At 43.7% G+C, this 72,089-nt stretch overlaps 3 protein-coding genes across 3 annotated transcripts; all 3 read right to left on the reverse strand.

The window, feature by feature from the left end:
• Nucleotides 1–3,512: 3,512 nt before the first annotated feature.
• LOC135541238 (rhamnose-binding lectin-like) lies at nt 3,513–30,768 on the reverse strand. The gene is made up of 18 exons (XM_064967337.1): nt 30,738–30,768; nt 30,419–30,454; nt 30,294–30,338; nt 30,017–30,152; nt 29,772–29,890; nt 28,513–28,557; nt 28,277–28,412; nt 28,095–28,199; nt 7,955–8,308; nt 6,431–6,483; nt 6,111–6,146; nt 5,986–6,030; nt 5,693–5,828; nt 5,448–5,566; nt 4,231–4,275; nt 3,995–4,130; nt 3,810–3,917; nt 3,513–3,601 (listed from the first exon to the last, which is right to left on the reverse strand). The coding sequence occupies exons 1-17, from the start codon at nt 30,766–30,768 to the stop codon at nt 3,812–3,814; spliced, it is 1,683 nt and encodes a 560-aa protein (XP_064823409.1). The 3' UTR covers nt 3,513–3,601; nt 3,810–3,811.
• Nucleotides 30,769–48,526: 17,758 nt separating this feature from the next.
• LOC135540984 (L-rhamnose-binding lectin CSL3-like) lies at nt 48,527–51,398 on the reverse strand. The gene is made up of 9 exons (XM_064967136.1): nt 51,368–51,398; nt 51,107–51,142; nt 50,982–51,026; nt 50,695–50,830; nt 50,450–50,568; nt 49,211–49,255; nt 48,975–49,110; nt 48,790–48,897; nt 48,527–48,581 (listed from the first exon to the last, which is right to left on the reverse strand). The coding sequence occupies exons 1-8, from the start codon at nt 51,396–51,398 to the stop codon at nt 48,792–48,794; spliced, it is 654 nt and encodes a 217-aa protein (XP_064823208.1). The 3' UTR covers nt 48,527–48,581; nt 48,790–48,791.
• Nucleotides 51,399–61,741: 10,343 nt separating this feature from the next.
• On the reverse strand, nt 61,742–64,778 carry LOC135541239 (L-rhamnose-binding lectin CSL3-like). Its single transcript, XM_064967339.1, has 8 exons — nt 64,748–64,778; nt 64,307–64,351; nt 64,028–64,163; nt 63,783–63,901; nt 62,541–62,585; nt 62,305–62,440; nt 62,120–62,227; nt 61,742–61,911 (listed from the first exon to the last, which is right to left on the reverse strand). The coding sequence occupies exons 1-7, from the start codon at nt 64,776–64,778 to the stop codon at nt 62,122–62,124; spliced, it is 618 nt and encodes a 205-aa protein (XP_064823411.1). The 3' UTR covers nt 61,742–61,911; nt 62,120–62,121.
• Between the last annotated feature and the right edge of the window lie 7,311 nt (nt 64,779–72,089).

The raw sequence follows: 72,089 nt of genomic DNA on the forward strand, positions 1-72,089 counted from the left end.
AGCCTCTTAGCCAGAGAGACAAAGGGTCAACGGCACGTCGACAGATCTCCCACTGTCAAATGGGGACCTGACCGATACAGCCCTCCAAGAGCTGCCCCTCAAGCATCAGATTCCACCCTGAGAAGAAATACATTTAATTCCATTCCCTGCCCCATGCACCACCAATGAACAAAAACATCCAGGCCAATATAACAGCAAGGCCAACAATGTATGGAACCATGTCCATCTATTAGCATTTGAATGAGTATGCATTTGTACCAACACCTGCATGGCATCAGCCTCAACTGTATCAACAAAGCCATTATCATTCAACTGTTTTATTTGGAATTAATTTGACATCTGTCATTCTATCCTTCACCCAGCAACTCCACTCCCCCTTATCTCCATCTCCACATCCCAACCCTCAGCTTCCCTCAGCTCATCCCACCTGTCTCTGCTGGCCACACACTTTGGATTTCTACGCAGCATATATTTCAACTATGCTGTGATTAACATACCATTTCTGTTGAATAGACTCTACAGGTTGAGAAAAAGATCATATCTAGGGTCAATGTTATGCATTTTCAACCATTCCTGGGTAATACTAAAATGGTCAATTGATTCTGTATTCTCACAAATCTGCATTAGCTGAAAAGCACAAGCCTTGAATCAACTCATACACCCTGTACCATGGAATCGGTAAATCAAAAATCTCTTCCCAACTATTTTGCAATCAAAATGGCACTGATAACAACCTGGTGATCCCATGGCACTGTTCGCAAGAGTAGGGGTGTTAACCAGTGTCCTGGCTAAATTCCCAATCTGTCCTTCATACCGTCATGGCCACCAAATCATCCCCGGTTTATAATTGGCTCATTCTCCTACCCTGTAACTATTCCCCAGGTTGTTGCTGTAAATGTGTTCTCAGACAAATTACCAGTTTAAATAAAAATATACACCTGGAAAATGTTCCGCGAATGCCTCAGACAATAAAATTGTTTTATACGCCCGACTCTGTGAGTGAATTTATTAGGATGTGCATTGGAGAGGTTGTACCCACTGTGACTATTAAAACCTACCCCAACCAGAAACTGTGGATAGAAGGCAGCATTCTCGCAAAACTGAAAGCGCAAACCACCGCATTCAACCATGGAAAGAGGTCGGGAATAAAGCTGAATATAAACAGTATAGTCATTCCCTTCTCAAGGCAATCAAACAAGCAGAATGTCAGTATAGGGACAAAATGGAGTCGCAATTCAATGGCCCAGACAAGAGACGTATATGTGGCAGGGTCTACAGGCAATTACGGACTACAAATGTATTCATAAAATGCCTGGATGTTTACAATTTCTGTGATTCTCTTAGAATTGGTTAAAAGTACCGTATAGCAACCCCATGTGTAAAATTATAAACAGCAGCCACTTCAGAGAGTTTTGAATTGTCAAGAAGAGTTAAACAAGGGTGTCCGCTGTCACCATATCTATTCATTATGGCCATCCAAATGCAAGCTATGAAATCATATCAAATAACAGAGGATTAGAAATCCAAGGCTTAAAAATTAATGTGTCCATGTATGCTGATGACTCAAGTTTAATAATCTGCTTGCTAGATCCCTGCAATGTCTCATTGAAGATGTAGATAACTTTTCTGTACTCTCTGGACTAAAACTTTATAAGTGTACAATATTACGTATTGCGTCTTTAAAAAAGACAACTTGTACATTACTATGCAGTTCATATTTAAAATTGGCTGACGGTGAAGTAGAAATGCTTGGTATTCATTTAAAAAAATATTAAATGTAGAGGTAAATAGCTGTCTATTTCTGGAAAATTTGCCCTGATTAACTCCTTAGTCATATCTCAGTTTACTCACTTATGGCTCTGCCTACTCCTGATTTATTCAAATAGTATGAGCAAAAAATATTTAGCTTTATCTGGGACGCTAAACCAGACAAGATACAGTGTGCCTATCTATATTTATACGTTTGTATATTTTTTATTTAAACTGGTAAGTTGTCTGAGAACACACTCATTTACAGCAACAACCTGGGGAATAGTTACAGGGCAGTAGAATGAGCCAATTATAAACCGGGGATGATTTGGTGGCCTTGACGGTATGAAGGACAGATTGGGAATTTAGCCAGGACACTGTGGTTAACACCCCTACTCTTGCGAACAGTGCCATGGGATCACCAGGATGTTGATATCAGTGCCATTTCGATTGCAAAATAGTTGGGAAGAGATTTTTGATTTACCGATTCCATGGTACAGGGTGTATGAGTTGATGCAAGACCTGTGATTTTCAGCTAATGCAGATTTGTGAGAAAACAGAATCAATTGACCATTTTAGTATTACACTCAAGTAGCTTCTCAGGAATGGTTGAAAATGCAAAACATTGACCCTAGATATCTTTCTCAACCTCTAGAGTCTATTCAACAGAAATGGTATGTTAATCAAAGCATAGTTTAAATATATGCTGAGTAGAAATCCAAAGTGTGTGGCCAGCAGAGACAGGTGGGATGGGCTGAGGGAAGCTGAGAGTTGGGATGTGGAAATGGTGTTGCTGGGTGAAGGATAGAATGAGATGTCAAATGAATTCCAAATAAAACAGTTGAATGACACTGAGGGGCTTTGTTGATACAGTTGAGGCTGATGCCATGCAGGTGTTGGTACAAATGCATACTCATTCAAATGCTCATAGATGGACATGATTCCATACATTGTTGGCATTGCTGTTATATTGTCATGGATGTGTTTCTTGTTCATTGGTGGTGCATGGGGCAGGGAATGGAATTAAATGTATTTCTTCTCAGGGTGGAATCTGATGCTTGAGGGGCAGCTCTTGGAGGGCTGTATCGGTCAGGTCCCCATTTGACAGTGGGAGATCTGTCGATGTGCCGTTGACCCTTTGTCTCTCTGGCTAAGAGGCTGTTAGATGACTCATGTGATGAAGTTGGGCAGCTTCCCTGCAAGTATATGTTTATTATAAGATAAATGTCTCTGGCTAAATTTACACATCACGGTAAAATTTGATTTTTTAGCCAACCACTTAACGATCAAGGTTTGTAGGGTCTACACATTGTATAGAAATGTCTACCCCAGCCTGCTTTGTGACCAGATTAGCCTGTGATGCATACAAATTACAACCATTAAGGCTGCTGGTGTCATAAGTACTACCTGTCAGTGAGTTGAGACTGAGGTACAATTGATTTAAAAATGGTATGGTCTGGATGGTCAAACCACCTGAGGTGGTCAGGAAAGTGATCACAATGAGTATTTCACTTGTCTACAACTGCTTAAACGTGGGCACAGATTACAGACATCAAGACAAAGCCACGTTAGCCCCAGGTACAAATGAGTCCGGTGAAAAGCTTGTAAGAGAGAATAAAGGAAACATGTTCAGTAATATTGGTGTGACATTTATTCATGTACAAGAGGCAACTAGTATCGTCTTCCTGCCGCTTCGTTTAATTCAAACAGACAACAGCAGTTCAGAAATTGTTTAAGAAATGCTTCAGCACAATGGTCATTGAAGTTGATTTAGAGGTTGAAGGAAAACAGCAAGACCTGATGAAGATATCCCAGCAGCCTTGTACATCTTCAGGTTCACCAGGAAGATATCCTGCGAGACAAAATCGTCAGCATGGTAGTCTAGTGGTTAGAAAGGTTACAAGTACAAATATTTCATTCTGCCCCTGAACAGGCAGTCAACCCACTGTTCCTAGGCCATCATTGAAAATAAGAATTTGTTCATAACTGCCTTGCTAAATAAATGTTAAAGTATATCACAAATTCTAGTTCCCGGTAATGTGTGCATGCACAAAACTCACATTCAGTCACACGTGTAAGCCACATCCAAGTACTTATAGGTTCCGACACAGGGGTCACCGAACACAGAGTTGGATACCTTGACGATACACTGGCGCTCTCCATCACACCTGTGTGTCAACAGGTAGAGGTTAACACCACAGCAAATGACTTCCTACATTTACTGAAACCTTCAGTGTGCATTTACCTTTCTGCCATTGTGCTGGTGGTGGATTGGCTGAGGCAGTTGGTGTTTTTGAGTTGTTTATGTGGGCGCCCAATGGAACACACGTCGTGTTGACGACGACCATAGTTGGCACGCTGAATACGGATCTCACCTCGATCTGAGGAAGAGAAAGGACAAACCTGGGTGTTGGTGTGGGCTAGTGACTAATATACACGGCACCACATGATTAAACTGTACGGTAGTGTTGACCAGCTTACCACATAGTAGTTGAGAATCAGAGCCTTCACATATGATGCTGCTTACTGCAAAGACAACACAGGAGTTACACCACTGGCCAGACAAATTAAAACATACATTAGCCTGGTGAAGTGTTAGGGATGGGCACTAACAGGGAATGTTGATTCCAGGTGCATTTTTATAAGTCATTATAAACTTGTTAGCATGAACTAAAGTACAAAAAGTTAGGCTCGTCATCTGCCACCGTTACCTTGTAGTTCCACTTCCGTATGAGCAGTTCTCGAAATTCTAATATTTTAAGCACACTGGCTGGCTAGACCTAAACTGGTGAAAAAAGTCAACCCGCTACACCTAATCTGTATTTCTATGCAGTTTGTGCCATCTGTCAGATTGGCTATAAACCCTTTAAAAATGTGTGAGTTGCGCTAGCTAGATACCGTTCACTGAAACATAGGCAGTGGTAAACCAGATTTAGTGCATAAGCATCAAATAAGCTTGAGACACTTCCCTTCCATGTTCTTGATGGCTAATTGAGCTAGATATGTAAATATAACTAGTAACAGCAGCAGCATATGAGACAAGTCAAAAATAGTCATTCAGCAGTTATGGCTTGGGGGAAGTAGAAGCCGTTCAGGGTCCTGTTGGTTCCAGACTTGGTGCATTCGTACCATTTGTTATGGAGTAGCAGAGACCAGTATAACTTGGCTGGCTTGAGTCATTGACAATATAGGGCCTGCCGACACGTGGTGTCAACATCCTCATATGTCCTGTGCCGTACGCTATACCCTCTGTAGCACCTTGTGGTCAGATGTCATACCTAGTGGTGACGCAGCCAGTCAAAAAGCTCGCAATGGTGTAGAATTCAGGATCGGAGGTTTGATACCAATCCTTTTAACCTCCTGGCTGGGAGGGGCTCGGCCCTCCGTTTCCTGTAGTCCACTACCAGGTCTCTGACCTCCCTATAGGCTACTCAAACTAAACAAGTTGCATATCCACAGCTTGCTAGGGTTAGTTAGCAGGTGAGGGTGGTTTACACTTGGAGAAACAAAAGTTAACAAGCTGGTACCATAGGGGAACCAACCCATTATATTCCTTTTCTAGCAATCAGCTGAGCTTACTTTTTTACAAGATTAAAAGTGGGTAGGAGAATTAAACAATATCCCAACACTACGTCGAATCCAAACATGGATATCGGTGCCCACCACTAAATATTATTAGCACACATTCAGAGACTGACTTGTTTCTTGCTGTTGGACACAGGAGTATTTGGCGACCAGGTACTTATAAGTCCCGACACAGGGGTCTCCAAAAACGAAATTGGATGCAGGGACAATACACTCGCTCTTCCCACCGCATCTGTGTGTTTCAAAGACAGGTTGAGGTCATGAGTTTATACAGGTAAACACAACAAGTTCCAGCACATTTCTGCCATCTTGCTGGTGGTTGTTTACACTACAGCCAAGGAGTTACAGGTTCTAGTACCTTTCTGCCATCTTGCTGGTGGAGGATTGGCTGAGGCAGTTGGTGTCGGTGAGTTGGTTATCAGGGCGCCCAATAGAACAAACATCGTGTTGACGACGACCGTAGTTCGCACGCTTGATATGGATCTTACCTCCATCTGCGGGAGATGGAGAAGAGAGAAAATGAAGAGGAGAACAGTGAGGCACGAAGGAGAGCCAAGTATGGCTCTCTACGGTGTGGGCTAGTGACGCTAATCTACAGTATAAACGTAGGTGGTCGGTGAGTATACTGTTCAGCAGTGTGGACTAGCTTACCACATTGCAGTAAAGCATCAGAGCCTTCACACGTGATGCTGATTGCTGCCAGGACAAATAAACAGGAATTACACACCACTCACATTAGCTTGGTTAAGTAGTATCATCATTATTACATACAGTACCTCCATCTGTTAGTGTGCAGCAAGCTGTAGCCAGCACTGAAACAACATCACACAGCTAGTTCAGCAACATTCAACATCATATGCACTTGGACCATGAAGCTACAACTCAGCATTGGTCTCTATACTCAACCATTTCAGTTATACTAAGTGTATTATAGTCAAGTTCAGCATTTGGTCTCATATTCCATGCTTTGAATACTTTTTTGCCCAAAAGGAACTGAATGTCGCTCAAATCATATTACATGTACTTCTTTTTACTCACAAATACAAACATATATTTAAATTATAATCTGCTTCAGATACAGATTTTGTATACTCACATGTGACCACCGTTAGTCTCAAAATGCGCATGATGCCAGGTACAGGAGTGGTACTAACAGAGAAAATGCAACTGATGATAACAAGATCCAATACACCTGGTATTTATGTTGTGTGACATGTCTTAATTTACCCAGGTGTATCTATTTGTCTCCAGATGCACCTCATTGCAATTAGGGGCCGGTGTTTGCCAGTCAAAACCTGGCTATTGAGTCAGTCTCATGGAGTTAGATAGAGGACTCTAGATGGATGAAATCCATGTTGGCATGAACATTGCCACTGAGGGCTTCCAACAAAGTAACCATCGAGGTGGAGCTTCTTCGTTAAGGAAGAATCACACGGGCCACTTTCCGTCGCAAAACTTTTGAGCATTGCAGATATACATTTCATGAATAGAGACAACGTATTTCCTTAATAATCTCCATGTCGGGGAGACATATTTGTTCAATATAACATATTTTTACCTGAACCTTCCAAAAGGTTGCATCCTGCCTAACGCTCCCCATTATTCAATCCGGGTTATCAGGAGGGATCAGCCAATTAATTATACTCTTGAGCAAACACTGCATAACTGTAGGTAGCATTAAATTGCCAACTTTGGCTTCATACAGTACCTTTTCAAACAACACACTCTGTGATGGTGTGCAGCCTTTAAGTTTGTTTGCCAACTCATAGAAATTATAGAAGACAATGGACTACTTTAATAAAATGAATATTGCCTCTATTGTCTCTAATGTAATTACATTTGTTATTTGATTAGAATGGAGCTGCCCTTGCGCTCACATACTCCATAATGGGACACATATAAAGATGATATACTGTGACTATCATTCTCTATGGTCCGATCCCTACGATGTGTTGTTCTGGTGGCTGAGTGTGTGTCCTCTTCCTCTAAACTGTCCATTCTCAGGGCTGCTGGACAGGTGCCTTGCCCGTCAACGTTGCAGCCCTTTGGGTGTTGCACTTATCAGGCTTCACCGCCATGGACCAGAAAGGCTGGTCCTAGTGATTTTGTGCATTTATATGTTCCCAGTTGCCACTCCTGTGAAGGGAGACCGCTACGCTTGAAGGCAGTTTGGTGACAACAGAACCCCAGTACAGGTACTCTATTGAAAACATTATTAAAGTGAACCGTGTTGAATGACTATGTACATATGGCAGCAGTCTCTATGGTACAGGGTAGAGTACCAGGTGGTATCAACCCAGTACCCTGCTTTTAACAGTGACTAAGTTTGGTCTGGGTACTGGGAGGAGGCCGGCTAGCGGAGACTATTTCAACGTCCGATCGACTGGAGTAACAAACTTCTATCTCCAGTTTCTCAGTCTCTAGGTCACAGTCTTGATGCTCCTGTACTATCACCTCCTTCTGGATGGTAGCGGGGTGAACAGGCCATGGCTCGAGTGGCTGAGGTCCTTGATGATCTTCTTGGCCTCTCTGTGACACCGAGCGCTGTAGGTGTCCTGGAGGGCAGGCAGTGCCGTACTAGGCGTTGACACAGCCCTACAGGATTCTCTCAATGGTGCACCTGTAGAAGTTCATGAGGGCCTTACAGGACAAGCCAAATTTCTTCAGCCTCCTGAGGTTGAGTAGGCGCTGTTGCGCCTTCATCACATTGCCTCTATGAATGGACCATTTCAGGTTGATTGTGATGTGCACGCCGAGAAACTTGCGGCTTTTTGCCCTCTCCAGTGCGGCCCTGTAGAAGTGGATGGGGACGAGCTCTCTCTGCTGTCTACTGTAATCCACAATCATCTCCATTGTTTTGTTGACATTGAGGGAGAGGATATTTTCCTGGTACCATTCCGTCAGGTCCCTCACATCCTCCCTGTATGCCGTCTTGTCGTTGTTGGATATCAGGCCTACCACTGTTGTCAGCAAACTTGATGATTGAGTTGCCACTCAGTCATGGGTGAACACGGAGTACAGGAGTAGCCTGAGCACACACCCTTGTTGTTCCAGTCTTGAGGATCATTGTGGCAAAGGTGTTGTTTCCTACCTTCACACCTGAGGTCGGCCCGTCTGCCCAGCTGCAAAGGGCGGGGTTGAGACCAATTGCCCAAGCTTGGTGATGTGTTATGATTCTGCTCTTTTCTTTACATTTGATCCGGAACCCCCAACAGAAGCTAGCCAGCTAACTAGCTACTAGCTAGTAGTCAGCTTGCCACTGCTAGTGGTCATCAGCTACCTTTAGCCAGGACATCTCTCGCCTGTCTGCGTATGGAGCCCTGCCGATCCATCACAACTGGACAACTGACGTAATCTGCCCGAAGGGGTTTCAACTGGCTCCCCCATCGCGATGTCCCCTGAATGCCCATCTGCGAGCCTGCTCTCCGCGGCTCGCTAGCTGTCCAGAGCACACAGAGTGAAAGCACCGCCAGAAGTGACCAAAACATCATCCAGGAAGCATAGGACCTGAGAAGTGGTCTGTGGTCACCACCTGCAGAACCACCCCTTTATTGGGGGTGTCTTGCTAATTGCCTATAATTACCACATGTTGTCTATTCATCAAGTTTGCGGACGACACAACAGTGGTAGGCTTGATTACCAACAACGACGAGATGGCCTACAGGGAGGAGGTGAGGGCCCTCGGATTGTGGTGTCAGGAAAATAACCTCACACTCAACGTCAACAAAACTAAGGAGATGATTGTGGACTTCAGGAAACAGCAGAGGGAACATCCCCTTATCCACATCGATGGAACAGTAGTGGAGAGGGTAGTAAGTTTTAAGTTCCTCGGCGTACACATCACAGACAAACTGAATTGGTCCACCCACACAGACAGCATCGTGAAGAAGGCGCAGCAGCGACTCTTCAACCTCAGGAGGCTGAAGAAATTTGGCTTGTCACCAGAAGCACTCACAAACTTCTACAGATGCACAATCGAGAGCATCCTGTCGGGCTGTATCACCACCTGGTACGTTAACTGCTCCGCCCACAACCCTCTCCAGAGGGTAGTGAGGTCTGCACAACACATCACCGGGGGCAAACTACTTGCCCTCCAGGACACCTACACCACCCGATGTCACAGGAAGGCCATGAAGATCATCTAGGACAACAACCACCCGAGCCACTGCATGTTCACCCCGCTATCATCCAGAAGGTGAGGTCAGTACAGGTGCATCAAAGCTGGGACCGAGAGACTGAAAAACAGCTTCTATCTCAAGGCCATCAGACTGTTAAACAGCCACCACTAACATTGAGTGGCCGCTGCCAACACACCAGTGGTGGGACGTCAGGGCCAGCAAGGCCTTCTCTGCTGGCCTAAACATCATTACAATATATATATATTTTTAATATATTTTCCCACAAATATGTATTAAATTATTCCCCAGAGTAAGAGTTGCACTCTTCATTTCATAGCGTTCCTCTTGGTTGCACTGCTTCCAGCCCCAGGTTGAGATTTGGAGGGCTGGTCTTTATGTTAGATATTTTATCCAATCATATTCAGCCATCATGTGTTGCCATGGGTCTCAAATCTGCCCTCAGGCCTTCAGAATCAACTATGCGGGCACTTGTAGCTTAAAGTGAATGGAAATTAAAATTTAGTGTCAACCAATCAGCTTTAGAGTTGGCTATTGTACCCCTGCTGGCTGGCTCCAGTGTTACACAGGAGCCAGCTAGCAGGCGTAGTGCCTGCACGTCTTTTGATTAGATTACCATTATTGAGAGGCAGGTCCTATATGGGCAGGACTCAGAACTAGGAAACTTAATTTGCGTACTACTAAGCTCTTTTTTCAACCCACAATGGCGGAAGGAGAAGATATCGATTTGGTCGAGGATATAATTATAATGCAATTCTCAATACAAACTTTTCAAGAAAAGTTAGACATTGTCAGGAGAGGTAGACGCCGACGCTACAAAGCCGACGCTACAAAGACAGGGTCCGAGAAGCACTGCAAACTGTCTAACAAAGGCAGCAACGAGACACCAAAGTACGGCTGGGCACTTACAAACAATGGTGCTTTTGAAAACTTTTGGGGACACCCGAGTGGATCTACAGCTCAACGAACAAGCGCGCAGGGCAACGAAGCTGCACAATGAAAAGGTTGTGTACTCTTCCCCTGCAATTCTCTGAATAAAAATGTAAATTTCAAGGTGACGCAACGCCTGGTTATACTGAGTTTCTGTCTAAATGTATAGTGTCTAGAGTCATGTCATCATAATGATGGTAATAAGAGGTGGATTCATTCGGGTGGGACTGTGAAGGACTTCACTGAAGGCCCAGGCCCCAGAACCACGGCACGCTACTGCAACACACTGACTCAACTCCAGCCACTTTAATAATGGGAATTGATGGGAAATGATGTAAAATATATCACTAGCCACTTTAAACAATGCTACCTAATATAATGTTTACATACCCTACATTATTCATCTCATATGCATACGTATATACTGTAGTCTATATCATCTACTGCATCTTTATGTAATACATGTATCACTAGCCACTTTAACTATGCCACTTTGTTTACATACTCATCTCATATGTATATACTGTACTCAATACCATCTACTGTATCTTGCCTATGCCGCTCTGTACCATCACTCATTCATATATCTTCATGTACATATTCTTTATCCCCTTACACTTGTGTCTATAAGGTAGTAGTTTTGGAATTGTTAGCTAGATTACTTGTTGGTTATTACTGCATTGTCGGAACTAGAAGCACAAGCATTTCACAACACTCGCATTAACATCTGCTAACCATGTGCATGTGACAAATAAAATTTGATTTGATTTGAACCTGCTGGAGTGCCTTGTAGTTGTGGATGGAGATATTGCCATACCAGGCCATGATGCATCCACTCACGACACTCTCAATGGTGCAGTAGTAGTATTTAGAGAGGAGGCAGCATGCCACATTTCGTCAGCCACCTTAGGAAGGAGAGACGCTGTTGTCATGTTGGTCCATGACGAGTCCGCAGTGATGTGCTCGCTGAGAAACTTAAAACTTGTGACTCTCTCTACTGCAGTCCCGTATATGTGGATCAGGGTATGTTCCATCCTCTGCTTCCAGAAGTCAACAATCAAATCTTTTGAAGCACCTGGTCATTTAGAGCAGCAAGAGTTCTCCTTGATGACTTGATATTGTCTACAATGAAGCGAACATAGAATGAGTTAAGCTCACCTGAGAGGGAGGCTTTGGTGGGCATCACACAGCAGGATTGGCTTTTTCAGTCTGTGATAGTCTGAAGTCCTTGCCATGCGACGCAAGTTTGAGTTGTCGAACATCCATTCAAGTTTCAGTCTTGTCTTTTTGCATTCTTACTTATTTTTGGAGCTCGTACCTGCTAGGCATTGCACACCACCAGGTCATCATGTTCGTTCTTCTGACATCGAATGCTGCAGTATGGAATATCTCCGTTCATCCAGGGTTTTTGGTTGAGACGTGTTCGGATTTTTATTGTGGGCACATCATCATCAACACATTTCCTAATGAAGACTGTGACTGATGATGTAGATTCTTCAATGTTGATGATTGAGTCCTGGGTGGACTGTCTTTTTTTTACCCCCTTTTTCTCCCCAAGTTTAAATCTTGTCTAATCGCTGCAACTGCCCAACGTGCTAGTGAGAGGTGAAGGTTGATTCATGCATCCTCCGAAACATGACCCGCCTAACCGCGCTGATTAACGCCTTCACGGTACATGTTCCCCAAGGGCACCCCACCCCAAGCTCAACTCAAAAGATGGCGCACAGAATGCAAAAATATTCTTAGAAATATTTAACCTCCACACATTAGCAAGTCCAATAGCTCAAATGAAAGATAAACACCTTGTTCATCTACCCAGCAAGTCAGATTTCTAAAATGTTTTACGGCGAAAACATAGCACATATGTATATCAAACCACCACTAGGACACATACAATATGTAGCCACATTGTCAAGCAAAAAGCACAATCACAAACGCAGGATTAAAAGAAAAATAATTCACTAACCTTTTGAAAATCTTCATCAGATGACAGTAATAGGACATGTTACACAGTACATTTAAGTTTTTTTCAATAATTTGCCATTTATATCCATAAATCTCCGTTTACATTGAGCCATGTTCAAAAAATGCTACAGAAATGTCCGGAGAAATTATAAATAGCTCTGCCAGATAACGCCAGATAACAGCAATACACATCATAAACTTTGACTAAATATACATGTTCTACATATAGTTAGAAAGATACACTGCTTCTTCATGCAACCGCTGTGTTACATTTATTTTTAACGTTACAGAATTCGTTCACTAGGCAATATTCTGAGGCGGCGCTCAGACATAAGCAATATTTCTCTGCTATGTTGGAGTCAACAGAAATACAAAATTACAACATAAATATTCCATTACCTTTGATGGTCTTCAATCAGAATGTAGTGGAAGGAGTCATACTTACCTAATATAACGTTTGGTTTCAGTTCGTGTGTCTTTGGATTAGCATATGCTAACAGCTTCAGGTGAAATGCACCAATAAGGACTTCTGATCACGAACAGTTGCGCATCAAAACTTAAAAATTACATATTATATGTCGACCAAACTGGTCAAACTAAGTGCAGAATCAAGCTTTAGGATGTTATTAACGTACAAAACAATTGGCGATTCAAACAAAAGAACGCAACTCTCCTCAGACGATGTGGAAAAAAGAGTGCGGTGTCTTCAATTGCGCCCTGACGCGCAGCTAAATTCACGTGACACTTCAGTATTTTGCCTGCCAACAGGGTCAAAGCTCGAGGGATTTTCTTCATTACGTGCCCCATTGAAAGAACACAACACGCTGAAGACACAGAAACCGATCCCAGATACGTAGCTGGTTGGGAAGGATGGGGACAATGACGTCAAAGTTGGCCCAACTTTCCTGATGAGAGAGAGAGTTTGGTTGAATGGCTGCCGTGTGAGTTCTGCTTACAAACAGACATAATTCGAACGCTTTTAGAAGCTTTAGAGTGTTTTCTATTCAATAATAATTATTATATGCATATATTAGCAATTTTGGACAGATTTTCTTTCTGTTTACTATGGGCACGCAATTCCTCCAAAGGGGGCAGTATTGTGCATAGCCTTAACTGGTTTAACTCCCGCCAGCTTAACCTGGAAGCCAGATGTATCAATGTGTTGGAGGAAACGCCATTCAAATGGTGACTTGGGTCAAGTTAAAAACAATAAAAAAATGTACCTTTATTTTACTAGGCAAGTCAGTTAAGAACAAATTCTTATTTTCAATCACGGCCTCGGGACAATGGGTTAACTGCCTGTTCAGGGGCAGAAAGACAGATTTGAACCTTGTCAGCTCAGGGATTTGCTTGTGCATGGTAAAGCAGGCTGGATCCTCTTGTGAAGCAGGATACATATTGGTGATATACAGTGAGGCAAAAAAGTATTCAGTCAGCCACCAATTGTGCAAGTTTCCCCACTTAAAAATATGAGAGAGGCCTGTAATTTTCATCATAGGTACACTTCAACTATGACAGACACAATTAGAAAAAAAATCCAGAAAATCACATTGTTGGATTTTTATGAATTTATTTGCAAATTTTGGTGGAAAATAACAATTTGGTCAATATTAAAAGTTTATCTCAATACTTTGTTATATACCCTTTGTTGGCAATGACAGAGGTCAAACGTTTTCTGTAAGTCTTCACAAGGTTTTCACACACTGTTGCTGGTATTTTGGCCCATTCCTCCATGCAGATCTCCTCTAGAGCAGTGATGTTTTGGGGCTGTTGCTGGGCAACACAGACTTTCAACTCCCTCCAAAGATGTACTATGGGGCTGACATCTGGAGATTGGCTAGGCCACTCCAGGACCTTGAAATGCTTCTTTACGAAGCCACTCCTTCGTTGCCCGGGCGATGTGTTTGGGATCATTGTCATACTGAAAGACCCAGCCACGTTTCATCTTCAATGACCTTGCTGATGGAAAGAGGTTTTCACTCAAAATCTCACGATACATGGCCCAATTCATTCTTTCCTTTACACGGATCAGTCGTCCTGGTCCCTTTGCAGAAAAACAGCCCCAAGCATGATGTTTCCACCCCCATGCTTCACAGTAGGTATGGTGTTCTTTGGATGCAACTCAGCATTCTTTGTCCTCCAAACATGACGAGTTGAGTTTTTACCAAAAAGTTATATTTTGGTTTCATCTGACCATATGACATTCTCCCAATCTTCTTCTGGATCATCCAAATGCTCTCTAGCAAACTTCAGACGGGCCTGGACATCTACTGGCTTAAGCAGGGGGACACGTCTGGTACTGCAGGATTTGAGTCCCTGGCGGCATAGTGTGTTACTGATGGTAGGCTTTGTTACTTTGGTCCCAGCTCTCTGCAGGTCATTCACTAGGTCCCCCCGTGTGGTTCTGGGATTTTGTGATCATTTTGACCCCACAGGGTGAGATCTTGCATGAAGCCCCAGATGGTGAAGTTTGGAGTTTGGAGTGTGACTGTTTGAGGTTGTGGACAGTTGTCTTTTAATCTGATAACAAGCTCAAACAGGTGCCATTAATACAAGTAACGAGTGGAGGACAGAGGAGCCTCTTAAAGAAGAAGTTACAGGTCTGTGAGAGCAAAAAATCTTGCTTGTTTGTAGGTGACCAAATACTTATTTTCCACTCTCTCATCTTTTTAAGTGGGAGAACTTGCACAATTAGTGACTAAATACTTTTTTGCACCACTGTATTGTGAAAAACCTGCTAAGGCTGCTTTTGATTTTTAGAGAACAGCAGGAGATAAACTCCCATTTGCCAATGAATGGAGAAACGTATAACGCCCCACAAACTTTTGAAGAATCACATTCACGTTGTCATAAAGCGTCACACGGTTGCTAAGCTAATCATCACGCAATGCCTTCTCAAAGTCGAGAAACCTGCCTATTTTCCTCAAAAGTAGATCATTTTTTATTTTATTTTATTTCACCTTTATTTAACCAGGTAGGCTAGTTGAGAACAAGTTCTCATTTGCAACTGCGACCTGGCCAAGATAAAGCATAGCAGTGTGAACAGACAACACAGAGTTACACATTGAGTAAACAATAAACAAGTCAATAACACAGTAGAAAAAAAGGAGTCTATATACATTGTGTGCAAAAGGCATGAGGAGGTAGGCAAATAATTACAATTTTGCAGATTAACACTGGAGTGATAAATGATCAGATGGTCATGTACAGGTAGAGATATTGATGTGCAAAAGAGCAGAAAAGTAAATAAATAAAAACAGTATGGAGATGAGGTAGGTAAAATTGGGTGGGCTTTTTACCGATAAGACTATGTACAGCTGCAGCGATCGGTTAGCTGCTCAGATATCAGATGTTTGAAGTTGGTGAGGGAGATAAAAGTCTCCAACTTCAGCGATTTCTGCAATTCGTTCCTGTCACAGGCAGCAGAAAACTGGAACGAAAGGCGGCCAAATGAGGTGTTGGCTTTAGGGTTGATCAGTGAGATACACCTGCTGGAGCGCGTGCTACGGGTGGGTGTTGCCATCGTGACCAGTGAACTGAGATAAGGCGGAGCTTTACCTAGCATGGACTTGTAGATGACCTGGAACCAGTGGGTCTGGCGACGAATATGTAGCGAGGGCCAGCCGACTAGAGCATACAAGTCGCAGTGGTGGGTGGTATAAGGTGCTTTAGTGACAAAACGGATGGCACTGTGATAAACTGCATCCAGTTTGCTGAGTAGAGTGTTGGAAGCTATTTTGTAGATGACGTCGCCGAAGACGAGGATCGGTAGGATAGTCAGTTTTACTAGGGTAAGTTTGGCGGCATGAGTGAATGAGGCTTTGTTGCGGAATAGAAAGCCAATTCTGGATTTGATTTTCGATTGGAGATGTTTGATATGAGTCTGGAAGGAGAGTTTACAGTCTAGCCAGACACCTAGGTACTTATCGATGTACACATATTCAAGGTCTGAACCATCCAGGGTGGTGATACTAGTCAGGCGTGCAGGTGCAGGCAGCGAACGGTTGAAAAGCATAGATTTGGTTTTACCAGCGTCTAAGAGCAGTTCGAGGCTACGGAAGGAGTGTTGTATGGCATTGAAACTTGTTTGGAGGTTAGATAGCACAGTGTCCAAGGACGGGCCGGAAGTATATAGAATGGTGTCGTCTGCGTAGAGGTGGATCAGGGAATCGCCTGCAGCAAGAGCAACATCATTGATATATACAGAGAAAAGAGTCGGCCCGAGAATTGAACCCTGTGGCACCCCCATAGAGACTGCCAGAGGACCGGACAGCATGCCCTCCGATTTTACACACTGCACTCTGTCTGCAAAGTAGGTGGTGAACCAGGCAAGGCAGTCATCAGAAAAACCAAGGCTACTGAGTCTGCCGATAAGAATATGGTGATTGACAGAGTCGAAAGCCTTGGCAAGGTCGATGAAGACGGCTGAACAGTACTGTCTTTTATCGATGGCCGTTATGATATCGTTTAGTACCTTGAGCGTGGCTGAGGTGCACCCGTGACCGGCTCGGAAACCAGATTGCACAGCGGAGAAGGTACGGTGTGATTCGAGATGGTCAGTGACCTGTTTGTTGACTTGGCTTTCGAAGACCTTAGATAGGCAGGGCAGGATGGATATAGGTCTGTAACAGTTTGGGTCCAGGGTGTCTCCCCCTTTGAAGAGGGGGATGACTGCGGCAGCTTTCCAATCCTTGGGGATCTCAGACGATATGAAAGAGAGGTTGAACAGGCTGGTAATAGGGGTTGCGACAATGGCGGCGGATAGTTTCAGAAATAGAGGGTCCAGATTGTCAAGCCCAGCTGATTTGTACGGGTCCAGGTTTTGCAGCTCTTTCAGAACATCTGCTATCTGGATTTGGGTAAAGGAGAACCTGTAGAGGCTTGGGCGAGTAGCTGCGGGGGGGGGCGGAGCTGTTGGCCGAGGTTGGAGTAGCCAGGCGGAAGGCATGGCCAGCCGTTGAGAAATGCTTGTTGAAGTTTTCGATAATCATGGATTTATCGGTGGTGACCGTGTTACCTAGCCTCAGTGCAGTGGGCAGCTGGGAGGAGGTGCTCTTGTTCTCCACGGACTTCACAGTGTCCCAGAACATTTTGGAGGTGGAGCTACAGGATGCAAATTTCTGCCTGAAGAAGCTGGCCTTAGCTTTCCTGACTGACTGAGTGTATTGGTTCATGACTTCCCTGAACAGTTGCATATCACGGGGACTATTTGATGTTTTTGTGCTGGTTGAGGGCAGTCAGGTCTGGAGTGAACCAAGGGCTATATCTGTTCTTAGTTATGCATTTTTTGAACGGAGCATGCTTATCTAAAATGGTGAGGAAGTTACTTTTAAAGAATAACCAGGCATCCTCAACTGACGGGATGAGGTCAATGTCCTTCCAGGATACCCGGGCCAGGTCGATTAGTAAGGGAATTCCCCCCTGAAATGGACAAAAATGAATGGGAAACCATTGGCATAGTACAAACCATGTACACGATGGACAATACCACCCAAATCGGCATTGATTTATGCAAAATGTTTTGCAAATGCCATATGGCAATTGCCAGTTGTAACACTTCAAAAATCCAACAGGTGGCGTGTGCGCTCCACCTTGGTTTTTCATATAGGAAATGGACCCCAAGTCAACATCCAAAAGCCAAATTTTGAAAAAATGAATATTTTGTCAAAAACTTATCACCCCTTAAAAAAGTGCTTTCTGGACCGTTTTTTGAAATTCTTTCGCTTTTTTTGTCAATTACACATGTGTAAGAACTGTATGAATATACTTTTGTCCAATTTTATTATCATAATTTTGTATTTTTTTTACTTGCGCATTATTGCATGTGTTTTCTCCATTTGCAATATGATTTCATAGGAAGTCAGAATTCAAAAGTCAATAATTGCAAAATTTCATAAAAAACTTCACACACCCCTTCACACATCAACATACTTTAGTCATATTTTTTTTATTTTTTTTTTACTTGTGCATTAGGCATATGTTTTCTCCATTTGGAACATGATTTCATAGGAAGTCAAAAGTCAAAAATGGCAAAATTTCATAAAAAACTTCACACACCCCTAAAAAAGTGCTTTCTGGACCGTTTTTTGAAATTCTTTAGAATTTTGTGTCAATTACACACTTATAAGAACTGTATCAACATACTTTAGTCATATTTTATTATCATAATTTTTATTTTATTTTTTACTTGTGCATAAGGCATATGTTTTGTGGGGGCCAAATGTCATAAGAAATTTGACATGCTCAAAAATCCTGCAGAAATGCAAAATTGACTGGCCTGATGAACTCGGGATGGCCGGGCAGTGATTGTTGTTCCTTTCAATCACTCGTGGTGTTGATTTCATCATGTCCATTTGTTTATGTTTTCTCACTTTTGCAAAGTCACTGTGCATTTGCAATATGGTTAACTGGGCATTCACCATCACGAATTTGTCATGCTATAAAAATCGTGCAGGAATGCCAAATTGACTGGCCCGATGAACTCGTGATGGCTGGGCAGTGATTCTGGTGCCTCTCCAACGCTCGTTAGGGTTGATTTCAGAATGTCCATTTGTTGATGTTTTCTCACTCTTGCAAAGTCACTGTGCATTTGCAATATGGTTAACTGGGCATTCACCATCACGAATTTGTCATGCTATAAAAATCGTGCAGGAATGCCAAATTGACTGGCCCGATGACCTCGGGATGGCTGGGCAGTGATTCTGGTACCTCTCCATCGCTCGTTAGGGTTGATTTCAGAATGTCACTTTTGGTGATGGTACCTCACCATTTAAACATATTGCAAATGGACAAAGTCACCAGCACGTCACCGTCCATCAGTCAATTTGATATCATTCTGACACCAAACTGATACAAACTGACACCAAACCCACTTTTCCCAACTCGTTTAGGAGCCAAGTATCACATACTTCAGAGCTGGCCCAAAATTCACAACGCCTTCGGTTCAAACCATAAAAAAAACATGAAACACGTAGTTACGTTCTAGCTGCGGGTCCATTTCTTGTGTTATGTGTAGGCCTAGCTGAGGCGACCCCGAATCCCAAGTTTCGGCTCGATAGGTCATTTGGTGTCCGAGCAAAACCCTAATTGGTGCTGAAAATCCACTTTTTTCCATGACTTGCTACGGGGTCCTTGAATGAGCTATTGGACAGAAACGTTGGGTTCTGTCTCTATGGGCCGAGATGGTCACAATGCACCTAGTCTTGTGACTCTGGGACATTTCTAAATGTCGCCATTTTCGTAATGGTCAAAATGAATTGAAGTCATTGCAAATGTACGAGGCTGTTTCTCGGTCCGAGAACCTTCTAGAGCGACGTAACTCACCACGCACTATCGACCTGAGGTCTAGAACAGGATTCTAAAGTTTCGGAACTCTAGGTCTGACGGTTCTTTAAAAGTTCTAACAAGGTTAACTAATGCAGGGAGTGTTTGTCTCTACGCACCCCAATGGGTCCCTACTTCCAAGCTGTGTGTGTGTGTGTGATTTAGTTTTCCTTTGAAATTTTATGGGAAAAATGACTGATTTACAGTTCATGGGGGTTGCCTAATCACATATATGAAGTTTTGGAAAGATCAGATTTTTTTAACCCCTCGAAACAGCCCATGAGACACCAATTATGGCACTTCCGGTTGGCACAGGAAGCTATAACTCAACACATATCCTCATTGGGGTATGCTTTTACAGAATCCTGAGTTTTAAGTCTTTACCATAAAAACTGACTGATTTACACAGGGTTGAATGCACTATGTCTATCAAACTGCAGGCAGGTTATGGGTATACACTTTTAGGGCGATTTTAACCACTTCCGGTTGGTCCAGGAAGCTTAGAATCGACACAGGTAGACCTTATAGCAGCCTGATGGACTAGTACCGAAGACAGGTTCATAACACATTCATAATCCATATAGGCTCCAGGTTGAATTTAGGGGAGCAGGCAATGTATTCCTATGGGGAGAGATGTAAATGCAAACTGTTTTTATGTAAACACCTTCTTTTAGCTGTGAAGGGTTAATGCCACACGGTCAAGGTTAGGCTTGCACAGATCGGGAGGACCTTAGGAACAGTCCTGTGTTTGAATTGTCCTTCTAAACCTAACGGTTCCGCCGCTGTCACCCAAAATCAAATGACATTGTGGTGCAGGCTTCATTTTGGGCCTATTTTTCTCATGGTCGCTGCGCTCAGACCGAGCGAGCTACGGTCAAGCGGGGCGCCTCGTTGGACTCGGCACAGTCTGCAAACTATGGTGATGCCATTTCACAAATCTGTCATTGTACAATTTCTCTTAAATGACGGTAGATAAATTGCTGATTTTTTTTTTTATTGACACCGGAGGCTCCTTGACTTTGACGTGAAGTGAAAAAATCATTTCTCTATTTTCATTTTGGACCATTAATCCCAGAAAAATGGCCATAACTCAAAAACCGTTGATGCCTAGACGCCATCTTGTTCGGGGCCAACTGCCCATTATGCCAAACCTATGCTCACCAAGTTTCGGCTTCGAAATATTTTCAGTTTTCGAGATAAGGCCCGTCGTGATTCGTGCTGTTTTGTCAAATTGCAGTATGATTGCTTATGCCCTCTTGTGGGATTTTCCGGGATAGCGGAAAAATGACCAAAATTTGATTATTTTATAAAACGAAAACCGAATGTCCGACAAAGTTAATTTGATGACTTCCCGGTAGGTCTGGCCCTGCCGCTCGGCCCGACGCCGTCCCCGAAATTAACAAATGTTTTCGGACGTCTACTAAGGGACGGTACATTTGCAACATGGACTTTTTCACTAACCATACAGAACATGTCGAAATGTTCCCTTAGGGTATGGAAGGCCTGCTCACAGAAGTGTTTTAGGGATTGTTTGACAGTGATGAGGGGTGGTCATTTGACTGCGGCTCCGTAGCGGATACAGGCAATGAGGCAGTGATCGCTGAGATCCTGGTTGTAGACGGCGGAGGTGTATTTGGAAGGCCAGTTGGTCAGGATGACGTCTATGAGGGTGCCCTTGCCCTTGAGATTTAGGGTTGTATCTGGTGGGTTCCTTGATGATTTGTGTGAGATTGATGGCATCTAGCTTAGATTGTAGGACTGCTGGGGTGTTAAGCATATCCCAGTTTAGGTCACCTAACAGAACAAACTCTGAAGCTAGATGGGGGGCGATCAATTCACAAATGGTGTCCAGGGCACAGCTGGGAGCTGAGGGAGGTCGGTAGCAGGCGGCAACAGTGAGAGACTTATTTCTGGAGAGAGTCATTTTTAAGATTAGTAGTTCGAACTGTTTGGGTATGGACCTGGAAAGTATGACATTACTTTGCAGGCTCTCTCTGCAGTAGACTGCAACTCCTCCCCCTTTGGCAGTTCTATCTTGACGGAAAATGTTATAGTTGGGTATGGGAATCTCAGAATTTTTGGTGGCCTTCCTGAGCCAGGATTCAGACACGGCAAGGACATCAGGGTTAGCAGAGTGTGCTAAAGCAGTGAATAAAACAAACTTAGGGAGGAGGCTTCTGATGTTGACATGCTAACAAGCAAACAGTTAGTAGGCCGGGGCTAAACAAGCTAGCAGTTAGCAGACAGGGGCTGAGCAAGCTAGCAGTTAGGAGGCCGAATTAGCAAGCAAGCAGATAGCAAGGGGTTGAGTCTGTTTATGACTCTTCATGCGGTGACATCGATAGACCGGTCGTGGGTCCTGATATTGTAGCCCAGGAGTATGCTTCGGTGGTAGCACAGGAGCTCTGGCCGGGCTAGCTTCAAGCTCAGTGGATGGAAACGCTAGCCAGGAGTAATCATCCGGGGGTTGCGGTTAGCTAGTTAGCTAGTTGTGAAGATACAGATGAGAATGTTACGTTTGCGGTGGGAATCCGGGGATAAAAAAAAAAATACAAATAAAAGGTCCGTTATGCTCTGGTTAGAGTCGCGTTGTTCAAACTGGCAAGAGCTTTCCGAGCTAAAGATTAGCTGAAGACCGCTAGCAATGGTTTGCTGACTAATAGCTGGTAGTTAGCTGGCTAGCTTCAGTTGAGGGGTTCCGGATCCGAAGTAAATATATATACTTTAGAAAAAAAAGCAGATCCACGCTACATTGGGTGAGGCGGGTTGCAGGAGAGTATTTAGATGTTGAGGTTTTGCAAAATGTTTTAAAAGATATGCGAAGAAGAATATGTTTTAAAAAAACGATAAAAAAACGATATATACGATATAAACAAGGGACACGACACGACAAGACGTCCGACTGCTAATGTCACTAATGTCACTATTCCAGAGCAATTTGATATTATCAAACATCTCGGATTACAGTTGCAATTTTGTACATGTTCACGGAATTCATGCAAAAGTTGGGTTTTTGAGCTAGCGCAACAAGTGTTTCCCATTTACTCCGTGAAGAGCTCTCCTTGTTCCAGAATAGTCCAGAATGCACTGCGCAGCCCATTGACAACATATGGGCAACATACAAAATGGGCATTAATTCGATGCCAATGGAGTTAACCCATCTCCTAAAGGTATCTCTGGCACTGTCCCACATATTTCGGCAATGCACCAAAATTGATCTGTCCCACATTGAAATCAAGTGTAAGTGGGAGATCAGTAGTGTGCTATTTCAATGCTGAGTTACATTTTTGTACACCAGTGTCCAACAGCTGAAAATAGTGTTTTTGGTCTGAAAATGTATTTCACTGCAGTTTAGATGGTACAATGATGCGACACTATACTTTTGTCAAACTGAAATTAGGCGAACCAGAATATCAGGAAATGGCGGCGTGATCCACAAAGTTTATTTTTGATTTATATTATGCCATTGTTAATATGTCCTGTGGGACTGTCTTTGCGGTACTGCTCTGCTCATCCCATATCAAACCAATGGACAATAGGAGACCGAATGCGTTTGGATCACTATCTAATTGGCCTTCACATAACTTTTACGGAATGTCCACGTGGATGGTGTATCGGAAATGGTATCAAAGATGACTGGGTGACAATGTATGTTTAATTTAGACAAAATCATTTATAATTACAGTTTTCCAGTACAACATAAGTTCAGCAAATCCCCTTATTGTTTGGGATAACTTTAAATGTACCTTCAGAGGTCATTCAATTCAATTTTCAACAACAATAAAAAAGCAGCTTTTGGCTAAAGAGACAGGACTAACAAGGGAAATACATGCACTAATCGTACAGGAAGCAACAAAAAAAACTACAGAGATTCTAAATAAATTAGAGGAAAAACAAAACGAAATGGAGTAACTTTTTTATAGAGCATCTAATGTTCTCTATTAAAAACAACGTTTTCTGTGATTCTCCAAATTATATTTTAAAGGAGGAAGCTGAATGATCAAAAGATGATGCAGACAGAGACGGTCGCCTCGCTTCAAGTCATTATTATGCAGTAATTTGTGGACGAAATTAGGGCACGAGTTTCCTTCCAGAGAGACATCAGGCATTGTAACATTCTATGTTTTACGGAAACAATGCTCACTCGGGATATGTTGTCAGAGTTGATACAGCCATCGGGTTTCTTCATGCGTCGTGCCGACAGAAAAAACAAATCTCCCTGGTAAGTGGAATGGCGGGGGTTTATGACCTAGAAATCCTTACAATCAAATGCCGACCGCATTATCTCAGAAGACAATTCTCTTTGATTATAGTCACAGCCGTGTATACCCCCCCTTCCCCAGGAAACCAGATATCCTCAGGCTGCATTTATCAAATCCAACCAAGACTCGGTTTTTCCAACCAAGACTCCGTTTTTCTCAAACCGCCCTATAGACAGAAACTCAAGCAGGATCTACCCGTGACTAAAACCATTCAACACTGGTCTGATCCATCGTAATCCACGCTTCAAGATTTTTTTGATCACGTGGACTGGAAAATGCTCCAGGAAGCCTCAGACAATAAAATCGTTTTATACACCGACTCTGTGAGTGAATTTATTAGGATGTGCATTGGAGAGGTTGTACCCACTGTGACTATTAAAACCTACCCCAACCAGAAACTGTGGATAGAAGTCAGCATTCTCGCAAAACTGAAAGCGCAAACCACCGCATTCAACCATGGAAAGAGGTCGGGAATAAAGCTGAATATAAACAGTATAGTTATTCCCTCCGCAAGGCAATCAAAGAAGCAGAATGTCAGTATAGGGACAAAATGGAGTCGCAATTCAATGGTCCAGACAAGAGACGTATATGTGGCAGGGTCTACAGGCAATTACGGAATACAAATGTATTCATAAAATGCCTGGATGTTTACAATTTCGGTGATTCTCTTAGACATGGTTAAAAGTACTGTATAGCAACCCCAGGTGTAAAATTATAAATAGCAGCTGCTTCTCAGAGAGTTTTGAATTGTCAAGAAGAGTTAAACAAGGGTGTCCGCTGTCACCATATCTATTCATTATGGCCATCCAAATGCTAGCTATTAAATCCTATCAAATAACAACATTTGAAGATTAGAAATCCAAGGCTTAAAAACAAAGGTGTGCATGTATTTATTTATACCTTTAGTTTACTAGGCAAGTCAGTTAAGAACAAATTTGTATTTTCAATGATTGCCTAGGAACAGTGGGTTAACTGCCTGTTCAGGGGTAGAATGACAGATTTTTACCTTGTCAGCTCGGGGATTTGAACTTGCAACCTTTCGGTTACTAGTCCAACACTCTAACCACTAGGCTACCCTTCCGCCCCATGCTGATGACTCAAGTTTAATATTTAATCTGCTTGCAAGATCCCTGCAATGTCTCATTGAAGATGAAGATAACTTTTCTGTACTCACTGGACTAAAACCTAATTATGATAAGTGTACGATATTACATATTGCGTCTTTAAAAAAATACAACTTGTACATTACTATGCAGTTCATATTTAAAATGGGCGGACGTTGAAGTAGAAATGCTTGGTATTCATTTAAAAAAATATTAAATGTCAAGGTAAATACCTGTCTATTTATGGAAAATTTGCCCTGATTAACTCCTTAGTCATATCTCAGTTTACTCACTTACTTATGGCTCTGCTTACTCCTGATGATTTGTTATTCAAATCGTATGAGCTAAAAATATTTAGCTTTATCTGGGACGCTAAACCAGACAAGATACAGTGTGCCTATCTATATTTATACATTTGTATATTTTTATTTAAACTGGTAAGTTGTCTGAGAGCACATACTCATTTACAGCAACAACCTGGGGAATAGTTACAGAGTAGAAGAGGGGGGATGAATTAACCAATTATAAACCGGGGATGATTAGGTGGCCATGATGGTATGAAGGACAGATTGGGAATTTAGCCAGGACACTGTGGTTAACACCCCTACTCTTGCGATCAGTGTCATGGGATCTTTATTGACCACCGAGCGTCAGGACACCCATTTAACGTCCCATCCAAAAGACGGCACCCTACTGCCTTTGGTCATTGGGATATGTTTTAGACAAGAGGAAAGGGTGCCTCCTACTGACCCTCCAACACCACTTCCAGAAGTATCTGTTCTCCAATCCAGGGACTTACCAGGACCAACTCTGCTTAGCTTAGCTTCAGAAGCAAATCAGCAGTGGGATGATGGGTCCCAGGACTAGCTGGCTTTATAATGAATATGAATTGGGTGTTGTGAGATTATTAAATATAAAAGCACTAAACATCTCTAGAATCTTCACTTATTCAAAAGTTTCAATTGAACCCTAAATGGTTCTCTAGTAAACTACTAAGAAAAGCTAATCCACTGTTTAAATAACTTTATCTGTGTACAGATTTCAACATCTCATTTTTGATTGACTGGTCTCTCTCTTTTTCAAACAAGCATTGCAGAGCTGGCTAAATTTAAATGTCATCCCCCTGAAAAGATAGAACAAATAGTATGGCTGAATATAAATGTGCTGGGTGATGAAAGACCTGTATTTATGGGAAACAAGTTTGAGAAGGGTATTTTGTTAAATGATATTGTAAATTGGAACGGTTGAGTTGTCTTTTATGGAGTTATCAGAATTATATGGAAAGGTCTGCTCAGTCCAAGATAACCAATTGACGACAGCATTACCCCAAAAATGGAGGCAGGTGGCAGCAGGAGGAGTTAGGGAAGTGGTCTGTCTGCCAAATATAAATGATCAGAACTTGCAGAGGACTAAAAATAGCATGAATAGGAAAGTATACCAGTTTAATTTGAGGACCAGTATTTTGATGTGTCATTTGGATTGCAAAATAGTTGGGAGAGATTTGACTTACTGATTCCATGGTACAGGGTGTATGAGTTGATTCAAGGCTTGTGCTTTTCAGCTAATGCAGATTTGTGAGAATACAGAATCAATTGACCATTTTAGTATTACCCTCAAGTAGCTTCTCAGGAATGGTTGAAAATGCAAAACATTGACCCGAGATATCTTTTTCTCAACCTGTAGAGTCTATTCAACAGAAATGGTATGTTAATCACAGCATAGTTGAAATATATGCTGCGTAGAAATCCAAAGTGTGTGGCCAGCAGATACAGGTGGGATGGGCTGAGGGAAGCTGAGGGTTGGGATGTGGAGATGGAGATAAGGGGGAGTGGAGTTGCTGGGTGAAGGATAGAATGACAGATGTCAAATTAATTCCAAATAAAACAGTTGAATGATAATGGCTTTGTTGATACAGTTGAGGCTGTATGCTCATGGTTCCATACATTGTTGTCCTTGCTGTTATATTGGTCTGGATGTGTTTCTTGTTCATTGGTGGTGCATGGGGCAGGGAATGGAATTAAATGTATTTCTTCTCAGGGTGGAATCTGATGCTTGAGGGGCCTTATCGGTCAGGTCCCCATTTGACAGTGGGAGATCTGTCGACGTGCCGTTGACCCTTTGTCTCTGGCTAAGAGGCTGTTAGCTGACTCATGTGATGAAGTTGGGCAGCTTCCCTGCAAGTATATGTTTATTACGAGATGAATGTCTCTGGCTAAATTTACACATCACGGTAACATTTGGTTCATGAGCCAACCACTTAACGATCAAGGTTTGTAGGGTCTACACATTGTATAGAAATGTCTACCCCAGCCTGCTTTGTGACCAGATTAGCTGGTGATGCATACAAATTACAACCATTAAGGCTGCTGGTGTCATAAGTACTACCTGTCAGTGAGTTGAGACTGAGGTACAATTGATTTAAAAATGGTATGATCTGGATGGTCAAACCACCTGAGGTGGTCAGGAAAGTGATCACAATGAGTATTTCACTTGTCTACAACTGCTTAAACGTGGGCACAGATTACAGACATCAAGACAAAGCCACGTTAGCCCCAGGTACAAATGAGTCCGGTGAAAAGCTTGTAAGAGAGAATAAAGGACACATGTTCAGTAATATTGGTGTGACATTTATTAATGTACAAGAGGCAACTAGTATCGTCTTCCTGCCGATTCGTTTAATTCAAACAGACAACAGCAGTTCAGAAATTGTTTAAGAAATGCTTCAGCACAATGGTCATTGAAGTTGATTTAGAGGTTGAAGGAAAACAGCAAGACCTGATGAAGATATCCCAGCAGCCTTGTACATCTTCAGGTTCACCAGGAAGATATCCTGCGAGACAAAATCGTCAGCATGGTAGTCTAGTGGTTAGAAAGGTTACAAGTCCAAATATTTCATTCTGCCCCTGAACAGGCAGTCAACCCACTGTTCCTAGGCCGTCATTGAAAATAAGAATTTGTTCATAACTGCCTCGCTAAATAAAAGGTAAAGTAAATCACAAATTCTAGTTCCCGGTAATGTGTGCATGCACAAAACTCACATTCAGTCACACGTGTAAGCCACATCCAAGTACTTATAGGTTCCGACACAGGGGTCACCGAACACAGAGTTGGATACCTTGACGATACACTGGCGCTCTCCATCACACCTGTGTGTCAACAGGTAGAGGTTAACACCACAGCCAATGACTTCCTACAGGTACTGAAACCTTCAGTGTGCATTTACCTTTCTGCCATTGTGCTGGTGGTGGATTGGCTGAGGCAGTTGGTGTTTTTGAGTTGTTTATGTTTGCGCCCAATGGAACACACGTCGTGTTGACGACGACCATAGTTGGCACGCTGAATACGGATCTCACCTCGATCTGAGGAAGAGAAAGGACAAACCTGGGTGTTGGTGTGGGCTAGTGACTAATATACACGGCACCACATGATTAAACTGTACGGCAGTGTTGACCAGCTTACCACATAGTAGTTGAGAATCAGAGCCTTCACATATGATGCTGCTTACTGCAAAGACAACACAGGAGTTACACCACTGGCCAGACAAATTAAGACATACATTAGCCTGGTGAAGTGTTAAGGATGGGCACTAACAGGGAATGTTGATTCCAGGTGCATTTTTATAAGTCATTATAAACTTGTTAGCATGAACTAAAGTACAAAAAGTTAGGCTCGTCATCTGCCACCGTTACCTTGTAGTTCCACTTCCGTATGAGCAGTTCTCGAAATTCTAATATTTTAAGCACACTGGCTGGCTAGACCTAAACTGGTGAAAAAAAGTCAACCCGCTACACCTAATCTGTATTTCTATGCAGTTTGTGCCATCTGTCAGATTGGCTATAAACCCTGTAAAAATGTGTGAGTTGAACAAGCTAGTTACCGTTCACTGAAACATAGGCAGTGGTAAACCAGATTTAGTGCATAAGCATCAAATAAGCTTGAGACACTTCCCTTCCCTGTTCTTGCTGGCTAATTGAGCTAGATATGTAAATATAACTAGTAACAGCAGCAGCAGCATATGAGACAAGTCAAAAATAGTCATTTTAGTCATTCAGCAGTTATGGCTTGGGTGAAGTAGAAGCCGTTCAGGGTCCTGTTGGTTCCAGACTTGGTGCATCCGTACCATTTGTTATGGAGTAGCAGAGACCAGTATAACTTGGGTGGCGCGAGTCATTGACAATGTAGGGCCTGCCGACACACGTGGTGTCGACATCCTCTGATGTACTGGGCCGTACGCTATACCCTCTGTAGCACCTTCTGGTCAGATGTCATACCTAGTGGTGGTGCAGCCAGTCAAAAGCTCTCAATGGTGTAGAATTCAGGATCGGAGGGCTGATACCAATCCTTTTAGCCTCCTGGCTGTGAGGGGCTCGGCCCTCCGTTTCCTGTAGTCCACTACCAGTTCATTTGGAATCACACTGCCAGGTCTCTGACCTCACTATAGGCTACTCAAACTAAACAAGTTGCATATCCACAGCTTGCTAGGGTTAGTTAGCAGGTGAAGGTGGTTTACACTTGGAGAAACAAAAGTTAACAAGCTGGTACCATAGGGGAACCAACCCATTATATTGCTTTTCTAGCAATCAGCTGAGCTTACTTTTTTACAAGATTAATTTACAAGTGGGTAGGAGAATTAAACAATATCCCAAAACTACGTCGAATCCAAACATGGATATTGGTGCCCACCACTAAATATTATTAGCACACATTCAGAGACTGACTTGTTTCTTGCTGTTGGACACAGGAGTATTTGGTGTCCAGGTACTTATAAGTCCCGACACAGGGGTCTCCAAAAACGAAATTGGATGCAGGGACAATACACTCGCTCTTCCCACCGCATCTGTGTGTTTCAAAGACAGGTTGAGGTCATGAGTTCATACAGGTAAACACAACAAGTTCCAGCACATTTCTGCCATCTTGCTGGTGGTTGTTTACACTACAGCCAAGGAGTTACAGGTTCTAGTACCTTTCTGCCATCTTGCTGGTGGAGGATTGGCTGAGGCAGTTGGTGTCGGTGAGTTGGTTATCAGGGCGCCCAATAGAACAAACATCGTGTTGACGACGACCGTAGTTCGCACGCTTGATATGGATCTTACCTCCATCTGAGGGAGAAGAGAGAAAATGAAAACAGTGAGGCACGAAGGAGAGCCAAGTATGACTCTGGTGTGGGCTAGTGACGCTAATCTACAGTATAAATGTAGGTGGTCGGTGAGTATACTGTTCAGCAGTGTGGACTAGCTTACCACATTGCAGTAAAGCATCAGAGCCTTCACACGTGATGCTGATTGCTGCCAGGACAAATAAACAGGAATTACACACCACTCACATTAGCTTGGTTAAGTAGTATCATCATTATTACATACAGTACCTCCATCTGTTAGTGTGCAGCAAGCTGTAGCCAGCACTGAAACAACATCACACAGCTAGTTCAGCAACATTCAACATCATATGCACTTGGACCATGAAGCTACAACTCAGCATTGGTCTCTATACTCAACCATTTCAGTTATACTAAGTGTATTATAGTCAAGTTCAGCATTTGGTCTCATATTCCATGTTTGAATACTTTTTTGCCCAAAAGGAACTGAATGTCGCTCAAATCATATTACATGTACTTCTTTTTACTCACAAATACAAACATATATTTAAATTATAATCTGCTTCAGATACAGATTTTGTATACTCACATGTGACCACCGTTAGTCTCAAAATGCGCATGATGCCAGGTACAGGAGTGGTACTAACAGAGAAAATGCAACTGATGATAACAAGATCCAATACACCTGGTATTTATGTTATGTGACATGTCTTAATTTACCCAGGTGTATCTATTTGTCTCCAGATGCACCTCATTGCAATTAGGGGCCGGTGTTTGCCAGTCAAAACCTGGCTATTGAGTCAGTCTCATGGAGTTAGATAGAGGACTCTAGATGGATGAAATCCATGTTGGCATGAACATTGCCACTGAGGGCTTCCAACAAAGTAACCATCGAGGTGGAGCTTCTTCGTTAAGGAAGAATCACACGGGCCACTTTCCGTCGCAAAACTTTTGAGCATTGCAGATATACATTTCATGAATAGAGACAACGTATTTCCTTAATAATCTCCATGTCGGGGAGACATATTTGTTCAATATAACATATTTTTACCTGAACCTTCCAAAAGGTTGCATCCTGCCTAACGCTCCCCATTATTCAATCCGGGTTATCAGGAGGGATCAGCCAATTAATTATACTCTTGAGCAAACACTGCATAACTGTAGGTAGCATTAAATTGCCAACTTTGGCTTCATACAGTACCTTTTCAAACAACACACTCTGTGATGGTGTGCAGCCTTTAAGTTTGTTTGCCAACTCATAGAAATTATAGAAGACAATGGACTACTTTAATAAAATGAATATTGCCTCTATTGTCTCTAATGTAATTACATTTGTTATTTGATTAGAATGGAGCTGCCCTTGCGCTCACATACTCCATAATGGGACACATATAAAGATGATATACTGTGACTATCATTCTCTATGGTCCGATCCCTACGATGTGTTGTTCTGGTGGCTGAGTGTGTGTCCTCTTCCTCTAACTGTCCATTCTCAGGGCTGCTGGACAGGTGCCTTGCCCGTCAACATTGCAGCCCTTTGGGTGTTGCACTTATCAGGCTTCACCGCCATGGACCAGAAAGGCTGGTCCTAGTGATTTTGTGCATTTATATGTTCCCAGTTGCCACTCCTGTGAAGGGAGACCGCTGCGCTTGAATGCAGTTTGGTGACCACAGAACCCCAGTACAGGTACTCTATTGTAAACATTATTAAAGTGAACCGTGTTGAATGACTATGTACATATGGCAGCAGTCTCTATGGTACAGGGTAGAGTACCAGGTGGTATCAACCCAGTACCCTGCTTTTAACAGTGACTAAGTTTGGGCTGGGTACTGGGAGGAGGCCGGCTAGAGGACACTATTTCAACGTCCGATGGACTGGAGTAACAAACTTCTATCTCCAGTTTCTCAGTCTCTAGGTCACAGCTTTGATGCTCCTGTACTATCACCTCCTTCTGGATGGTAGCGTGGTGAACAGGCCATGGCTCGAGTCGCTGAGGTCTTTGATGATCTTCTTGGCCTATCTGTGACACCGAGCGCTGTAGGTGTCATGGAGGGCAGGCAGTGCCGTACTAGGCGTTGACACAGCCCTACAGGATCCTCTCAATGGTGCACCTGTAGAAGTTCATGAGGGCCTTACAGGACAAGCCAAATTTCTTCAGCCTCCTGAGGTTGAGTAGGCGCTGTTGCGCCTTCATCACATTGCCTCTATGAATGGACCATTTCAGGTTGATTGTGATGTGCACGCCAAGTAACTTGAGGCTTTTTGTTCTCTCCAGTGCGACCCTGTAGAAGTGGATGAGGACGAGCTCTCTCTCTGCTGTCTACTGTAATCCACAATCATCTCCATTGTTTTGTTGACATTGAGGGAGAGGTTATTTTCCTGGTACCATTCCGTCAGTTCCCTCACATCCTCCCTGTATGCCGTCTTACATTTACATTTACGTCATTTAGCAGACGCTCTTATCCAGAGCGACTTACAAATTGGTGAATTCACCTTCTGACATCCAGTGGAACAGCCACTTTACAATAGTGCATATAAATCATTAAGGGGGGGGGGGGGTGGTGAGAAGGATTACTTATCCTATCCTAGGTATTCCTTGAAGAGGTGGGGTTTCAGGTGTCTCCGGAAGGTGGAGATTGACTCCGCTGTCCTGGCGTCGTGAGGGAGTTTGTTCCACCATTGGGGGGCCAGAGCAGCAAACAGTTTTGACTGGGCTGAGCGGGAACTGTACTTCCTCAGTGGTAGGGAGGCGAGCAGGCCAGAGGTGGATGAACGCAGTGCCCTTGCTTGGGTGTAGGGCCTGATCAGAGCCTGGAGGTACTGCGGTGCCGTTCCCCTCACAGCTCCGTAGGCAAGCACCTTGGTCTTGTAGCGGATGCGAGCTTCAACTGGAAGCCAGTGGAGAGAGCGGAGGAGCGGGGTGACGTGAGAGAACTTGGGAAGGTTGAACACCAGACGGGCTGCGGCGTTCTGGATGAGTTGTAGGGGTTTAATGGCACAGGCAGGGAGCCCAGCCAACAGCGAGTTGCAGTAATCCAGACGGGAGATGACAAGTGCCTGGATTAGGACCTGCGCCGCTTCCTGTGTGAGGCAGGGTCGTACTCTGCGGATGTTGTAGAGCATGAACCTACAGGAACGGGCCACCGCCATGATGTTGGTTGAGAACGACAGGGTGTTGTCCAGGATCACGCCAAGGTTCTTAGCGCTCTGGGAGGAGGACACAATGGAGTTGTCAACCGTGATGGCGAGATCATGGAACGGGCAGTCCTTCCCCGGGAGGAAGAGCAGCTCCGTCTTGCCGAGGTTCAGCTTGAGGTGGTGATCCGTCATCCACACTGATATGTCTGCCAGACATGCAGAGATGCGATTCGCCACCTGGTCATCAGAAGGGGGAAAGGAGAAGATTAATTGTGTGTCGTCTGCATAGCAATGATAGGAGAGACCATGTGAGGTTATGACAGAGCCAAGTGACTTGGTGTATAGTGAGAATAGGAGAGGGCCTAGAACAGAGCCCTGGGGGACACCAGTGGTGAGAGCGCGTGGCGAGGAGACAGATTCTCGCCACGCCACCTGGTAGGAGCGACCTGTCAGGTAGGACGCAATCCAAGCGTGGGCCGCGCCGGAGATGCCCAACTCGGAGAGGGTGGAGAGGAGGATCTGATGGTTCACAGTATCGAAGGAAGCCGATAGGTCTAGAAGGATGAGAGCAGAGGAGAGAGAGTTAGCTTTAGCAGTGCGGAGCGCCTCCGTGACACAGAGAAGAGCAGTCTCAGTTGAATGACTAGTCTTGAAACCTGACTGATTTGGATCAAGAAGGTCATTCTGAGAGAGATAGCGGGAGAGTTGTCGTTGTTGGATATCAGGCCTACCACTGTTGTCAGCAAACTTGATGATTGAGTTGCCACTCAGTCATGGGTGAACACGGAGTACAGGAGTAGGCTTAGCACACACCCTTGTTGTTCCACAGCCTTGAGGATCAGTGTTGCGAAGGTGTTGTTGCCTACCTTCACACACGAGGTCGGCCCGTCTGGGGGCTACTATATATTTTTTTGACAATTGGCCTGGAACCTTTTACTTCACGGAGTCCTGCTGATCCATCATGACTGATCTGCCAATGTAACCGCACGAAGGGGCTACAAAGGACTTCGTCCATCGCAAAGTCCCTCTAAGGCCCTTCTGCTAGCCTGCAATCCCAGGCCCGCAAGCTGTCTGAATTGCTGTGTCTCCAACTCGCCCAGCTACTCAATGGACCCAATGATCACTCGGCTACGCACGCCTCTCCCTAATGTCAATATTCCTTGTCCAGTGCTGTTTTGATTGGTAATTATTGCCTTATTTCATTGTAGAGCCTCTAGCCCTGCTCAATACGCCTTAGCTAACCCTTTAGTTCCACCTCCCACACATGCGGCGACCTCATCTGGTTTAAATTATGTTTCTAGAGACAATATCACTCTCATCGTCACTAAATGCATAGGTTTACCTCCACTGTATTCCCATACTGCTATACCTTTGTCTGTACATTATGCCTTGAATCTATTCTACCGTGCCCAGAAACCTGCTCCTTTTACTCTCTTTTTCCGAACGTACTAGACAACCAGTTCTTATTGGATTTATCTTTACCCTTATCCTACTCCTCCTCTGTTCCTCTGGTGATGTAGAGGTTAACCCAGGCCCTGCTGTGGCTAGCTCCACTCCTACTCCCCAGTCGCTCTCATTTGTTGACTTCTGTAACCGTCAAATCCTCGGTTTCATGCATATTAACATTAGAAGCCTGATCCCTAAGTTTGTTTTATTCACTGCCTTAGCACACTCTGTCAACCCGGAAGTCCTAGCCGTGTCTGAATCCTGACTTAGAAATACTTCCAAAAACCCTGAAATGTCCATCTTTAACTATAACATTTTCTAGCAGATATAACATCCAAAGGGGGTGGAGCTGCAATCAACTGCAGCGACAGCCTGCAGAGTTCTGTCTTACTATCCAGGTCTGTGCACAAACAATTTGAGCTTCTACATTTAAAAATCCACCTTTCCAGAAACAAGTCTCTCACCCTTGCCACTTGCTTCAGACCACCTTCTGTCCCCAGCTGTGCCCTTGACACCATATATGAATTGATTTCCCCATCTATCTTCAGAGCTCGTGCTGTTAGGTGACCTAAACTGGGACATGGTTAAACGACCAGACCCGGATATCCTGGAAGGATATTGACCTCATTCCAACAGTAGAGAATTTCTGGTTATTCTTTAAAAGTTATTTCCTCACCATCTTAAATAAGCATGCCCCTCTCAAAAAATGTAGAACCAGGAACATTTACATCCCTTGCTTCACTCCAGACCTGACTGCCTTTGACCATCACAAAAAAATCCTGTGGCGCTCTGCATTAGCATCAGATAGCCCCCGCGATATGCAAATATTCAAGGAAGTTAGGAACCAAAATACACAGGCAGTTAGGAAAGCTAAGGCTAGCTTTTCAAACAGAAATTTGCATCCATGTATCACAAACTCCAAAAAGTTCTGGGACACTTAAAACCATCGATAATGAGAGCACCCCCTCCCAGCTACCCACTGCACCCAGGCTAGGAAACACTGTCACAACCGATAAATAAATGATAATTGAGAATTTCAATAAGCATGTTTCTTCGGCTGGCCTTGCTTTCCACCTGGCTACCCCTACATTGGTCAACAGCCCTACACCCCCCAGAACAACTTGCCCAAGCCTCCCCCGTTTCTCTTTCACCCAAATCCAAATAGCTGATGTACTGAAAGAACTATAAAATCTGGACCACAACAAATCAGCTGGGCTTGACAATCTGGACCCTCTCTTTCTAAAATTATCCACAGAAATGTTTTGCAATAACTATGAATAGCCTGTTCAACCTCTATTTCGTATCGCCAGAGATCCACAAAGATTGGAAAGCTGCCACGGTCATCAAAGACTTCGAAAGCCAAGTTAATAAGCAGATCACTGACCATTTCGAATCCCTCCGTACCTTCTCCGCTATGCAATCTGGTTTCCGAGCTGGTCATGGGTGCACTTCAGCCACGCTCAAGGTCCTAAACGATATCATAATCGCCATTGATAAGAGACAATACTGTGCAGCTGTATTCATCGACCTGGCCAAGGCTTTCGACTCTGTCAATCACCACATTCTTATCGGCAGACTCAACAGTCTTTGTTACTCAAATGACTGACTCGCCTGGTTCACCAACTACTTCTCAGACAGAGTTCATTGTGTCAAATTGGAGGGCCTGTTGTCCGGACCTCTGGCAGTCTCTATGGGGGTGTCACAGAGTTCAATTTTCGGACCTACTCTTTTCTCGGTATACATCAATGATGTCACTCTTGCTGCTGGTGATTCTCTGATACACCTCTATGCAGAAGACACCAATTTGTATACTTATGGCCCTTCTTTGGCCACTGTGTTAACTAACTTCCAGACAAGATTCAATGCCATACAACTCTCCTTCTGTGGCCTCCAGACTCACATTAAGTATCCCCAATCCAAAATGAAATCTGGAATCGGATTCCTATTTCGCAATAAAGCATCCTTCACTCATGCTGCCAAATATAACCCTCGTAAAACTGACTATCCTACCAGTCCCTGACTTCACTTTATATTCGTCCCCAAACCCACTGGCACCATCAAAAGTCTTTGCTAGGTAAAGCCCCGCCCTTTCTCAGCTCACTGGTCACCATAGCAGCACCCACCCGTAACACTCACTCCAGCAGGTATATTTCACTGGTCACCCCCAAAGCCAATACCTCTTTGGCCGCCATTCCTTCCAGTTCTCTGCTGCCAATGATTGGAACGACCTGCACAAATAACTGAAGCTGGAGACTCATATCTCCCTCACTAACTTTAAGCACAAGCTGTCAGAGCAGTGCACCAATCACTGCACCTGTACGTAGCCTATCTGTAACTAGCCCATCCAACCACCTCATCCCCCATACTATTATTTATTTTATTTATTTTGTTCCTTAGCACCCCAGTATCTCTACTTGCACAATCCATCTTCTGCACATCTATCACTCCAGTGTTTAATTGCTATATTGTCATTATTTTGCCACTATGACCTATTTATTGCCTTACCTCCCTTATCCTACCTCATTTGCACACACTGTAAATACACCTTTTCTATTGTATTATTTACAACATGTTTGTTTATTCCATGTGTAACTCTGTGCTGTTGTTTGTGTCGCACTGCTTTGCTTTATCTTGGCAAGGTCGCAGTTGTAAATGAGAACTTGATCTTACATTTAACATTTACATTTAAGTCATTTAGCAGACGCTCTTATCCAGAGCGACTTACAAATTGGTGAATTCACCTTCTGACATCCAGTGGAACAGCCACTTTACAATAGTGCATCTAAATCATTAAGGGGGGTGAGAAGGATTACTTAACCTATCCTAGGTATTCCTTGAAGAGGTGGGGTTTCAGGTGTCTCTGGAAGGTGGTGATTGACTCCGCTGTCCTGGCGTCGTGAGGGAGTTTGTTCCACCATTGGGGGGCCAGAGCAGCGAACAGTTTTGACTGGGCTGAGTGGGAACTGTACTTCCTCAGTGGTAGGGAGGCGAGCAGGCCAGAGGTGGATGAACGCAGTGCCCTTGCTTGGGTGTAGGGCCTGATCAGAGCCTGGAGGTACTGCGGTGCCGTTCCCCTCACAGCTCCGTAGGCAAGCACCATGGTCTTGTAGCGGATGCGAGCTTCAACTGGAAGCCAGTGGAGAGAGCGGAGGAGCGGGGTGACGTGAGAGAACTTGGGAAGGTTGAACACCAGACGGGCTGCGGCGTTCTGGATGAGTTGTAGGGGTTTAATGGCACAGGCAGGGAGCCCAGCCAACAGCGAGTTGCAGTAATCCAGACGGGAGATGACAAGTGCCTGGATTAGGACCTGCGCCGCTTCCTGTGTGAGGCAGGGTCGTACTCTGCGGATGTTGTAGAGCATGAACCTACAGGAACGGGCCACCGCCATGATGTTGGTTGAGAACGACAGGGTGTTGTCCAGGATCACGCCAAGGTTCTTAGCGCTCTGGGAGGAGGACACAATGGAGTTGTCAACCGTGATGGCGAGATCATGGAACGGGCAGTCCTTCCCCGGGAGGAAGAGCAGCTCCGTCTTGCCGAGGTTCAGCTTGAGGTGGTGATCCGTCATCCACACTGATATGTCTGCCAGACATGCAGAGATGCGATTCGCCACCTGGTCATCAGAAGGGGGAAAGGAGAAGATTAATTGTGTGTCGTCTGCATAGCAATGATAGGAGAGACCATGTGAGGTTATGACAGAGCCAAGTGACTTGGTGTATAGCGAGAATAGGAGAGGGCCTAGAACAGAGCCCTGGGGGACACCAGTGGTGAGAGCGCGTGGTGAGGAGACAGATTCTCGCCACGCCACCTGGTAGGAGCGACCTGTCAGGTAGGACGCAATCCAAGCGTGGGCCTCGCCGGAGATGCCCAACTCGGAGAGGGTGGAGAGGAGGATCTGATGGTTCACAGTATCGAAGGCAGCCGATAGGTCTAGAAGGATGAGAGCAGAGGAGAGAGAGTTAGCTTTAGCAGTGCAGAGCGCCTCCGTGATACAGAGAAGAGCAGTCTCAGTTGAATGACTAGTCTTGAAACCTGACTGATTTGGATCAAGAAGGTCATTCTGAGAGAGATAGCGGGAGAGCTCGCCAAGGACGGCACGTTCAAGAGTTTTGGAGAGAAAAGAAAGAAGGGATACTGGTCTGTAGTTGTTGACATCGGAGGGATCGAGTGTAGGTTTTTTCAGAAGGGGTGCAACTCTCGCTCTCTTGAAGACGGAAGGGACGTAGCCAGCGGTCAGGGATGAGTTGATGAGCGAGGTGAGGTAAGGGAGAAGGTCTCCGGAAATGGTCTGGAGAAGAGAGGAGGGGATAGGGTCAAGCGGGCAGGTTGTTGGGCGGCCGGCCGTCACAAAACTGGCCTACCTGGTTAAATAAAGGTGAAATAAAAAAATATATTTAAAAAATGATGATGAGATTAGAGGGCACTATGGTGTTGAATGCTGAGCTGTCGTCGATGAACACTATTCTTAGATAGGTATTCCTCTTATCCAGATGGTGTAGGGCAATGTCGTGCGATGATGAATTTGTCATCCTTGGATCTGTTGGGGCAATATGCAAATTTTAGTGGGTCTTGGGCATGCCTATCAAAAACTTGTTCATGGAGAGGGACCATCCTGTAGGTTTTCAATCCAACCCCAGTTGTAACTAACCTGATTCAGCTTATCAAGCAGATACGTTTTAGAATCAAGTACGCTAGATTAGAGTTGGAGTGAACCTACAGGACAGTAGCGCTCCAGGATCAGAATGGTAGAGCCCTGGTCTAAAGTGTCAGGTAAGGGAGATTTGATATGATCCTTAACTAGCTTCTCAAAGAACTTCATAATGACAGAACCAAGTGCGACGTGGCAATAGCCATTTAGGTCATTTACCTTCGGAACAATTGTGGATATAATGAAGAATTTGGGGGCAACAGACTAGGATAGGGAGATATTGAACATGTCCAGTACCCTGCCCTGAACCTCAGTCACTGTTACTAGCCGGCCATCACCCTGTACTCTACCGAGCACATCAGAGGCTGCTGCCAAATATACTAAGCAGTGGAGTCTCCTCAGAGGAGGAAGGGGAGGACCATCCTCCTCAGGGAATTTCATATCAATAAGGAATCAAAGCTTCCACCTGCATTCACCTGTTTTTTTTACCCTGACATTGCTCATTCTGATATTTCTTACTTCCTTTATTAACATTTTTGGGATTTTTGTTTATTGTTTTGTATTGTTAGGTATTACTGCACTTGAACTAAAGCTTGTAACATGCACATTTTGCTGCACCTGCAATAACATCTGCAAAATATCTGTAGTCAGCAGTCTGATGGATTGTAGAAAGAAACTGTCTCTAAGTCAGTTGGAATCAGATTGCATACACCAATACAGTCTGCCCGACGATAAGGAAGAGAAGAGTTTGTGGCTGATTTGTGTGGGGACCTTGATAATGCTGCGTGCCTTCCTCGGGCAGATGTCCTGGACGGGTGAGGGCACGGTCCCAGTGATGTACTGGGCCCTCCTCACAACCCGCTGGAGTGCCTTGCAGTTGTGGATGGAGATATTGCCATACCAGGCCATGATGTTGTAAATATATCACTATCCACTTTAAACAATGCTACCTTATATAATGTTACTTACCCTACATTATTCATCTCATATGCATACGTGTATACTGTACTCTATATCATCGACTGCATCCTTATGTAATACATGTATCACTAGCCACTTTAACTATGCCACTTTGTTTACATACTCATCTCATATGTATATACTGTACTCGATACCATCTACTGTATCTTGCCTATGCTGCTCTGTACAATCACTCATTCATATATCCTTATGTACATATTCTTTATCCCCTTACACTTGTGTATAAGACAGTAGTTTAGGAATTGTTAGTTAGATTACTCGTTGGTTATTACTGCATTGTCGGGACTAGAAGCACAAGCATTTCGCTACACTCACATTAACATCTGCTAACCATGTGTATGTGACAAATAACATTTGATTTGATTTGATTTGATTTAATGCATCCACTCAGGAAGCTCTCAATGGTGCAGTAGTAGTATTTAGAGAGGAGGCAGCATGCCACATTTCTTCAGCCACCTTAGGAAGTAGTGACGCTGTTGTCATGTTGGTCCATGATGAGTCCGCAGTGATGTGGTCGCTGAGAAACTTTAAACTTGTGACTCTCTCTACTGCAGTCCCGTTGATGTGGATCTGGGTATGTTCCCACCTCTGCTTCCAGAAGTCAACTATCGAATCCTTTGATTCGTTGAGTTAGAGGTTGTCATGACACCACAATGCCAGTTCACATACCTGCTCCATACAGGCTGACTCGTCGTTGTTGGTTATCAGGCCTACAACCGTGGTGTTGTGCAAAGCCACGCAGTCATGGGTGAACAGGGACTGAGGACACACCCTTGGGGGGCACCTGTTTTGAGTCAGTGTCTCCTTAAAGCAGGTGGAGACTGCAGCCAAGGGCAGGTACAGGTTGAAGATGTCCGAGAAGATGCCCGCCAGCTGGTCAGCACACACTCTGAGCATGCGGCCAAAGATTCTATCTTGGCCGACGGCTTTTTGAGTACCTTCTCTTGAGAGTTTTCCACGTCTGCCTCGGAGAGTGGAAGCACCTGGTCATTCAGAGCAGCAAGAGTTCTCCTTGATGACTTGGCATTGTCTACCTCGAAGTTAACATAGAATGAGTGAAGCTCATCTGAGAGGGAGGCTTTGGTGGGCATTGCACAGCAGGATTGCCTTTTTTCAGCCTGTGATAGTCTGAAGTCCTTGCCACGCGACGCAAGTTTGAGTTGTCGAAAATCAATTAAAGTTTCAGTCTTGTCTTTTGCATCCTAATTTGTTTTTTGAAGCTCGTACATGCTAGGCATTGCTCACCACCAGGTAATCATGTTCGTTCTTCTGACATCGAATGCTGCAGTATGGAATATCTCCGTTCATCCAGGGTTTTTGGTTGAGACGTGTTCGGATTTTTATTGTGGGCACATCATCATCAACACATTTCCTAAAGAAGACTGTGACTGATGATGTAGATTCTTCAATGTTGATGAATGAGTCTTGGGTGGACTGTCTTTTTTTACCCCCTTTTCCTCCCCAGGTTTAAATCTTGTCTAATCGCTGCAACTCCCCAACGTTCCAGGGAGAGGTGAAGGTTGATTCATGCATCCTCCGAAACATGACCCGCCTAACCGCGCTGATTAATTAACTCCCGCCAGCTTAACCTGGAAGCCAGATGTATCAATGTGTCTGAAGGAAACGCCATTCAAATGGTGACTTGGGTCAAGTAGAGCCCCACCGGCTGAACCCGGGTCTGTAGTAATGTCTCTAGCACTGAGATGCAGTTCCTTAGACCGCTGCGCCACTCGGGAGGCCACTGTGGATGAATCTTTGAACATATTCCAATCAGTATTCTCAAAACAGTCTTGCAGTATTAAATCTGCCTCCAATGTCCAGTTCTTCACTATTCTCTGTGTTGCTGGCTCCCTCTTAAATTGCTGATTGTAGGCGGAGATTAGGAACAGAGAAGTGATACGATTGGCCGACGCGGGGGCGGGGATGACTTTGTACTTATCACGGATATTTTGCTTGTGCATGGTCAAGCAGGCTGGATCCTCTTGTTTTCTGTAAGTCTTCACAAGGTTTTCAAACACTGTTGCTGATATTTTGGCCCATTCCTCCATGCAGATCTCTTCTAGAGCAGTGATGTTTATGGGTTGTTGCTGGGCAACACGGACTTTCAACTCCCTCCAAAGTTTTTCTATGGGCTGACATCTGGAGACTGGCTATGCCACTCCAGGCCCTTGAAATGCTTCTTACGAAGCCACTCCTTCCTTGCCCGGGCAGTGTGTTTGGCATCATTGTCATACTGAAAGACCCAGCCACGTTTCATCTTCAATGCCCTTGCTGATGGAATGCCCTTGCTGTTTTCACTCAAAATCTCACGATACATGGCCCCATTCATTCTTTCCTTTACACGGATCAGTCGTCCTGGTCCCTTCGCAGAAAAACAGCCCCAAAGCATGATGTTTCCACCCCCATGCTTCACAGTAGGTATGGTGTTCTTTGGATGCAACTCAGCATTCTTTGTCCTCCAAACATGACGAATTGAGTTTTTATCAAAAAGTTATATTTTGGTTTCATCTGACCGAATGACATTCTCCCAAACCTCTTCAGGATCATCCAAATGCTCTCTAGCAAACTTCAGAGGGGCCTGGACATGGACTGGCTTAAGCAGGGGGACACATCTGGCACTGCAGGATTTGAGTCCCTGGCGGCGTAGTGTGTTACCGATGGTAGGCTTTGTTACTTTGGTCCCAGCTCTCTGCAGGTCATTCACTAGGTACCCCCGTGTGGTTCTGGGATTTTTGCTCACCATTCTTGTGATCATTTTGACCCCACGGGGTGAGATCTTGCGTGGAGCCTCTTAGAGCCTCTCAGAGGCGCCTCTTAACCTCTTACATCTATGGGGGCGCTATTTCATTTTTGCATGAAAAACGTTCCCGTTTTAAACAAGATATTTTGTCACAAAAAGATGCTCGACTATGCATATAATTGCTACCGTTCGAAAGAAAACACTCTGACGTGTCCAGAAATACAAAGATATTCTCTGTGCGTCCCCTAGAACGTGAGCTTCAGGCAAAACCAAGATGAGATGGCATCCAGGAAATGACAAGGATTTTTGAGGCTCTGTTTTCCATGGTCTCCTTATATGGCTGTGAATGCAAGAGGAGTGAGTCAACCCTTTCTGTCGTTTCCCCAAGGTGTCTGCAGCATTGTGACGTATTTGTGGGCAGATCATTGGAAGATTAACCATAAGAGACCACAGTTACCACGTGTCCGCCCGGTGTCCTGCGCCGAAATTGGTGCGCAAAAGTCACCTGCCAGTATTTTTCCATGCGAAACAGAGAGGAAAGCAAGCTTCCACGAACTGCATGTCAATGAAGAGATATGTGAAAAAACACCTTGAGGACTGATTCCAAACAACGTTTGCCATGTTTCGGTCGATATTATGTAGTTAATCCGGAAAAAGTTTTACGTTGTAGGTGACTGAATTTTCGGTTCGTTTCGGAAGCCAGACGCAATGTAGAAAACGGAACGATTTCTCCTACACACAGACGCTTTCAGGAAACACTGCGCATTTGATATGTAACTGAGAGTCTCCTCATTGAAAACATCAGAAGCTCTTCAAAGGTAAATGATTTTATTTTTTTGGTTATCTGGTTTTTGTGAAAATGTTGCGTGCTACATGCTACTCAAAATGCTATGCTAGCTTTGCATACTCTTACACAAATTAGTCAGTGTTGTTAAGAAAAGGTTAAGCTTGAGAGCAGACGCATTATTTTCATTTTATTTGCGATTTTCAGAAATCGTTAACGTTGCGTTATGCTAATGAGCCTGAGGCTTTAGTCACAAACCCGGATCCGGGATGGGGAGTTTCAAGAAGTTAAAGAAGAAGTTACAGGTCTGTGAGAGCAAGAAATCTTGCTTGTTTGTACTTATTTTCCACCATATTTTGCATATAAATTCATAAAAAATCCTACAATGTGATTTTCTCGATTTTATTTCATATAATTTTGTCTGTCATAGTTGAAGTGTACCTATGATGAAAATTACAGGCCTCTCTCATCTTTTTAAGTGGGAGAACTTGCACAACTGGTGGCTGACTAAATACTTTTTTGCCCCACTGTATTGTGAAAAACCTGCTAAGGCTGCTTTCGATTTTTAAAGAACAGGAGGAGATAAACTCCCATTAGCCAATGAATGGAGAAACTTATAACGCCCCACAAACTTTTGACGAATCACATTCACGTTGTCATAAAGCGTCACACGGTTGCTAAGCTAATCATCACGCAATGCCTTCTCAATGTCGAGAAACCTGCCTATTTTCCTCAAAAGTAGATAATGTCACTATTCCAGAGCAATACGATATTATCAAACATCTCGGATTACAGTTGCAATTTTGCACATGTTCACGGAATTCATGCTAAAGTTGGGTTTTTGAGCTAGCGCCCAATTGATTCCCATTCACTCCTTGAAGAGCTCTCCTTGTTCCAGAATGCACTGCGCAGCCCATTGACAACGTATGGGCAACATACCAAATGGGCATTAATACAATGCCAAGGGATTTTCCCCATCTCCTCAAATGTATCTCTGGCACTGTCCCACATATTTCGGCAATGCACCAAAATTGATCTGTCCCACATTGAAATCAAGTCTAAGTGGTAGATCAGTAGTGCGCTATTTCAGTGCTGAGTTACATTTTTGTACACCAGTGTCCAACAGCTGAAAATAGTGTTTTTGGTCTGAAAATGTATTTCACTGCAGTTTAGATGGTACAATGATGCGACACTATACTTTTGTCAAACTGAAATTAGGCGAACCAGATTATCAGGAAATGGCGGCGTGATCCACATAGTTCATTTTTTATTTATATTATGCCATTGTTAATATGTCCTGTGGGACTGTCATTGGGGTATTGCTCTGCTCATCCCATATCAAACCAATGGACAATAGGAGACCGAATGCGTTCGGATCATCATCTAATTGGCATTCACATAAATCTTTACAGGAATGTCCACGTGGATGGGGATATTGGAAATGGTATCAAAGTTTACTGGGTGACAATGTATGTTTAATTTAGACAAAATCATTTATAATGACATTTTTCCAGTACAACAAGTTCAGCAAATCCCCTTGTTCTTTGGGATAACTTTAAATGTACCTTCAGAGGTCATTCAATTCAATTTTCAACAACAATAAAAAAGCAGCTTCTGGCTGATGAGACAGGACTAACAAGGGAAATACATTCTCTAATCGTACAGGAAGCAACAAAAAAAACTACAGAGATTCTAAATAAATTAGAGGAAAAACAAAAAGAAATGGAGTAACTTTTTTCTAGAGCATCTAATGTTCTCTATTAAAAACAAAGTTTTCTGTGATTCTCCAAATTATATTTTAAAGGAGGAAGCTGAATGATCAAAAGATGATGCAGACAGAGACGGTCGCCTCGCTTCAAGTCATTATTATGCAGTAATTTGTGGACGAAATTAGGGCACGAGTTTCCTTCCAGAGAGACATCAGACATTGTAACATTCCATGTTTTACGGAAACATTGCTCACTCGGGATATGTTGTCAGAGTCGATACAGCCATCGGGTTTCTTCATGCGTCGTGCCGACAGAAAAAAACATCTCCCTGGTAAGTGGAAGGGCGGGGGTTTATGAACATACAGTAACTCAAGTCCTTTTGTTCACCTGACCTACAAATCCTTACAATCAAATGCCGACCGCATTATCTCCCAATACAATTCTCTTTGATTATAGTCACAGCTGTGTATACCACCCCCTTCCCCAGGAAACCAGATATCCTAAGGCTGCATTTATCAAATCCAACCAAATCCAAACCGCCCTATAGGCAGAAACTCAAGCAGGATCTACCCGTGACTAAAACCATTCAACACTGGTCTGATCCATCGTAATCCACGCTTCAAGATTGTTTTGATTATGTGGACTGGAAAATGTTCCGGGAAGCCTCAGACAATAGAATCGTTTTATATGCAGACTCTGTGAGAGAATTTATTAGGATGTGCATTGGAGAGGTTGTACCCACTGTGACTATTAAAACCTACCCCAACCAGAAACTGTGGATAGAAGGCAGCATTCTCGCAAAACTGAAAGCACAAACCACCGCATTCAACCATGGAAAGAGGTCGGGAATAAAGCTGAATATAAACAGTATAGTTATTCCCTCCGCAAGGCAATCAAACAAGCAGAATGTCAGTATAGGTACAAAATGGAGTCGCAATTCAATGGCCCAGACAAGAGACGTATATGTGGCAGGGTCTACAGGCAATTACGGACTACAAATGTATTCATAAAATGCCTGGATGTTTACAATTTCAGTGATTCTCTTAGAAATGGTTAAAAGTACTTTATAGCAACCCCAGGTGTAAAATTATAAACAGCAGCTACTTCTCAGAGAGTTTTGAATTGTCAAGAAGAGTTAAACAAGGGTGTCCGCTGTCACCATATCTATTCATTATGGCCATCCAAATGCTAGCTATTAAATCCTATCAAATAACATTAGAGGATTAGAAATCCAAGGCTTAAAAATAAAGGTGTCCATGTATGTTGATGACTCAAGTTTAATATTTAATCTGCTTGCTAGATCCCTGCAATGTCTCATTGAAGATGTAGATAACTCTTCTGTACTCTCTGGACTAAAACCTTATGTGTACAATATTACGTATTGCGTCTTTAAAAAATACAACTTGTACATTACTATGCAGTTCATATTTAAAATGGGCTGACTCCTGATTTGTTATTCAAATCGTATGAGCAAAAAATATTTAGCTTTATCTGGGACGCTAAACCAGACAAGATACAGTGTGCCTATCTATATTTTTATTTAAACTGGTAAGTTGTCTGAGAACACACTCAATTACAGCAACAACCTGGGGAATAGTTACAGGGTAGAAGAATGAGCCAATTATAAACCGGGGATGATTTTTGATTTACCGATTCCATGGTACAGGGTGTATGAGTTGATTCAAGACTTGTGCTTTTCAGCTAATGCAGATTTGTGAGAATACAGAATCAATTTACCATTTCCCTGGAATGGTTGAAAATGCAAAACATTGACCCTAGATATGATCTTTTTCTCAACATGTAGAGTCTATTCAACAGAAATGGTATGTTAATCACAGCATAGTTGAAATATATGCTGCGTAGACATCCAAAGTGTGTGGCCAGCAGATACAGGTGGGATGGGCTGAGATGTGGAGATGGAGATAAGGGGGAGTGGAGTTGCTGGGTGAAGGATAGAATGTCAAATGAATTCCAAATAAAACAGTTGAATGACACTGAGGGGCTTTGTTGATACAGTTGAGGCTGATGCCATGCAGGTGTTGGTCCAAATGCATACTCATTCAAATGCTCATAGATGGACATGCTTCCATACATTGTTGGACTTAATGTTATATTGGCCTGGATGTGTTTCTTGTTCATTGGTGGTGCATGGGGCAGGGAATGGAATTAAATGTATTTCTTCTCAGGATGGAATCTGATGCTTGAGGGGCAGCTATTGGAGGGCTGTATCAGTCAGGTCCCCATTTGACAGTGGGAGATCTGTCGACGTGCCGTTGACCCTTTGTGTCTCTGGCTAAGAGGCTGTTAGATGACTCATGTGATGAAGTTGGGCAGCTTCCCTGCAAGTATGTTTATTACCAGATGAATGTCTGGCTAAATTTACACATCACGGTAACATTTGGTTCATGAGCCAACCACTTAACGATCAAGGTTTGTAGTGTCTACACATTGTATAGAAATGTCTACCCCAGCCTGCTTTGTGACCAGATTAGCTGGTGATGCATACAAATTACAACCATTAAGGCTGCTGGTGTCATAAGTACTACCTGTCAGTGAGTTGAGACTGAGGTACAATTGATTTTAAAATAGTCTTACCAGTCAGAGCATACCACCTGAGGTGGTCAGGAAAGTGATCACAATGAGTATTTTACTTGTCTACAACTGCTTAAACGTGGGCACAGATTACAGACATCAAGACAAAGGCACGTTAGCCCCAGGTACAAATGAGTCCGGTGAAAAGCTTGTAAGAGAATAAAGGACACATGTTCAGTAATATTGGTGTGACATTTATTAATGTACAAAAGGCAACTAGTATCGTCTTCCTGTCGCTTCGTTTAATTCAGACAAACAGCAGTTCAGAAATTGTTTAAGAAATGCTTCAGCACAATGGTCATTGAAGTTGATTTAGAGGTTGGAGGAAAACAGCAAGACCTGATGAAGATATCCCAGCAGCCTTGTACATCTTCAGGTTCACCAGGAAGATATCCTGCGAGACAAAATCGTCAGCAGGGTAGTCTAGTGGTTAGAAAGGTTACAAGTACAAATATTTCATTCTGCCCCTGAACAGGCAGTCAACCCACTGTTCCTAGGTCGTCATTGAAAATAAGAATTTGTTCATAACTGCCTTGCTAAATAAAAGGTAAAGTAAATCACAAATTCTAGTTCCCGGTAATGTGTGCATGCACAAAACTCACATTCAGTCACACGTGTAAGCCACATCCAAGTACTTATAGGTTCCGACACAGGGGTCACCGAACACAGAGTTGGATACCTTGACGATACACTGGCGCTCTCCATCACACCTGTGTGTCAACAGGTAGAGGTTAACACCACAGCCAATGACTTCCTACAGGTACTGAAACCTTCAGCGTGCATTTACCTTTCTGCCATTGTGCTGGTGGTGGATTGGCTGAGGCAGTTGGTGTTTTTGAGTTGTTTACGTGGGCGCCCAATGGAACACACGTCGTGTTGACGACGACCATAGTTGGCACGCTGAATACGGATCTCACCTCGATCTGAGGAAGAGACAGGACAAACCTGGGTGTTGGTGTGGGCTAGTGACTAATATACACGGCACCACATGATTAAACTGTACGGTAGTGTTGACCAGCTTACCACATAGTAGTTGAGAATCAGAGCCTTCACATATGATGCTGCTTACTGCAAAGACAACACAGGAGTTACACCACTGGCCAGACAAATTAAGACATACATTAGCCTGGTGAAGTGTTAGGGATGGGCACTAACAGGGAATGTTGATTCCAGGTGCATTTTTATAAGTCATAATAAACTTGTTGGCATGAAGTACAAAAAGTAAGGCTCGTCAGCTGCCACAGTTACCTTGTAGTTCCACTTCCGTATGAGCAGTTCTCGAAATTCTAATATTTTAAGCACACTGGCTGGCTACACCTAATCTGTATTTCTATGCAGTTTGTGCCATCTGTCAGATTGGCTATAAACCCTGTAAAAATGTGTGAGTTGCGCTAGCTAGTTACCGTTCACTGAAACATAGTCAGTGGTAAACCAGATTTAGTGCATAAGCATCAAATAAGCTTGAGACACTTCCCTTCCATGTTCTTGCTTGCTAATTGAGCTAGATATGTAAATATAACTAGTAACAGCAGCAGCATATGAGACAAGTCAAAAAAGTAACAGCAAAAAGGGTCAATGCAGATAGTCGGATAGTCATTCAGCAGTTATGGCTTGGGGGAAGTAGAAGCCGTTCAGGGTCCTGTTGGTTCCAGACTTGGTGCATCCGTACCATTTGTTATGGAGTAGCAGAGACCAGTACAACTTGGTGGCGCGAGTCATTGACAATGTAGGGCCTGCCGACACACGTGGTGTCGACATCCTCTGATGTACTGGGCCGTACGCTATACCCTCTGTAGCACCTTGTGGTCAGATGCCATACCTAGTGGTGATGCAGCCAGTCAAAAAGCTCTCAATGGTGTAGAATTCAGGATCGGAGGGCTGATACCAATCCTTTTAGCCTCCTGGCTGGGAGGGGCTCGGCCCTCCGTTTCCTGTAGTCCACTACCAGTTCCTTTGGAATCACACTACCAGGTCTCCGACCTCACTATAGGCTACTCAAACTTAACAAGTTGCATATCCACAGCTTGCTAGGGTTAGTTAGCAGGTGAGGGTGGTTTACACTTGGAGAAACAAAAGTTAACAAGCTGGTACCATAGGGGAACCAACCCATTATATTCCTTTTCTAGCAATCAGCTGAGCTTACTTTTTTACAAGATTAAAAGTGGGTAGGAGAATTAAACAATATCCCAACACTACGTCGAATCCAAACATGGATATCGGTGCCCACCACTAAATATTATTAGCACACATTCAGAGACTGACTTGTTTCTTGCTGTTGGACACAGGAGTATTTGGCGACCAGGTACTTATAAGTCCCGACACAGGGGTCTCCAAAAACGAAATTGGATGCAGGGACAATACACTCGCTCTTCCCACCGCATCTGTGTGTTTCAAAGACAGGTTGAGGTCATGAGTTTATACAGGTAAACACAACAAGTTCCAGCACATTTCTGCCATCTTGCTGGTGGTTGTTTACACTACAGCCAAGGAGTTACAGGTTCTAGTACCTTTCTGCCATCTTGCTGGTGGAGGATTGGCTGAGGCAGTTGGTGTCGGTGAGTTGGTTATCAGGGCGCCCAATAGAACAAACATCGTGTTGACGACGACCGTAGTTCGCACGCTTGATATGGATCTTACCTCCATCTGCGGGAGATGGAGAAGAGAGAAAATGAAAATAGTGAGGCACGAAGGAGAGCCAAGTATGGCTCTCTACAGTGTGGGCTAGTGACGCTAATCTACAGTATAAACGTAGGTGGTCGGTGAGTATACTGTTCAGCAGTGTGGACTAGCTTACCACATTGCAGTAAAGCATCAGAGCCTTCACACGTGATGCTGATTGCTGCCAGGACAAATAAACAGGAATTACACACCACTCACATTAGCTTGGTTAAGTAGTATCATCATTATTACATACAGTACCTCCATCTGTTAGTGTGCAGCAAGCTGTAGCCAGCACTGAAACAACATCACACAGCTAGTTCAGCAACATTCAACATCATATGCACTTGGACCATGAAGCTACAACTCAGCATTGGTCTCATATTCCATGCTTTGAATACTTTTTTGCCCAAAAGGAACTGAATGTCGCTCAAATCATATTACATGTACTTCTTTTTACTCACAAATACAAACATATATTTAAATTATAATCTGCTTCAGATACAGATTTTGTATACTCACATGTGACCAACGTCAGTCTCAAAATGCGCATGATGTCAGGTACAGGAGTGGTACTAACAGAGAAAATGCAACTGTTGATAACAAGATCCAATACACCTGGTATTTATGTTGTGTGACATGTCTTAATTTACCCAGGTGTATCTATTTGTCTCCAGATGCACCTCATTGCAATTAGGGGCCGGTGTTTGCCAGTCAAAACCTGGCTATTGAGTCAGTCTCATGGAGTTAGATAGAGGACTCTAGATGGATGAAATCCATGTTGGCATGAACATTGCCACTGAGGGCTTCCAACAAAGTAACCATCGAGGTGGAGCTTCTTCGTTAAGGAAGAATCACACGGGCCACTTTCCGTCGCAAAACTTTTGAGCATTGCAGATATACATTTCATGAATAGAGACAACGTATTTCCTTAATAATCTCCATGTCGGGGAGACATATTTGTTCAATATAACATATTTTTACCTGAACCTTCCAAAAGGTTGCATCCTGCCTAACGCTCCCCATTATTCAATCCGGGTTATCAGGAGGGATCAGCCAATTAATTATACTCTTGAGCAAACACGGCATAACTGTAGGTAGCATTAAATTGCCAACTTTGGCTTCATACAGTACCTTTTCAAACAACACACTCTGTGATGGTGTGCAGCCTTTAAGTTTGTTTGCCAACTCATAGAAATTATAGAAGACAATGGACTACTTTAATAAAATGAATATTGCCTCTATTGTCTCTAATGTAATTACATTTGTTATTTGATTAGAATGGAGCTGCCCTTGCGCTCACATACTCCATAATGGGACACATATAAAGATGATATACTGTGACTATCATTCTCTATGGTCCGATCCCTACGATGTGTTGTTCTGGTGGCTGAGTGTGTGTCCTCTTCCTCTAAACTGTCCATTCTCAGGGCTGCTGGACAGGTGCCTTGCCCGTCAACGTTGCAGCCCTTTGGGTGTTGCACTTATCAGGCTTCACCGCCATGGACCAGAAAGGCTGGTCCTAGTGATTTTGTGCATTTATATGTTCCCAGTTGCCACTCCTGTGAAGGGAGACCGCTGCGCTTGAAGGCAGTTTGGTGACCACAGAACCCCAGTACAGGTACTCTATTGTAAACATTATTAAAGTGAACCGTGTTGAATGACTATGTACATATGGCAGCAGTCTCTATGGTACAGGGTAGAGTACCAGGTGGTATCAACCCAGTACCCTGCTTTTAACAGTGACTAAGTTTGGGCTGGGTACTGGGAGGAGGCCGGCTAGAGGAGACTATTTCAACGTCCGATGGACTGGAGTAACAAACTTCTATCTCCAGATTTTCAGTCTCTAGGTCACAGCTTTGATGCTCCTGTACTATTGCCTTCATCTGGATGGTAGCGGGGTGAACAGGCCATGGCTCGAGTGGCTGAGGTCCTTGATGATCTTCTTGGCCTATCTGTAACACCGAGCGCTGTAGGTGTCCTGGAGGGCAGGCAGTGCCGTACTAGGCGTTGACACAGCCCTACAGGATCCTCTCAATGGTGCACCTGTAGAAGTTCATGAGGGCCTTACAGGACAAGCCAAATTTCTTCAGCCTCCTGAGGTTGAGTAGGCGCTGTTGCGCCTTCATCACATTGCCTCTATGAATGGACCATTTCAGGTTGATTGTGATGTGCACGCCAAGTAACTTGCGGCTTTTTGCCCACTCCAGTGCGGCCCTGTAGAAGTGGATGGGGACGAGCTCTCTCTGCTGTCTACTGTAATCCACAATCATCTCCATTGTTTTGTTGACATTGAGGGAGAGGTTATTTTCCTGGTACCATTCCGTCAGGTCCCTCAAATCCTCCCTGTATGCCGTCTTGTCGTTGTTGGATACCAGGCCTACCACTGTTGTCAGCAAACTTGATGATTGAGTTGCCACTCAGTCATGGGTGAACACGGAGTACAGGAGTAGCCTGAGCACACACCCTTGTTGTTCCAGTCTTGAGGATCATTGTGGCGAAGGTGTTGTTGCCTACCTTCACACCCGAGGTCGGCCCGTCTGCCCAGCTGCAAAGGGCGGGGTTGAGACCAATTGCCCAAGCTTGGTGATGTGGTATGATTCTGCTCTTTTCTTTACATTTGATCCGGAACCCCAAACAGAAGCTAGCCAGCTAACTAGCTACTAGCTAGTAGTCAGCTTGCCACTGCTAGTGGTCATCAGCTACCTTTAGCCAGGACATCTCTCGCCTGTCTGCGTATGGAGCCCTGCCGATCCATCACGACTGGACAACTGACGTAATCTGCCCGAAGGGGTTTCAACTGGCTCCCCCGTCGCGACGTCCCCTGAATACCCATCTGCTAGCCTGCTCTCCGCGGCTCGCTAGCTGTCCAGAGCACACAGAGTGAAAGCACCGCCAGCATTCAAAAGTGACCAAAACATCATCCAGGAAGCATAGGACCTGAGAAGTGGTCTGTGGTGTCTTGCTAATTGCCTATAATTTCCACCTGTTGTCTATTCATCAAGTTTGCGGACGACACAACAGTGGTAGGCTTGATTACCAACAACGACGAGACGGCCTACAGGGAGGTGGTGAGGGCCCTCGGATTGTGGTGTCAGGAAAATAACCTCACACTCGTCAACAAAACTAAGGAGATGATTGTGGACTTCAGGAAACAGCAGAGGGAACACCCCCTTATCCACATTGATGGAACAGTAGTGGAGAGGGTAGTAAGTTTTAAGTTCCTCGGCGTACACATCACAGACAAACTGAATTGATCCACCCACACAGACAGCATCGTGAAGAAGGCGCAGCAGCGACTCTTCAACCTCAGGAGGCTGAAGAAATTTGGCTTGTCACCAGAAGCACTCACAAACTTCTACAGATGCACAATCGAGAGCATCCTGTCGGGCTGTATCACCACCTGGTACGGCATCTGCTCCGCCCACAACCCTCTCCAGAGGGTAGTGAGGTCTGCACAACGCATCACAGGGGGCAAACTACTTGCCATCCAGGACACCTACACCATCCGATGTCACAGGAAGGCCATGAAGATCATCTAGGACAACAACCACCCGAGCCACTGCATGTTCACCCCGCTATCATCCAGAAGGCGAGGTCAGTACAGGTGCATCAAAGCTGGGACCGAGAGACTGAAAAACAGCTTCTATCTCAAGGCCATCAGACTGTTAAACAGCCACCACTAACATTGAGTGGCTGCTGCCAACACACCAGTGGTGGGCCGTCAGGGCCAGCAAGGCCTTCTCTGCTGGCCTAAACATCATCACAATATATATATTTTTTAAATATATTTTCCCACAAATATGTATTAAATTATTCCCCAGAGTAAGAGTTGCACTCTTCATTTCATAGCGTTCCTCTTGGTTGCACTGCTTCCAGCCCCAGGTTGAGATTTGGAGGGCTGGTCTTTATGTTAGATATTTTATCCAATCATATTCAGCCATCATAAAATCTGCCCTCGGGCCTTCAGAATCAACTGTGCGGGCACTTGTAGCTTAAAGTGAATGGAAATTAAAATTTAGTGTCAACCAATCAGCTTTAGAGTTGGCTATTGTACCACTGCTGGCTGGCTCCAGTGTTACACAGGAGCCAGCTAGCAGGCGTAGTGCCTGCACGTCTTTTGATTGGATTACCATTATTGAGAGGCAGGTCCTATATGGGCAGGTCTCAGAACTAGGAAATTGAAAATGATAAACAACTTAATTTGCGTACTACTAAGCTGTTTTTTCAACCCACAATGGCGGAAGGAGAAGATATCGATTTGGTCGAGGATATAATTATAATGCAATTCTCAATACAAACTTTTCAAGAAAAGTTAGACATTGTCAGGAGAGGTAGACGCCGACGCTACAAAGCCGACGCTACAAAGACAGGGTCCGAGAAGCACTGCAAACTCTACTGCTTGGAATGCCTATTATTTGCAAGTGATCGATTTGGTGTTTGGAGCCATACTGGCTTTGCAAACCTGAGTTGTCTAACCAAGGCAGCAACGAGACACCAAAGTACGGCTGGGCACTTACAAACAATGGTGCTTTTGAAAACTTTTGGGGACACCCGAGTGGATCTACAGCTCAACGAACAAGCGCGCAGGGCAACGAAGCTGCACAATGAAAAGGTTGTGTACTCTTCCCCTGCAATTCTCTGAATAAAAATGTCAATTTCAAGGTGACGCAACGCCTGGTTATACTGAGTTTCTGTCTAAATGTATAGTGTCTAGAGCCATGGCATCATAATGATGGTAATAAGAGGTGGATTCATTCGGGTGGGACTGTGAAGGACTTCACTGAAGGCCCAGGCCCCAGAACCACGGCACGCTACTGCAACACACTGACTCAACTCCAGCCACTTTAATAATGGGAATTGATGGGAAATGATGTAAAATATATCACTAGCCACTTTAAACAATGCTACCTAATATTATGTTTACATACCCTACATTATTCATCTCATATGTATACGTATATACTGTAGTCTATATCATCTACTGCATCTTTATGTAATACATGTATCACTAGCCACTTTAACTTTGCCACTTTGTTTACATACTCATCTCATATGTATATACTGTACTCAATACCATCTACTGTATCTTGCCTATGCCGCTCTGTACCATCACTCATTCATATATCTTCATGTACATATTCTTTATCCCCTTACACTTGAGTCTATAAGGAAGTAGTTTTGGAATAGTTAGCTAGATTACTTGTTTGTTATTACTGCATTGTCGGAACGAGACACACAAGCATTTCGCGACACTCGCATTAACATCTGCTAACCATGTGTATGTGACAAATAAAATTTGATTTAATTTGAACCCGCTGGAGTGCCTTGTAGTTGTGGACGGAGATATTGCCATACCAGGCCATGATGCATCCACTCACGACGCTCTCAATGGTGCAGTAGTAGTATTGCAGTAGACCCGCCTAACCGCGCTGATTAACGCCTTCACGGTACACGTTCCCCAAGGGCATCCCCCCCCAAGCTCAACTCAAAAGATGGCGCACAGAATGCAAAAATATTCTTAGAAATATTTAACCTCCACACATTAACAAGTCTAATAGCTCAAATGAAAGATTAACACCTTGTTCATCTACCCAGCGAGTCAGATTTCTAAAATGTTTTACAGCGAAAACATAGCACATATGTATATCAAACCACCACTAGGACACATACAATATGTAGCCACATTGTCAAGCAAAAAGCACAATCACAAACGCAGGATTAAAAGAAAAATAATTCACTAACCTTTTGAAAATCTTCATCAGATGACAGTAATAGGACATGTTACACAGTACATTTATGTTTTTTTCAATAATATGCCATTTATATCCATAAATCTCTGTTTACATTGAGCCATGTTCAAAAAATGCTACAGAAATGTCCGGAGAAATTATAAATAGCTCTGCCAGATAACGCCAGTTAACAGCAAAACACATCATAAACTTTGACTAAATATACATGTTCTACATATAGTTAGAAAGATACACTGCTTCTTCATGCAACCGCTGTGTTACATTTATTTTTAACGTTACAGAATTCGTTCACTAGGCAATATTCTGAGGCGGCGCTCAGACATAAGCAATATTTCTCTGCTATGTTGGAGTCAAAAGAAATACAAAATTACAACATAAATATTCCCTTACCTTTGATGGTCTTCAATCAGAATGTAGTGGAAGGAGTCATACTTACCTAATATAACGTTTGGTTTCAGTTCATGTGTCTCTGTATTAGCATATGCTAACAGCTTCAGTTGAAATGCACCAAAAAGGACTTCTGATCACGAACAGTTGCGCATCAAAACTTCAAAATTACATATTATACGTCGACCAAACTGGTCAAACTAAGTGCAGAATCAAGCTTTAGGATGTTATTAACGTACAAAACAATTGGCGATTCAAACAAAAGAACGCAACTCTCCTCAGACGATGTGGAAAAAAGAGTGCGGTGTCTTCAATTGCGCCCTGACGCGCAGCTAAATTCACGTGACACTTCAGTATTTTGCCCGCCAACCGGTCAAAGCTCGAGGGATTTTCTTCATTACGTGCCCCATTGAAAGAACACAACACGCTGAAGACACAGAAACCGATCCCAGATCCCTAGCTGGTTGGGAAGGGTGGGGGCGATGACGTCAAAGTTGGCCCAACTTTCCTGATGAGAGAGAGAGTTTGGAAGAATGGCTGCCCTGTGAGTTCTGCTTTACATACATAATTTGAACGGTTTTAGAAGCTTTAGAGTGTTTTCTATTCAATAATAATTATTATATGCATATATTAGCAATTTTGGACAGATTTTTTTTCTGTTTACTATGGGCACGCAATTCCTCCAAAGGGGGCAGTATTGTGCATAGCCTTAACTGGTTTAACTCCCGCCAGCTTAACCTGGAAGCCAGATGTATCAATGTGTTGGAGGAAACGCCATTCAACTGGTGACTTGGGTCAAGTAAAAAAAAAAAAAAAAAATTACCTTTATTTTACTAGGCAAGTCAGTTAAGAACAAATTCAGTTTTTCAATCACGGCCTCGGAACAATGGGTTAACTGCCTGTTCAGTGGCAGAATGACAGATTTTTACCTTGTCAGCTCGGGGATTTGAACTTGCAACCTTTCGAGTACAGAGAAGTTATCTTCATCTTCAATGAGACATTGCAGGGATCTTGCAAGCAGATTAAATATTAAACTTGAGTCATCAGCATGGGGCAGCAGGGTAGCCTAGTGGTTAGAGTGTTGGACTAGTAACACTGGACTAAAACCTAATTATGATAAGTGTACGATATTACATATTGGGTCTTTAAAAAAATACAACTTGTACATTACTATGCAGTTCATATTTAAAATGGGCGGACGTTGAAGTAGAAATGCTTGGAATTCATTTAAAAAATATTAAATGTCGAGGTAAATACCTGTCTATTTATGGAAAATATGCCCTGATTAACTCCATAGTCATATCTCAGTTTACTCACTTACTTATGGCTCTGCCTACTCCTGATGATTTGTTATTCAAATCGTATGAGCAAAAAATATTTAGCTTTATCTGGGACGCTAAACCAGACAAGATACAGTGTGCCTCTCTATATTTATACATTTGTATATTTTTATTTAAACTGGTAAGTTGTCTGAGAGCACATACTCATTTACAGCAACAACCTGGGGAATAGTTACAGAGTAGAAGAGGGGGGATGAATTAACCAATTATAAACCGGGGATGATTAGGTGGCCATGATGGTATGAAGGACAGATTGGGAATTTAGCCAGGACACTGTGGTTAACACCCCTACTCTTGCGATCAGTGTCATAGGATCTTTATTGACCACCGAGAGTCAGGACACCCATTTAACGTCCCATCCAAAAGACGGCACCCTACTGCCTTTGGTCATTGGGATATGTTTTAGACAAGAGGAAAGGGTGCCTCCTACTGACCCTCCAACACCACTTCCAGAAGTATCTGTTCTCCCATCCAGGGACTTACCAGGACCAACTCTGCTTAGCTTAGCTTCAGAAGCAAATCAGCAGTGGGATGATGGGTCCCAGGACTAGCTGGCTTAAAATGAATATGAATTGGGTGTTGTGAGATTATTAAATATAAAAGCAGTAAACATCTCTTGAATCTTCACTTATTCAAAAGTTTCAATTGAACCCTAAATGGTTCTCTAGTAAACTACTAAGAAAAGCTAATCCACTTTTTAAATAACTTTTTTATCTGTGTACAGATTTCAACGTCTCATTTTTGATTGACTGGTCTCTCTCTTTTTCAAACAAGCATTGCAGAGCTGGTTAAATTTAAATGTCATCCCCCTGAAAAGATAGCTCTGTCATAACCTCACATGGTCTCTCCTATCATTGCTATGCAGACGACACACAATTAATCTTCTCCTTTCCCCCTTCTGATGACCAGGTGGCGAATCGCATCTCTGCATGTCTGGCCGACATATCAGTGTGGATGACGGATCACCACCTCAAGCTGAACCTCGGCAAGACGGAGCTGCTCTTCCTGCCGGGGAAGGACTGCCCGTTCCATGATCTCGCCATCACGGTTGACAACTCCATTGTGTCCTCCTCCCAGAGCGCTAAGAACCTTGGCGTGATCCTGGACAACACCCTGTCGTTCTCAACCAACATCATGGCGGTGGCCCGTTCCTGTAGGTTCATGCTCTACAACATCCGCAGAGTACGACCCTGCCTCACACAGGAAGCGGCGCAGGTCCTAATCCAGGCACTTGTCATCTCCCGTCTGGATTACTGCAACTCGCTGTTGGCTGGGCTCCCTGCCTGTGCCATTAAACCCCTACAACTCATCCAGAACGCCGCAGCCCGTCTGGTGTTCAACCTTCCCAAGTTCTCTCACGTCACCCCGCTCCTCCGCTCTCTCCACTGGCTTCCAGTTGAAGCTCGCATTCGCTACAAGACCATGGTGCTTGCCTACGGAGCTGTGAGGGGAACGGCACCGCAGTACCTCCAGGCTCTGATCAGGCCCTACACCCAAACAAGGGCACTGCGTTCATCCACCTCTGGCCTGCTCGCCTCCCTACCACTGAGGAAGTACAGTTCCCGCTCAGCCCAGTCAAAACTGTTCGCTGCTCTGGCCCCCCAATGGTGGAACAAACTCCCTCACGACGCCAGGACAGCGGAGTCAATCACCACCTTCCGGAGACACCTGAAACCCCACCTCTTCAAGGAATACCTAGGATAGGATAAGTAATCCTTCTCACCCCCCCCCTTAAATGATTTAGATGCACTATTGTAAAGTGGCTGTTCCACTGGATGTCAGAAGGTGAATTCACCAATTGTTAAGTCGCTCTGGATAAGAGCGTCTGCTAAATGACTTAAATGTAAATGTAAATAGAACAAATAGTATGGCTGAATATAAATGTGCTGGGTGATGAAAGACCTGTATTTATGGGAAACAAGTTTGAGAAGGGTATTTTGTTAAATGATATTGTAAATTGGAACGGTTAAGTTGTCTTTTATGGAGTTATCAGAATTATATGGAAAGGTCTGCTCAGTCCAAGATGATAACCAATTGACGACAGCATTACCCCACAAATGGAGGCAGGTGGCAGCAGGAGGAGTTAGGGAAGTGGTCTGTCTGCCAAATATAAATGATCAGAACTTGCGGAGGACTAAAAATAGCATGAATAGGAAAGTATACCAGTTTCATTTGAGGACCAGTCACTTAGATTGCAAAATAGTTGGGAAGAGATTTTTGATTTACCGATTCCATGGTACAGGGTGTATGAGTTGATTCAAGACTTGTGCTTTTCAGCTAATGCAGATTTGTGAGAATACAGAATCAATTGACCATTTTAGTATTACCCAGGAATGGTTGAAAATACAAAACATTGACCCGATATCTTTTTCTCAACCTATAGAGTCTATTCAACAGAAATGGTATGTTAATCACAGCATAGTTTAAATATATATGCTGCGTAGAAATCCAAAGTGTGTGGCCAGCAGAGACAGGTGGGATGGGCTGAGGGAAGCTGAGGGTTGGGATGTGGAATTGGAGAAAAGGGGGAGTTGAGTTGCTGGGTGAAGGATAGAATGACAGATGTCAAATGAATTCCAAATAACAGTTGAATGACACTGAGGGGCTTTGTTGATACAGTTGAGGCTGATGCCATGCAGGTGTTGGTACAAATGCATACTCATTCAAATGCTCATAGATGGACATGATTCCATACATTGTTGGCCTTGCGGTTATTGTCATGGATGTGTTTCTTGTTCATTGGTGGTGCATGGGGCAGGGAATGGAATTAAATGTATTTCTTCTCAGGGTAGAATCTGATGCTTGAGGGGCAGCTCTTGGAGGGCTGTATCGGTCAGGTCCCCATTTGACAGTGGGAGATCTGTCGACGTGCCGTTGACCCTTTGTCTCTCTGGCTAAGAGGCTGTTAGATGACTCATGTGATGAAGTTGGGCAGCTTCCCTGCAAGTATATGTTTATTACGAGATGAATGTCTCTGGCTAAATTTACACATCACGGTAACATTTGGTTCCTGAGCCAACCACTTAACGATTAAGGTTTGTAGGGTCTACACAATGTCTACCCCAGCCTGCTTTGTGACCAGATTAGCCTGTGATGCATACAAATTACAACCATTAAGGCTGCTGGTGTCATAAGTACTACCTGTCAGTGAGTTGAGACTGAGGTACAATTGATTTAAAAATGGTATGATCTGGATGTTCAAACCACCTGAGGTGGTCAGGAAAGTGATCACAATGAGTATTTCACTTGTCTACAACTGCTTAAACGTGGGCACAGATTACAGACATCAAGACAAAGGCACGTTAGCCCCAGGTACAAATGAGTCCGGTGAAAAGCTTGTAAGAGAGAATAAAGGACACATGTTCAGTAATATTGGTGTGACATTTATTAATGTACAAGAGGCAACTAGTATCGTCTTCCTGCCGCTTCGTTTAATTCAGTCCAACAACAGCAGTTCAGAAATTGTTTAAGAAATGCTTCAGCACAATGGTCATTGAAGTTGATTTAGATGTTGAAGGAAAACAGCAAGACCTGATGAAGATATCCCAGCAGCCTTGTACATCTTCAGGTTCACCAGGAAGATATCCTGCGAGACAAAATCGTCAGCAGGGTAGTCTAGTGGTTAGAAAGGTTACAAGTACAAATATTTCATTCTGCCCCTGAAATGGCAGTCAACCCACTGTTCCTAGGCCGTCATTGAAAATAAGAATTTGTTCATAACTGCCTTGCTAAATAAAAGGTAAAGTAAATCACAAATTCTAGTTCCCGGTAATGTGTGCATGCACAAAACTCACATTCAGTCACACGTGTAAGCCACATCCAAGTACTTATAGGTTCCGACACAGGGGTCACCGAACACAGAGTTGGATACCTTGACGATACACTGGCGCTCTCCATCACACCTGTGTGTCAACAGGTAGAGGTTAACACCACAGCCAATGACTTCCTACAGGTACTGAAACCTTCAGTGTGCATTTACCTTTCTGCCATTGTGCTGGTGGTGGATTGGCTGAGGCAGTTGGTGTTTTTGAGTTGTTTACGTGGGCGCCCAATGGAACACACATCGTGTTGACGACGACCGTAGTTGGCACGCTGAATACGGATCTCACCTCGATCTGAGGAAGAGAAAGGACAAACCTGGGTGTTGGTGTGGGCTAGTGACTAATATACACGGCACCACATGATTAAACTGTACGGTAGTGTTGACCAGCTTACCACATAGTAGTTGAGAATCAGAGCCTTCACATATGATGCTGCTTACTGCAAAGACAACACAGGAGTTACACCACTGGCCAGACAAATTAAGACATACATTAGCCTGGTGAAGTGTTAGGGATGGGCACTAACAGGGAATGTTGATTCCAGGTGCATTTTTATAAGTCATTATAAACTTGTTGGCATGAAGTACAAAAAGTTAGGCTCGTCATCTGCCACCGTTACCTTGTAGTTCCACTTCCGTATGAGCAGTTCTCGAAATTCTAATATTTTAAGCACACTGGCTGGCTAGACCTAAACTGGTGAAAAAAGTCAACCCGCTACACCTAATCTGTATTTCTATGCAGTTTGTGCCATCTGTCAGATTGGCTATAAACCCTGTAAAAATGTGTGAGTTGCGCTAGCTAGTTACCGTTCACTGAAACATAGTCAGTGGTAAACCAGATTTAGTGCATAAGCATCAAATAAGCTTGAGACACTTCCCTTCCATGTTCTTGCTGGCTAATTGAGCTAGATATGTAAATATAACTAGTAACAGCAGCAGCATATGAGACAAGTCAAAAATAGTCATAGTCATTCAGCAGTTATGGCTTGGGGGAAGTAGAAGCCGTTCAGGGTCCTGTTGGTTCCAGACTTGGTGCATCCGTACCATTTGTTATGGAGTAGCAGAGACCAGTATAACTTGGTGGCGCGAGTCATTGACAATGTAGGGCCTGCCGACACACGTGGTGTCGACATCCTCTGATGTACTGGGCCGTACGCTATACCCTCTGTAGCACCTTGTGGTCAGATGCCATACCTAGTGGTGATGCAGCCAGTCAAAAAGCTCTCAATGGTGTAGAATTCAGGATCGGAGGGCTGATACCAATCCTTTTAGCCTCCTGGCTGGGAGGGGCTCGGCCCTCCGTTTCCTGTAGTCCACTACCAGTTCCTTTGGAATCACACTGCCAGGTCTCTGACCTCACTATAGGCTACTCAAACTAAACAAGTTGCATATCCACAGCTTGCTAGGTTTAGTTAGCAGGTGAGGGTGGTTTACACTTGGAGAAACAAAAGTTAACAAGCTGGTACCATAGTGAAACCAACCCATTATATTCCTTTTCTAGCAATCAGCTGAGCTTACTTTTTTACGAGATTAAAAGTGGGTAGGAGAATTAAACAATATCCCAACACTACGTCGAATCCAAACATGGATATCGGTGCCCACCACTAAATATTATTAGCACACATTCAGAGACTGACTTGTTTCTTGCTGTTGGACACAGGAGTATTTGGCGACCAGGTACTTATAAGTCCCGACACAGGGGTCTCCAAAAACGAAATTGGATGCAGGGACAATACACTCGCTCTTCCCACCGCATCTGTGTGTTTCAAAGACAGGTTGAGGTCATGAGTTCATACAGGTAAACACAACAAGTTCCAGCACATTTCTGCCATCTTGCTGGTGGTTGTTTACACTACAGCCAAGGAGTTACAGGTTCTAGTACCTTTCTGCCATCTTGCTGGTGGAGGATTGGCTGAGGCAGTTGGTGTCGGTGAGTTGGTTATCAGGGCGCCCAATAGAACAAACATCGTGTTGACGACGACCGTAGTTCGCACGCTTGATATGGATCTTACCTCCATCTGAGGGAGAAGAGAGAAAATGAAAACAGTGAGGCACGAAGGAGAGCCAAGTATGACTCTATGGTGTGGGCTAGTGACGCTAATCTACAGTATAAACGTAGGTGGTCGGTGAGTATACTGTTCAGCAGTGTGGACTAGCTTACCACATTGCAGTAAAGCATCAGAGCCTTCACACGTGATGCTGATTGCTGCCAGGACAAATAAACAGGAATTACACACCACTCACATTAGCTTGGTTAAGTAGTATCATCATTATTACATACAGTACCTCCATCTGTTAGTGTGCAGCAAGTTGTAGCCAGCACTGAAACAACATCACACAGCTAGTTCAGCAACATTCAACATCATATGCACTTGGACCATGAAGCTACAACTCAGCATTGGTCTCTATACTCAACCATTTCAGTTATACTAAGTGTATTATAGTCAAGTTCAGCATTTGGTCTCATATTCCATGCTTTGAATACTTTTTTGCCCAAAAGGAACTGAATGTCACTCAAATCATATTACATGTACTTCTTTTTACTCACAAAAAAACATATTTAAATTATAATCTGCTTCAGATACAGATTTTGTATACTCACATGTGACCACCGTCAGTCTCAAAATGCGCATGATGCCAGGTACAGGAGTGGTACTAACAGAGAAAATGCAACTATTGATAACAAGATCCAATACACCTGGTATTTATGTTATGTGACATGTCTTAATTTACCCAGGTGTATCTATTTGTCTCCAGATGCACCTCATTGCAATTAGGGGCCGGTGTTTGCCAGTCAAAACCTGGCTATTGAGTCAGTCTCATGGAGTTAGATAGAGGACTCTAGATGGATGAAATCCATTTTGGCATGAACATTGCCATTGAGGACTTCCAACATTTTAAAGTAGCAATCAGGCCTACCACTTTTGTCAGCAAACTTGATGATTGAGTTGCCACTCAGTCATGGGTGAACAGGTAGTACAGGAGTAGGCTGAGCTCACACCCTTGTTGTTCCACAGTCTTGAGGATCAGTGTGGCGGATGTGTTGTTGCCTTCACACCCGAGGGCAGCCCGTCTGGGGGCTAATATATATTTTTTGACAATTGGCCTGGAACCTTTTACTTCACGGAGTCCTGCTGATCCATCATGACTGATCTGCCGATGTAACCGCACGAAGGGGCTACAAAGGACTTCGTCCATCGCAAAGTCCCTCTAAGGCCCTTCTGCTAGCCTGCAAGCCCAGGCCCGCAAGCTGTCTGAATCGCTGTGTCTCCAGCTCGCCCAGCTACTCGATGGACCCAATGATCACTCGGCTACGCATGCCTCTCCCTAATGTTAATATGCCTTGTCCAGTGCTGTTTTGATTGGTAATTATTGCCTTATTTCATTGTAGAGCCTCTAGCCCTGCTCAATACGCCTTAGCTAACCCTTTAGTTCCACCTCCCACACATGCGGCGACCTCATCTGGTTTAAATTATGTTTCTAGAGACAATATCTCTCTCATCGTCACTCAATGCATAGGTTTACCTCCACTGTATTCCCATACTGCTATACCTTTGTCTGTACATTATGCCTTCAATCTATTCTACCGTGCCCAGAAACCTGCTCCTTTTACTCTCTTTTTCCGAACGTACTAGACAACCAGTTCCTAGACAGCCTGCAGAGTTCTGTTTTACTATCCATGTCTGTGCCCAAATAATTTGAGATTCTACATTTAAAAATCCACCTTTCCAGATACAAGTCTCTCACCCTTGCCACTTGCTTCAGACCACCTTCTGTCCCCAGCTGTGCCCTTGACACCATATATGAATTGATTTCCCCATCTATCTTCAGAGCTTGTGCTGTTAGGTGACCTTAAATGGTACATGGTTAACACCCCAGCCATCCTACAATCTAAGCTTGATGCCCTTAATCTCATACAAATTATCAATGATCTTACCAGGTACAACCCCAAATCCGTAAACATGGCACGCTCATAGATATCATCCTAACCAACCTGCCCTCGAAATGCACCCCTGCTGTCTTCAACCAGGATCTCAGCGATCACTGTCTCATTGCCTGCGTCCCTAATGGGTCTGTGGTCAATCGATATCCCCTCATCACTGTCAAACGCTCACGAAAACACTTCAGCGTGCAGGCCTTTTTAATCGACCTGACCCGGATATCCTGGAAGGATATTGACCTCATTCCAACAGTAGAGAATGCCTGGTTATTCTTTAAAAGTTCAATCCTCACCATCTTAAATAAGCATGCCCCACTCAAAAAAATGTATAACCAGGAACATATACAGTCCTTGCTTCACTCCAGACCTGACTGACCATCACAAAAACATCCTGTGGCGTTCTGCATTCGCATCAGATAGCCGCCGCGATATGCAAATATTCAAGGAAGTTAGGAACCAAATCCACAGGGAGTTAGGAAAGCTAAGGCTAGCTCTTTCAAACAGAAATTAGCATCCATGTAGCACAAACTCCCAAAAGTTCTAGGACACTGTTAAATCCATCAATATTGAGAGCACCCCCTCCCAGCTGCCCACTGCACCCAGGCTAGGAAACACTGTCACAACCGATAAATATATGATAATTGAGAATTTCAATAAGCATTTTTCTACGGCTGGCCTTGCTTTCCCCCTGGCTACCCCTACATTGGTCAACAGCCCTACACCCCCCAGATCAACTTGCCCAAGCCTCCCCCGTTTCTCTTTCAACCAAATCCAGATAGCTGATGTACTGAAATAACTGTAAAATCTGGACCCCTACAAATCAGCTGGGCTTGACAATCTGGACCCTCTCTTCCTAAAATTATCCACAGAAATTGTTGCAACAACTATGAATAGCCTGTTCAAACTCTATTTCGTATCGCCAGAGATCCACAACGATTGGAAAGCTGCCACGGTCATCCCCCTCTTCAAAGAAAGAGACGCTCTAGACCCAAATTGCTACAGACCTATATCCATCCTACCCTGCCCTTTTTAAGACTTCAAAAGCCAAGTAAACAAACAGATCACCGAACATTTCGAATCCCACCATACCTTCTCTGCTATGCAATCTGGTTTCCGGCTGGTCATGGGTGCACCTCAGCCACGCTCAAGGTCCTAAACGATATCATAATCGCCATCGATACGAGACAATACTGTGCAGCTGTATTCATCGACCTGGCCAAGGCTTTCGACTCTGTCAATCACCACATTCTTATTGGCAGATTCAAGTCTTGTTTCCTCAAATGACTGACTCGCCTGGTTCACCAACTACTTCTCAGACAGAGTTCATTGTGTTAAATTGGAGGGCCTGTTGTCCGGACCTCTGGCAGTCTCTATGGGGGTGCCACAGGGTTCTTTTTTCAGGCCAACTCTTTTCTCGGTATACATCAATGATGTCACTCTTGCTGCTGGTGATTCTCTGATACACCTCTATGCAGACAACACCAATTTGTATACTTCTGTCCTTTCTTTGGCCACTGTGTTAACTAACTTCCAGACGAGCTTCAATGCCATACACCTCTCTTTCTGTGGCCTCCATTTGCTCTTTAATCGAAGTAAAACTTAACGCATTCTCTTCAACCGATCGATGCCCACACCTGCCTGCCCGTCCAGCATCACTACTCTGGATGGTGCTGACTTAGAATATGTGCAAAACTACAAATACCTTGGTGTCTGGTTCGACTGTAAACTCTCCTTCCAGACTGACATTAAGCATCTCCAATTAAATCTGGAATGGGATTCCTGTTTCGCAACAAAGCATCCTTCACTCATGCTGCCAAACATACCCTCGTAAAACTGACAATCCTACCAATCCCTGACTTCAGGGATGTCATTTACAAAATAGCCTCCAACACCCGACTCAGCGAACTGGATGCAGTCTATCACAGTGCCATCCGTTTTGTCAGCAAAGCCCCATATACTACCCACCACTGCGTCCTGTCTGCTCTCGTTGGCTGGCACCTGCTTCATATTCATCGCCAAACCCACTGGCACCATCTATAAGTCTTTGCTAGGTAAAGCCCCGCCCTTTCTCAGCTCACTGGTCACCATAGCAGCACCCACCCGTAACACTCACTCCAGCAGGTATATTTCACTGGTCACCCCCAAAGCCAATTCCTCTTTGGCCGCCATTCCTTCCAGTTCTCTGCTGCCAATGATTGGAACGACCTGCACAAATCACTGAAGCTGGAGACTCATATCTCCCTCAGTAACTTTAAGCACCAGCTGTCAGAGCAGCGCACCTATCACTGCACCTGTACATAGCCTATCTGTAAATAGCCCATCCAACTACCTCATCCCCCATACTGTTATTTATTTTATTTATTTTGTTCCTTTGCACCCCAGTATCTCTACTTGCTCTCTCATCTTCTGAACATCTATCACTCCAGTGTTTAATTGCTATATTGTCATTATTTTGCTACTATGGCCTATTTATTGCCTTATCGTAATGTTCGTAGAAACATGTCAAACGCTTTTTATAATCAATGCTCAGGTTGTTTTTACAATATATAATCGATAATACAATGGGGAGAACAAGTATTTTATACACTGCCGATTTTGCAGGTTTTCCCGACTTACAAAAAATGTAGAGGTCTAATTTTTATCATAGGTACACTTCAACTGTGAGAGATGAAATCTAAAACAAAAATCCAGAAAATCACATTGTATGATTTTTAAGTAATTAATTTGCATTTTTATGCAAGACATAAGTATTTGATCACCTACCAACCAATAAGAATTTCGTCTCTCACAGACCTGTTAGTTTTTCTTTATGAAGCCCTCCTGTTCTCCACTCATTACCTGTATTAACTGTATCTGTTTGAACTTGTTACCTGCATAAAAGACACCTGTCCACATACTCAATCAAACAGACTCCAACCTCTCCACAATGGCCAAGACCAGGGAGATGTGTAAGGATATCAGGGATAAAATTGTAGACCTGCACAAGGCTGGGACAGGCTACAGGGACAATATGGAAGCAGCTTGGTGAGAAGGCAACAACTGTTGGTACAATTATTAGAAAATGGAAGAAGTTCAAGATGACCGTCAGTCACCCTCGGTCTGAGGCCGCATGCAAGATCTCACCTCGTGGGGTATCAATGATCATGAGGAAGGTGAGGGATCAGCCCAGAACTACACGGCAGGACCTGGTCAATGACCTGAAGAGAGCTGGTACCACAGTCTCAAAGAAAACCATTAGTAACACACTACGCCGTCATGGATTAAAATCCTGCAGCGCACGCAAGGTCCCCCTGCTCAAGCCAGCGCATGTCCAGGCCCGTCTGAAGTTTGCCAATGACCAACTGGATGATCCAGAGGAGGAGTGGGAGAAGCTCATGTGGTCTGATTAGACCAAAAAGCTATATTTTTGTCTAAACTCCACTCACCGTGTTTGGAGGAAGAAGGATGAGTACAACCCCAAGAACACCATCCCAACCGTGAAGCATGGAGGTGGAAACATCGTTCTTTGGGAATGCTTTTCTGCAAAGGGGACAGGACGACTGCACCGTATTGAGGGGAGGATGGATGGGGCCATGTATCGCGAGATCTTGGCCAACAACCTCCTTCCCTCAGTAAGAGCTTTGAAGATGGGTTGTGGCTGGGTCTTCCAGCATGACAACGACCTGAAACAAAGAGCCAGGGCAACTAAGGAGTGGCTCCGTAAGAAGCATCTCAAGGTCCTGGAGTGGCCTAGCCAGTCTCCAGACCTGAACCCAATAGAACATCTTTGGAGGGAGCTAAAAGTCTGTGTTGCGCAGCGACAGCCCCGAAATCTGAAAGTGTATCAAATACTTGTTCTCCCCACCGTATATCAACCAGGACTGTAGCTTCTTCAATAGGAGAGAGACAAAAAATGGCAGCTCCAAGCTGTTGCTCATGCAAAACGCTGCTGGCACCCAGCCATCCACTTACGCGATCTGATTGTTCTTGCTCATTTTTCAAAATAAAAGCCTGACACTATGTCTAAAGACTGTTCACACCATGGGGAAGCCATAGGAAAGAGAATCTGAGCGAAGGCAGGCTATGGAACATGGAGTTTTCAAAACAGAAGCCACTTCCTGTTTTTGATTTTCCTCAGGTTTTCACCTGCAATGTCAGTTCTGTTCTACTCACAAACAATATTTTGACAGTTTTGGAAACTTTAGAGTTTTCTATCCTAATCTGACAATTATATGCATATTCTGGGCCTGAGAAATAGGCAGTTTAGTTTGGGTATGTTTTTCATCAAAAATATCAAAATAATGCCCCCTACACTCAACAGGTTAAAGATAATTGCTTACATTTTTTGGTGAGGGATATGGATTTCAATAAAGACACAGATAAATGTTTTAATAAAAATGGCCACTCCACCACCTCTACCCTGTCTGTCAGCCCTGAAAACAATATAACCCTTAAAATTTCATATCAGAGTCCAGATTGTCCCCAGAGATCCAAGTTTCAGTCAATACCAGAACGTCTGGATTCATCTGCAAAGGCCAGATCTGGATGTAATCCAAATAATGAAGTAAGTAAGCTTCTAATGTTCAGATGCATCAACCAAGTCCTTTACAATTTTTAAAGTTACCTGAATCTCCAACTCAAACAAGCTACGCTCAATAAGCTGATGCAGGCCTTGTCTGTTGGTTGATATTGATATGGTTGCTATGGCTATTAGATTGCATAGAACTGCACCATTTAGTATCTCGCTATTAGCCTTAGGCCACAGCCAATGGCAATATTACTTACTTTCAGAGTAACCAATGATGGAATGTTATAGACAGACATGGGTTTTGGTTGCTGTCGGTCAACAGCCGAATCCTTCAATGTGATTTGAAAACCGAGGGGTATTCAAGTTTATGGAATTCACATTTGACAATGGTCAATGGAAAATAGCTCAAATTTGTTTAAATGAATGTTAGCTCTCATTTCAAAGTTTGATAAGACTTGGGTTAGCTTTTATTAGCTGTTGATTTCTAAAATTCCCATTACATGCATGGGTTGGAATATAACCCTTGAGGTTCAGAAAGGTTCTACATAGAACCCTAAAGAGCCATTTTTTTCTGAGTGTAGATCACTTTCGTTCCCAGTTCTGATTCTGTTCCTCTAAAAATGTAATTATTTTATTGTTTTCTGTTCTGTTCCCTGAACCTGTCACGCCTTGGTCATTGTATTTTGTGTTTTCGTTATATATTTGGTTAGACCAGGGTGTGACATGGGTTATTGTATTGTATTTTCGTATTGGGGTTTTGTAGTGTTTGGGATTGTACCTGATTAGGGGTGTGTGTGTTAAATAGGTTGGCTGCCTGAGGCGGTTCTCAATCAGAGTCAGGTGATTCTCGTTGTCGCTGATTGGGAACCGTATTTAGGTAGCCTGGTTTTCGCTTTGCATTTCGTGGGTGATTGTTCCTGTCTCTGTGTAGTGTGCACCAGTCAGGCTGTATTAGGTTTCACGTTCTGTTTGTTGTTTTTGTATTTATTAGTTATTCGTGTATAGTTCGTTCGTTTGTCTTCCTAATAAACATGAGTAACCTACACGCTGCATTTCGGTCCGACTCTCCTTCAACAAAAGAAGAACGCCGTTACAGAACCGTTTCAAACCCTGTTTGGACTAGGGCCCCCATCTCCAGGGTGTCTATGGAAGTAGAAGCTGAATACCTCATCTCATCTCTAAGCCTGAGAAGAGATTAGATGTGGGTTTTTTGTTTTTAACAGAAGAAATAGGATGTTTTTTGTTTTGTGTTTAATTTTTTGTGTGTGTTGCTAGTTTGTATGGATTTTCATTCCCCAAACCACACAATGTTTCCATTTCGTAGGATCTTTTTCATATTCTTCCCACACAGAATGTGGTGGCAATACATCTTTTCGGGGTGTAGTTGTGGTAATTTCCTGTATTACTAAGTGAAAAGAGAGTTTACAAACCACACACAAGTCAGAGTTATATTTTAAACTTCATCTTTTAATAATATATGAGCTTCACCATAGCCCT

The sequence above is a fragment of the Oncorhynchus masou genome, chromosome 6 (assembly GCF_036934945.1).
Source record: "Oncorhynchus masou masou isolate Uvic2021 chromosome 6, UVic_Omas_1.1, whole genome shotgun sequence".
NCBI classification, from domain to species: domain Eukaryota; kingdom Metazoa; phylum Chordata; class Actinopteri; order Salmoniformes; family Salmonidae; genus Oncorhynchus; species Oncorhynchus masou.

Coding starts and splice junctions, on each gene's coding strand:
- LOC135541238 (XM_064967337.1), bottom strand. CDS start 30,768: ATGCGCATTTTGAGACTAACGGTGGTCACAT. Junction 29,891..30,016: donor ACCAGCAAGATGGCAGAAAG/GTACTAGAACCT, acceptor TGAAACACACAG/ATGCGGTGGGAAGAGCGAGT. Junction 3,918..3,994: donor ACCAGCACAATGGCAGAAAG/GTAAATGCACAC, acceptor GTTGACACACAG/GTGTGATGGAGAGCGCCAGT.
- LOC135540984 (XM_064967136.1), bottom strand. CDS start 51,398: ATGCGCATTTTGAGACTGACGTTGGTCACAT. Junction 49,256..50,449: donor TGTCCAACAGCAAGAAACAA/GTCAGTCTCTGA, acceptor TTGTCTTTGCAG/TAAGCAGCATCATATGTGAA. Junction 49,111..49,210: donor TGATTCTCAACTACTATGTG/GTAAGCTGGTCA, acceptor TCTCTTCCTCAG/ATCGAGGTGAGATCCGTATT.
- LOC135541239 (XM_064967339.1), bottom strand. CDS start 64,778: ATGCGCATTTTGAGACTGACGGTGGTCACAT. Junction 64,164..64,306: donor TGATGCTTTACTGCAATGTG/GTAAGCTAGTCC, acceptor CTTCTCCCTCAG/ATGGAGGTAAGATCCATATC. Junction 63,902..64,027: donor ACCAGCAAGATGGCAGAAAG/GTACTAGAACCT, acceptor TGAAACACACAG/ATGCGGTGGGAAGAGCGAGT.